The sequence below is a fragment of the Gigantopelta aegis genome, chromosome 9 (genome assembly GCF_016097555.1).
Source record: "Gigantopelta aegis isolate Gae_Host chromosome 9, Gae_host_genome, whole genome shotgun sequence".
In the NCBI taxonomy this organism is placed as follows: domain Eukaryota; kingdom Metazoa; phylum Mollusca; class Gastropoda; order Neomphalida; family Peltospiridae; genus Gigantopelta; species Gigantopelta aegis.
Window position 1 is genome coordinate 51,945,018 of NC_054707.1, and position 72,089 is coordinate 52,017,106.

General features: G+C 37.2%; 3 protein-coding genes across 3 annotated transcripts in view; 1 reads left to right on the forward strand and 2 right to left on the reverse strand.

Moving 5' to 3' along the window:
- Window positions 1–16,006: 16,006 nt before the first annotated feature.
- Window positions 16,007–22,322, reverse strand: LOC121380658 (protein PLANT CADMIUM RESISTANCE 3-like). The gene is made up of 3 exons (XM_041509589.1): window positions 22,017–22,322; window positions 18,999–19,067; window positions 16,007–18,082 (listed from the first exon to the last, which is right to left on the reverse strand). The coding sequence occupies exons 1-3, from the start codon at window positions 22,227–22,229 to the stop codon at window positions 18,041–18,043; spliced, it is 324 nt and encodes a 107-aa protein (XP_041365523.1). The 5' UTR covers window positions 22,230–22,322; the 3' UTR covers window positions 16,007–18,040.
- A 1,776-nt stretch (window positions 22,323–24,098) lies between these two features.
- LOC121381634 (sporozoite surface protein 2-like) lies at window positions 24,099–26,573 on the reverse strand. The gene is made up of 2 exons (XM_041510969.1): window positions 26,561–26,573; window positions 24,099–24,673 (listed from the first exon to the last, which is right to left on the reverse strand). Exons 1-2 carry the CDS (start codon window positions 26,571–26,573, stop codon window positions 24,099–24,101), a joined length of 588 nt encoding a protein of 195 aa, XP_041366903.1.
- Window positions 26,574–45,749: 19,176 nt separating this feature from the next.
- Window positions 45,750–72,089, forward strand: part of LOC121381294 — a 26,608-nt gene continuing 268 nt past the window's right edge. The window contains exons 1-9 of the mRNA XM_041510541.1: window positions 45,750–45,872; window positions 60,055–60,274; window positions 60,748–60,827; window positions 62,055–62,127; window positions 62,522–62,683; window positions 63,960–64,112; window positions 64,633–64,703; window positions 66,604–66,679; window positions 67,239–72,089. The exon at window positions 67,239–72,089 is cut by the window's right edge and continues 268 nt beyond it. Coding sequence (XP_041366475.1) covers window positions 60,088–60,274; window positions 60,748–60,827; window positions 62,055–62,127; window positions 62,522–62,683; window positions 63,960–64,112; window positions 64,633–64,703; window positions 66,604–66,679; window positions 67,239–68,971 — 2,535 coding nt within the window. The 5' untranslated portion in view covers window positions 45,750–45,872; window positions 60,055–60,087 and the 3' untranslated portion in view covers window positions 68,972–72,089. The remainder of the gene's footprint in view (window positions 45,873–60,054; window positions 60,275–60,747; window positions 60,828–62,054; window positions 62,128–62,521; window positions 62,684–63,959; window positions 64,113–64,632; window positions 64,704–66,603; window positions 66,680–67,238) is intronic.

Sequence of the window (72,089 nt, forward strand, 5' to 3'; positions counted from 1 at the left end):
GAAGGAGAAATAGGGTAAAATAAATTTATTTATATGTTTATATACACGAACATGCATTTTTAATCAACCTACAATGTAAGTGGGTAAAACATAAGCATGACAAAAAAAACTATTGCATACTGTACAACTAGACTAAAACGCCAAAAAAAGTGCGTCGAGTTTCGAGTCTTTAAAACTGAGCCGTGAGTCCCATGTTTATAAATATACAAAGTGGTATAAGTACATGGGCTAAAGAAACGAAAGGCAAAACTGATACGTGTGTGTGTGGAAGATTTCGTTTTCAGATGATGAGTGTAATAAAATTATATACAGATACAGATGTTGAACAAGGACTGTGAAGTAACTACATGTTTATTACATTCATATTCATGCTGGTAGGGCTGTACGAAATTCTTTAAAAAAAATAAAATAATAATAATAATAATAATAATAATAATAATAATTTTATATCCTTGAATTTTAGTTTCTGTCTAATGAATATTTGGAGAACATTAGCTCTAATCAAGTGATATCATAACAACTACTCCTGACAATCACTGTCACTGTCCTAGATTGGAGGTACAATATGTTTTGACATGTAATGTATTTTGTCTTTGTCGGCGACTGGGTGATGTTACGCTCGGACTATCGCCTGCGTAGCGGCTCCTTGTACTTCCTGAAATAAAATAAAAAGTCAGTAAATTGTAAATTCAGTTGTAGCCAGTTTAAAAGTTGTATTAACAGGTGAGTGTGCAAGGCGGTGCTTTCGGGTTTCAACCTACCACCCACCCACCCCTACGCCTCCACACTCAAGGTAAATCTTTTTCTAAAACATATTTTCCGGGGGAGCTAGTCGAAACGCCCCTCCCCTCCCCCCTCCTCTATCACCCACTGCTGAATTTTCTGTACGTGCGCCTGATCAACTCGCCATGGATTAAGCTCAAAATGCTGGAAGGCGCTCCTCATGTATTAAAAAACAAAACAAGAAATAAGCAACACGAAACGAAACAAAACATGGCATGACTGTTTTTGTCAACCAAAACAGTTGACAATACACAGGATTTTACTTAATTGTATTAGTATTTTGTATAAGCTGTGAGGCAAGATTGTTGGTTTAATGTATCAAGTATTTACACTTAATGTATTAGTGGTGTGTTTAATACTACTTACAAAAGTCGTAGGATAAAACAAAAATATGTAATAATAAATAAAAATGTCAAAAATAATAATAATAAATTAAACTGCCTTTTGTGTGCACGATCTTAAAATTAACAAATACTGTATCCGTCTTTATTCACGAACACTTGTATAATAAATTATTAATTTGCAAAGTATGTAAATGAAATTTTTTAAAGGTCGCTCATCCTCTAAATACAATATTCTGTATCAGCAGGCTGTTTTAGTAGTAATATTATTAGAGTAGCCACGTGTGAATATCATGTTGTTGTAATGTCTATCGAATCTCAAGACAGTGTGGTGAAGTCACCATTTGGTAAGCGCCAAAATTTAATGATACCTGGTTCTTGTAAGTATCACATTCTACTGAATTGTCTGGATGTGTAACCATTCAAAAGACATCAGCTGATCACAAGCATTAATTCATCTCCTGGTAACATTTTAAACTTTGGAGTTGTGAAGTGCAGGGTAGTTTGTTGGTGATTTTATATTTATAAATAAATTCCACATGACTAGATGTGGAAACAAATACTATTTTCCACAAGAATTAGGTAAATTCTTCCCTCCGTCCCCACCTCATACACAATCGTAGCAGTAACTTTAATCAAGGATAGGTATGCCGTTACTGTCATTTCTTCCAATACGACCACCACCGCCCCTCTCAAAGTCTGAATTTTTAATGCAGTGGCGTAGCAATGGGATGCAGATGATTCGTCCTCTGGACATTTCGTCTACTATTGAACTTGAGACGATTCGTCCACAACCAAAAATTGTTCTTGGACAATTCGTCCACTATAATTTTTAAAGTTAAATTTAGAACTTCCTCCACGGGTGCAGTCTCTGTGTATTTCCCTGCACCCACCTGGCATCCTCGTCCTCTGCCGCTAATAAAGCTGGTCTGACCTACGGCACTAACGACCGCCGGTAACTAGTAGGGGTGCATAGTAGGTGGTTACAATAAAGTGCCTCTTAACAATGCCATAAGTAACTACTGAACACTCCCCGAAGTGAACAGACTAAGCCCACAGCTAAAAGCTGATGGGGAATGGCAGGTGTGTGGCACAGATAGCTACAAGAGACAAGCACCTGTCGCGGTTGGAGAGACAAGGACTGGGATCTGGAGGTGGACAGTGAAAGAAGTTGAAAGAGGACTTGCCAGATTGGGAAGAAATGAGATCGAATTCAAAAAGTAGAAAAAGGAAAGAGGGCAGTGGGATTAAAAAAATAATTAAAACTTGGCTGGAACTTGGTAGCGAAATAGAGCTAATATCGTTGTTTATTGGTTGGTTACTTCGAATAAGGTCACATTATGGCATTTTTGACATAAATGACGAAATTTTGGTTTAGTTACTAGCTTTGTTTTCTAAATAGTATGTCAGAATTATAGGTATAATTGAAGAGCAATTTGAATAACAATATATATATCAATAAAGTACTAGGGCTTAATGGACACAGACAGACAATAACAAGCTGATAGTGCCACTAAAATTTAGTTCGTTTCATATACTATAGTAATTTACTACCACAAAACGAAAATAACTGACCATTTCAACAGCTAAGAAATATCATTTTAGATTTATTGGTCTAAATGTTGTAATCGAGTGGACGAATTGTCCGAGGTGGGTGGACAAATTGTACGTGGAAGAATTGTATGATGGACGGATTACCTAGCCTTAATAATAACATTGTCTTTGCAATGAATTACTATGATTTTGGGTGGGTATGGAAGGGGGTGTAAGCTTACACCCCCTTCCACTTCCACCCAGAATTATAACAATAATATTAAGGCTATGCATGCCATTACTGTCAAATCTTCCAGTATCACCACCTCATAATAATTCACTGCAAAGACAATGTTATTATTAAGGCTAGGTATACCAGTACAGTCACCTGTTCCAACTAACATGACCACCGCCCCTCACAAAGTAATTCGGTGTGGTTACATATTTAAGTTTTCTCACCAAACCGGTACCCTGAACCACCGAGTATAAGCTGTCCTTTCAATAGTTGCATACCTGGATAGCTTATTGATTCGGTTAATCCGAGGTGGTAGCCAAGGCGACAGCTTTAAGTAATTCTGGGTGAAAGGTGATCCGGAATTAGTTGTGGGTGTCGATTATCGCAGTTTATATCATGTCGTTGCCAGGACGACAACACATTCCACTCCGTGTGCTTAGTTTCACAAGAGTCATATAATCAGAAGGGTGACCGGTCGCGGTCGCTCGCTACACTGGTTTTTGCGCCAAATGTTAACTGAATATGATATGACAGAAGACAATGATACCAGTGGGAAGCGTTCGGCGTCCTGAACACGCCAGTATATTTTTAGACACCGGCGTGTCTAGTCGATGATTTTGATACAATTACTACAAGTATAATTTTCTCTTTTAATGCCCGGAATACAAAGTGCAACGTACCTGGCTCGATAGTGTAGTTGTTAAGCTATCGAGCATCATAAGGCTGGTAGGTACTGACACTCACCCACTGATATCGGTAGTGTTGTGGTTAGGTCATCTGATTTAAGGTTGATGGGTACTGGGTTCGCGTCCAGCTTTCATTTAGAGAAAGCTATAATGACTCAGTGAGTAGGTGTAAGGCCACTATCTACTGAACCGTTATATCTCGCTCTGGGTAGGAGCCGTTGTCGAGGTGCGAACCCCGTACATACTAGCCTTACTTCCGATATCTTAGCCACTACATCATCAGTGCAGATAGCTGAGGTGTGTCCCGAGGAGATTGTTTGAACAATAATCCTACGATCCATCGCACCTCAAGCGAGCATTGTACCACTGAGTTACACCTCACCCGCTTTTCATTACATTTTCTTGTCTTACACACGTCAAATTAATGGTTATTTGGTAAACACTAATATAGTTCTTTAAGACTAAAGAAAAATGTAATATTGTAATACAATAATATTTACCTGCGCTTCTTGTATCAGTGTGCATAGGGGACAGAACCAGTGGAGAAGACAGTCCATCAAGAAGGAACCCTGAAACATGGGAGTAGATGGGGATGTCTATTAGGTCCTTCTCTTTTCATTATAAACATAAATAAAATCAAGTGAACACAAATACGTATATTAATATAAATATTTTTAGGGTCATAATTAACGGACGTGCTCCCACCCCAGTTTAGAAGTGAATTACATTTATGTTGTTTTGACTTGTATTATACGTTTGTGATTTAAAATTCCCAAATACCTCTTAATCAAAGTTGCATAATGCATAAACATATTTATACAGCTACTACGCTCTGAGTATGTAAAGGATATAATTATTAATAAATCAAAATGGTACTAGAATATTTTTAGGACCAGTTTTACTACTCAACCGCCACCGTTGGATCCGTCTTTGCTTCACAACAACGCCACTCAAAAAATATCTACTCTTGTAAAGCGGTTAGACTAGATTGTCAAGAGAGATTTTGTACTCACCTCGATGCCTTTCTGTTCTCGAATCTTCCCTCTGATCGTAGCCATTGACCATATTCCAATGGGTCCAAGCATTGCCACGCATCCACGGCAACAGCAGCTTTCGCCGACGGATTCGGCATTTTTGCCTGCCGTGTAGCAAGGGGCTATGTAGGTTATTAAACACAGACCACAGTTTCCGAAACATCCGAACAGACCATTTTGCCAATCTCCCATTTTGAAGATGGTAGTTAAAGAAAGAATCCAAACGAAGTGCACTACAAACCGTGGAGTGTGTAAGGTGTTTGGTGGCGAACCTAATGATGAACTGACCAATTTTCATGGGTCATACATACACTTAGTCTATGCTATCAGTTGTCCTAGGTAACCAAGATCTTGATGTTAATTGGCCTGCATAGTACTTCCACAGTGTCACCAATTTGTGGGTTACTGTAATCATTTAGAATAATCGGATTATATGTTGATAATCCACCACAACCGGTCCAGCGTGTACCAAAACAAGGTGCTAACGGCTTTATGACACTCTGTAATACCTAAAAACACAAGCGCACGCTAATTATGTGGTTGTGCGTAATTAGTGTCAGTTTGCCAATTAATTCTCTTCTTTAGTATTTACCTCCCAAAAACAACATGTCAATTGACTTGTTTCCTCCCTGCAAATTTATGTAATGCACCATTATTGAAAACTTTGGTATATTTATTTTTTAAATTATCTAGTCCTGTGAACTGACGTTATCAACACTTTTTAACTATTTTGATTACGTATCCTGTGTTCTGTGTTAACTGTAGATACAGTAAAACCTTTCTAAACCGGATCATACCGGGGATCTTATATTTATCAACCGGCCTCGGTGGTGTCGTGGTTAAGCCGTCGAACATAAGACTGGTAGGTACTGGGTTCGTAGCCCGGTACCGGCTCCCACCCAGAGAGAGATTTAACGACTCAATGGGTAGGTGTAAGACCACTACACACACTCTTTTTTTCTCATTAACCACTAACAACTAACCCACTGTTCTAGACGGACAGCCTAGATAGCTGAAGTGTATGCCCAGGACATCGTGCTTGAACCTTAATTGGATATAAGCGCGAAAATAAGTTGAAATGAAATGATTTTTTTTATCCGATTTATTCAGGATCCACTGTTTAGAAGGTTGCGTTTTTTTAATTTCGAAAATTCGGGATCATGAAACTTGAACGGTTTTGATAGGATTCTGCTTTGTTCAGAGTCCGGTTTAGACAGGTATTTCTATGTTGTTGCCTGTTTTTGTCACGTATGCTAACTGTGTATTTGGATGAAATCCTCTTGTTACACATTGTAATGTATTTGGAGCCAATCTCACAAATCATCGTAAGTTTACGTCTGTGAATAGCAGTTATACCGGACATATGTTTACACGTGTTTGGCATCTATTTCACATAGAAAATTACATCATTATGGAAGATGGAGCATTTTAAGGACAAAAGAAAATGAAATATGTGTACTTCTAATTGTATTTATCATACTATGCTAGTAATAAGAATTGTGGTTTAGTTGAGTAATTTATTTAATTTATTTATTTATTATTATTATTATTATTATTATTATTATTATTATTATTATTATTATTATTATTATTATTATTATAGAGGATCAACATTATACCACACCAAATAATGATTAGACCCTAAAATTTTAAATTACCGCATTTATTGGACCAATTATAAATAAATAATTGAAATCAAAATTAAATTGTGATATTGGCAAAAACAGTTAAATTTATAGTTTCTTCTGTTTAACGACACCACTAGAGCACCTTGATTAATTAATCATCGTTACTGGATGTCAAACATTTGCGGTCACAACGCAAGGTACTAACCACTATACGATCACGGCCATCAAACAGATAAGTTCAGTTCATCTGTTTCTGGGAAGGTGCCGAAAACAATTAGATAGGATAGTGCTGCTGGCTTTTATTTTATTTACTTGTTTGAATAGTATTACATTTTTAAAATTATTATTATTATTATTTATTTGTTTACTACATTCACCCTTACTGTTCTAGATAAATTAGGTACTCTTTTCGCCTGCGAAGTTTAGTTTTTTCATTTAGCAGATTTAGACAATTTTTAAAGTATCATATTATATTAATACTATAATAGCTGATTTAAAAATGTTTCTGTTTTTTTATGTACTAATATATATTATTAGCTGATTTAAAAATGTTATATGTTTTAATGGCTGTACTTTAAAATGTGCATGCTCTGTTATCATTAAACAAATGTTATATGTTTTAATGGCTGTACTTTAAAATGTGCATGCTCTGTTATCGTTAAACAAATGTTATATGTTTTAATGGCTGTACTTTAAAATGTGCATGTTCTGTTATCGTTAAACAAATGTTATATGTTTTAATGGCTGTACTTTAAAATGTGCATGTTCTGTTATCGTTAAAATTTTTTTCCCTTTCCTTGTTTTTCTTTCTGCTCGTCTGATCAGTATATTGTGGGGGGGGGGGGGGGGGGGTGTAAAAATATTACTTTGCTGTGACCAGGATTCGAACCTGGGTTACTGCGGCCACAACGCAAGTTACTAACCACTATACGATCACGGCCATCAAGTAGATAAGTTCAGTAAGTAAATCAAGTGACTCAGTATGCTAGCTAACTGATAACACAATTTGATCAAATATTATGTATATACTTTAATTTTAACTTTTTTTTTTGCACTGGCAATGATTTTCTACTGCTATTTTATTTTATTTGGTAGTGTGATTTAAAATGTTTTAGAAAAGAAATTTAAACTTTAGCGTATGAAGTCTTATTAGAAGATCAACAAGAGCTGACAGATTATCATACCAACTTGTAAAACAACTTTTATAACACGTTTTGTTTTCATTTTAGTTTGCCATAATAATACCATTTTTTTTACTCTTAAACTCCAGTTGTGGAGGAGACTATATTTCTAGGGTTTATATTTTACAGGAGGGAATAAGAAATAGCCCAGTGGGCCCACCGACGGGGATCGATCCCAGATCATGTGAGCGCGTTACCACTGGGCTACATCCCGCCTCAGAGGTGACATTTAAAATCAGTCTTTCTAGTTTCATTCATTCATTCATTCTAATTTATTTTTATGCTTATATCCAATTAAGCTTCAAGAACTCTGACCTGGGAAAACACCGTAGTTATCCGTGTGGTTTGTCCAGGACGGTGGACTAATTTTAGTAGGTAGTTGTTGGTGAGAGAGAAGTTGGTATAGTGGTCTTACATTTATCCATTGAGTCGTTAAAATTCGCTCTGTTGTTAACAAAGAAACAGAGTATATACAAAATATTCAAAATTTATGGCGCCACAAGGGAGATATGTAGCTCAGTGCTCGCCTTATACGCGGTTGATTCAAGATCGATCCCCGTCGGTGGACCTATTGGTCTATTGCTCGCTCTAGCCACATTTGATATACCAAAGGTCGTGGTATGTGTTATTATGTTCTGGGATGGCGTTTATAAAAGATCCCTTGCTACTAATGGAAACACGTAGCGGGTTTCCTCTCAAAAACTATATGTAGAAATTACCAAATGTTTGACATCCAATAGCCGATGATTGATAAATCAATGTGCTCTAGTGGTGTCGTTAAACAAAACAAATTTAACTGTGTGGCGCCACATTATGTTTTCCATGTAGAGACTACTGACATAAAAAAAAATACACATATCGCTTCTTGAAAGCATAGTGAGTTTTGGAAAGTAATTTATTTGGCTTTATTATTTCAGATTTTTAATACCAAGAATGTAGAATACTATATATATATATATATACTCTTCAAAAAAAGAAACGCAAAAGGGTACAAATGGGTTATAACTCCGATTTTATGTTTCCTACCGGTTCATGCTTTGTGAATATAAGGTCATTGCATGTCCCAAACACATTCCCACGGTTACATTCGATAAAACGCAGCTACTGTACAATAAAGTTCCAAAATGTGAATATTCGCAAAAACGCAGCCACGTGCAAACCATGTCACCACTGCACGTGCGTTGTCTGCACGTGCAACATGAACACCGACAGTATAAAAGTGCAGGGTGTTCGTTTGCCTGGCCTCTGTATCTGGCCGACAGTTGACAATCCAGGACATGCCACGTCTCAGTGAACCGCAGAGAAACAATGCCATCGGCCGACTAGACGCAGGCGAATCCAGAACGGCCGTTGCCAGGGCATTCCATGTGTCCCCAAGCACCATCTCCAGACTGTGGGACCGTTACCAGCAACATGGATCAACACGTGACCTCCCTAGATCCGGTCGACCACGGGTCACTACCCCCGGGCAGGACCGCTACATCCGGGTACGCCACCTTCGGGAACGATTGACTACTGCCACCTCCACAGCCGCAGCAATACCAGGTTTGCGCAGGATATCCGACCAGACCGTACGGAACCGCCTACGTGAGGTAGGAATTCGTGCCAGACGTCCAGTTCGAGGTGTCATCTTAACACCACAACACCGTCGACTCCGACTGCAGTGGTGCCAGATTCATCGACAATGGCCTCAACTGCGACGGAGACAGGTGTGGTTCAGTGACGAGTCCCGATTTCTGCTCCGACGTCATGATGGAAGATGTCGCGTGTATAGGCGTCGTGGTGAACGTTATGCGGCAAACTGCGTGCAGGAAGTGGACAGATTCGGCGGGGGTAGTGTCATGGTGTGGGCAGCCATCTCAAACACTGGCAGAACTAACCTGGTCCACGTGCAGGGCAACCTGAATGCACAGGGCTACATTGACCAGATCCTCCGGCCACACATCGTTCCAGTTATGGCCAACGCCAACGCAGTGTTCCAACATGACAACGCCAGGCCTCACACAGCACGTCTCACAACGGCTTTCCTACAGAACAACAACATTAATGTCTTTCCTTGGCCATCGATATCACCGGATTTGAACCCAATTGAGCATCTATGGGACGAGTTGGACCGACGCCTCCGACAGCGACAACCACAGCCCCAGACCCTGCCCGAGCTGGCAGCAGCCTTGCAGGCCGAGTGGGCCACCATCCCCCGGGACGTCATCCGTACTCTGGTTGCTTCAATGGGCAGGCGGTGCCAGGCAGTTGTCAACACACGCGGAGGCCACACCCGGTATTGACTCCAGATGAACTTGACCTTGGTGGTGTGTCCTATCACTTACTCACAATGGACTAGAGTGAATTGTGAACAATCCTGCAACATTTGGTAATTATCGGACTCACCATTCAATAATTAAATCAATTCTCCAAATGTTACGACAATGTGGTTTTGCGTTTCTTCTTTTGAAGAGTATATATTGTTTTAGTACTTTGCTGTGTAGATACAGCAGATAGGCGTAAAACAGGAGAGAATGATTCGGAAATTCCAGTCGTTTACTTTCGCATTTAAGAACCACTTCGCGTTCGCATTCGCATTTGCTTGGTGTAAAGGGGGCGGGACATAGCTCAGTGGTAAAGCGCTCGCTTGATGCACGGTCGGTTTGGGATCGATTCCCATCGGTGGCCCCATCGAGCTATTTCACGCCCCAGCCAATGCACCACGAATGGTATATCTTATCCTGTCTGTGGGATGGTGCATATAAAAGATCCCTTGCTATTAAAGAAAAATGTAGCGGGTTTCCTTTCTAAGACTATATGTCAAAATTACCAAATGTTTGACATCCAATAGCCGATAATTAATAAATCAATGTGCTCTAGTGGTGTCGTTAAACAAAATAAAACATTTTGCTTAGAGTAAATGGATATAAATGGAACTCATTCGTTTGCCTTTGCGTTCGCGTTCTTGTTCACATTCTTTTTATGATCAGACTTCAATGAGACAAATGAGAGAGGTTTCGCAACGACACTTTTACTGTTACGGATACCGATAGCCAACAATAACGGGCCGAATTTCCAAGCCACACATTTACAATGTTTAGGCACCTGAATTTAAACCCCCCAACAGAAATTTCGGCTCAAATATAATTTGATATTAGCTACAGAATGTATTATGCATAGCAGGCCTTTTAATCTTAAAGAGTGAGAAGCAGATTGCTGTAACTACTCTTAAAAAATGGTGACCTGCCACTATCCGTAACAGTAACGGTGTGATTCATTCATTCATTCATTTTGACTTATTTACGTGCTTATATACAAAACAGGTTCAAGCACCCTGTCCTGGACACATACCTCATCAGCTATGTGGGCTGTCTGTCCAGGACAGTAAGTTAGTGGTTAGTGAGAGAGAAGTCGGTGTAGTGGTCTTGCACGTACCCAAATAAGTCGTTAAAAGTCGCTCTGGGTAGGAGCCAGTACCAGGCTACGAACCCAGTACCTATCAGCTTTCTGTCCCATGGCTTAACCACAACACCACCGAGGCCGGTATATTTGCGAAACAACACTCTTATTATGTCAGTATCAATTCAACCAACGATAGTAACGGTACGGGTTCACCGCCAAGTCAGTTCATAATTATTATGTGTATGCACAGACATTTTTGACACCAGTATTGTGTAGGCCGACCAAATGTCTGGTATTATATTCACGGACACTGATACCAAAGCACATATACAATGAGCCTGGCTACGTTCAAGGACAGCGACCAATGCTTTATTTACGCTTTTCGTACGTTTGACTTGTTCCCAATGTGGTCGTTCTGTTTAACGTGAAACATAGAAATCAGTGTATCTCTCTCTCTCTCTCTCTCTCTCTCTCTCTCTCTCTCTCTCTCTCTCTCTCTCTCTCTCTCTCTCTCTCTCTCTCTCTCTCTCTCTCTCTCTCTCTCTCTCTCATCCTATCTCTAATGTTATATAACTAGTGTTAAACGTCAAACTGCACTGTGTGAATGTGCTATTATACATATATTATGAGTGACAAATGTCCATCTCTCAGCATAAATTTATTATGTTTTTCTGTTTAATCCTTGGTCACTAAACAATGCATAATGGACTGAACATAACTGTAGCCAACCCATAAATATAATATAGGGCGACTAATTTCCATCGCTAAATTGTTACATAAAGGTTTTCACAGTTAACAGTATTAATTAGTGTTTTCCGACATCTAAGCATTATATGTCATGATTTGTAAAATGAGATGTTCTGAATGAATGTACAGTGCTGTTTGCAAATTTTGGTTAGCTATGCTTAAACAAGTTTTTTTTTTTTTTTAAAGCGAGGATCGTCGGAAAGAATTTTGGAGAAGACGATTTAAATAATATTAGTTACGCGGTTTTTTGACAGATATATGGGATTGTACGCCCCTCCAAAATCTGTATTTCCTGAGGCGAGTTATAAGATAAATGGTATCTAATGGACACGGACGTAGTATTTTATTTCTTACATATCCTAAAACAAAGCTTTAAAATAAATTTAAACGTCTTTTCCAATTAAACCATATTTACGTCCATAAGAAAATTTCTTACACACCCGTTCGTGAGACATCATTTGTTAATTTTGATAACACATACTGTTAACACATATACGTGTGATAACAATTTAAAGACATACGACTGGCTGCTCCTAAATGACGATCTGGTCGCTACTGCCATGCCATCCAATGAAAACAAAAAGTACAATCGAAATCGACTACTCTGTGACATATAAGTTAACCTAAAACTGCCCCAAGTCCAGCCAACAAACGTTTCGCTAATGTTCGCGAACTATTTGGTTGGTTCCCAACGTGGCCATTTGGTTTACCGTGAAGCGCATAAACCCGTCTAGCGGAAGTTTTTACTCTCGGTCTGGCTGAACGCAGCCCTGATTTGACTGTGACGCGTAAGTTAATTACAAATGCTAGGTCCGTAAATACGTTGTAGTTGGAAAAGACGTTATTTTTTTTTAAACCTAGATGTTTTAAGGTATGTAAGAAAAAGAATATATAGAGTGTCCGTTAGATACCATTTATCTTACAACTCGTTGTTTAAAAACGTATCCAACTTGTTTTCGCTCGTTAGATATGTTTTATAAAGTAGGTAAGTAGTATCTACCGGCCACTCATATCATGTAATATTGTTTATTTCTTACTCGGGTCTCAATAAGAGGGCGTGGGAGGGTGTGGTTGTGCGATAGTCTGTCAATGTGTGCGTGTGTGTCTGTCTGTCTGTGTGTGTGTGTGTGTCTGTGTGCGTGTGTGTCTGTCTGCGTGCGTGTGTGTGTGTGTGTGTCTGTCTGTGTGTGTGTGTGTGTGTGTGTGTGTGTGTGTGTGTGTGTGTGTGTGTGTGTGTGTGTGTGTGGATAAGATAATCCACACAAATGTAAAACTCTACTCCCCTTATAAAACTACTCAATAAGCTGCTATGGAAATAAAACGCGACTTTGTTGTTCGTGTGAAGAAACCGATCAATCAATAGTGTTTTATTTACCCCGTGCATCGATAGCCCACTGGCTTCACAAAGAACCACCCAGTCCTGGATACGAAGCAATTCATTGTGGACACTTTAGTCCGCCCCATCCTCTTACAAACATGTTTTATGTAAATAATTTCAGTTTCGTTTGACGTGAGAAGAAAAGTAAAAGTGTTTTGGAAATAACAAAAAAGAGCTATTTTTGTGAGCAACCAAGAAAACAATTGCCTCAGAAATAAATAACTTGTAGTAACTTGTATAGTATGAAAAAAGGCGTTACCTGTGGGACGGACTATAGGTTTGAGCGGTTTACAACAGTCAAGTTTTGAACATGGAACACAATACAGAGCAATGGTTGTTAGGCGGCACTAACGGATCTTCTTGGACTATAATACTGATATGTCTTGCAAGCCATTCTTGTCTCTGTTATGTCTGCTGTCACTGGCAGATTGCATATAAAAGAGCTTTTGTCAGTATAAAAGTACATTCTGTGTAACGAGCTCTTGTCAATATAAAAAGGGCATACAAAACAGATCTCGCTGTTAATACAACCGCGCGTAAAACTTGTCCAGCTAGACAAAAGGGGCTATTTAAAACAGCCCACCTCTGGTCTATAATATACGACCCTGTCTTTGTGTCTTTTCAACACGCTCACTCTGACGTCAGAGAGATATTCAGTTTGTTAATATCGATCATTACCGAATCACGCCGGACCGCCTCACCTACTTCAATATTATGTCTGACTACAAGGACAATGTAACTCACTCTGTGCCCATAGTTTACGTATTGACAAGGTTGTAGGTATTTTTACATTACATAACTGTTGACCCACCCAAATGGCTCCGTTATAACCGGCCTCGGTGGTGTAGTGGTTAAGCCACAGGACTTAGGGCTAGTAGGTATTAGGATCATTTCTTGGTACCGATTACCACGACTTTTAACGACTCAATTGGTAGGTTTACGGTCAGTCATCACTAATCACTAACCATTAACAGACAGCTGAGGTGTGTGATTAGAACAGCCTGCTTGAACCTTAGCTGGCAAGAAAATAAGTTGATATGAATCAAATAAAAACCTATATTACAATAGAAATTGAGAATCAAGATTGGTGACCATTCGGAACAACTGCACTGCTTTACGAATCCTATGCATGATGTTTTCAAAATCGGCTTACAAGGCATAAGACGTTTCAAATTGTGAGTTTCCGTAACTAATCTAAAATAACTGGAGGTACAGTGGGGGAAAAGGTATATAGGGTTGGTCGTCTAACATACATTTGACGAGAAATGACACGTTTAATGCAAACGGCGCATCTCTGTTAAATATTTGTTTGAGGGAGCGATTGTCCCTTGTTCTCCTCTTCGCTACAATATTGAGTGTGACAAATAATAGGTCTTGAAGTTGTAGTCGACACAGATTAGTTTAGACCAACACTCAAATTTAATGTTTACCCTTCCCCTGGCTATAACTCACATACATACCTATAACCCTGGCTATAACTCACTAACAATGTCCACATCAATACATCCCCTTCCGCCCTGGACCAAGTAGCTAACAGCCAAGGACCAAGGAAGACATGCCCGAATCTTAGAAGGCTGGTAATTGGTCTCTGAACATTTATAATTTTATCTTGCTTCATGTATATTCTAAATCTAGGTTTTAAATTTTGTATTGCACGCAACTCTGTTTTATTTTATTTTATTTTTGTTTGTTTGTTTATTTATTTGTTTGTTTGCTTGTTTGTTGGTTGGTGACAGCATTTTTGTGTTTATTCTCCAGGTCATACGCTAAGACTGATTTACGTTTGAAGCTCCCTTACTGGTGCTCTGGTTGGAATGGGGGAAATAGCGAAAAATCAATTAGGATAGTTTAATAGCAGTTGGAAACAAAAATCAAATAAAAAAAACAAGCTTTCCCAAGGCCACACACACACACTCACATACACTGGATGTCTGTATTTTAATACCTAAAATTCCAAACTGAGTTGAGCCCCTTTCTAATAGATCAGGCCCCTGTGGGCTTTCAAATTTTCACCTTCAAGGCCATTGCAATAAAAGTATCCCTACACACTTTCAAATATACTCGTTACACTTAATTAGTAAATAATGTATGGTCGCTTTTGTGCATGATAATCACATTGCAATGCCTTGTTTGTGTTTTGATTGTAGCATTTCATTTCATTTCAACTTATTTTCGTGCTTATGTCCAATGTGGGATGTCTGTCCAGGACAATAGGTTAGTTGTTAGTGGTTAATGAGAGAGAAGAGGGTGTAGTGGACTAACGCCTACCCATTTAGTCGTTAAAACTCGCTCTGGGTTGGAGCCGGTACCGTGCTGCGAACCCAGTACCTACCAGCCTTATGTCCGATGGCTTAACCACGACACCACCGAGGTCGACTGATTGTAGCAAACCTTCTGTCGGATTATTGAACAGATTTAGGCTTATAATATATTTCCTTTTTTCCTCTCTTTCAGTAATATTAATTTCTGCCCATATTTAAATTGCATAAATATATCACTACCGTGCTATGTATGTATTATGAAGAAGGCCTAGTAAGTTGGACACATTGTCCCCAGCTAATTCATTTGTTTTTCAAAAGCAATAAAATGTTTCAACTTACTTGGGCCTGGTGTACACTGTATAACATTAATATTACCACTGTGTAATGTTATCATATTTGTTAATATACATTTCAAATGTTTTATTTAACGACGCACTCAACACATTTTATTTACGGTTATATGGCGTTAGACATATGGTTAAGGACCACACAGATATTGAGAGAGGAAACCCGCTGCCGCCACGTCATGGGCTCTTTTCGATTAGCAGCAAGGGATCTTTTATATGCGCCATCCCACTGACAGAATAATACATACCACGGCCTTTGTTACACCAGTTGTGGAGCACTGGTTGGAACGATTAATAGCCCAATGGGTCCACTGACGGGGATCGATCCTAGATCGATCGATCCTAGTCAGTGGGCTCATCCTAGATCGATCGCGCATCAGGCGAGCGCTGTACCACTGAACTCGCCCCTTCTACCTACAAGTAAATTAAAACTGTATTCACATTGTAAAGGAAAACAAAAGGTATCGATGAAGAAAATAAATGTTAATTTATTCGTGTGTGTATAATAAATATAAATCAGACTTATAGTACTGACTGAAATGAGATACACAAATACTGTATGTAAAAGTCGGATTTCTCCAATAATACCATGAACATTTTTAATATATTGTATCTGCCATTCTTAAAAGCATTGACCCTAGTTTTTAGTCAGTGTAAAATGTGTGCAGCCTTTCTTACTGATAAATAACACATTACCGTTATCGTCTCGTCTAAATTATCATTCTGGCTAATTCAACGTGTTTTTGTCATACTTGTTTATGTAAAAACCAAAAACGTTGTCTTCTTTGAAAACTAGGGTCAGTAATTTAATGTTAAGTTATATTTTAAATTCTCAATGTTTAATTATTTACCAGTTAAGAGTTGATGAATTGTATGTAATGTTAAAATGTATTTTAAATTCTTTGGGCCGAATTTACAAAAGCCTATTGTTGTCTTAAACGTGTGTAACCATGTATACTTACAAAGCTTAAACACATAAAATGAATATTTTAAAAATAATAATAATAAATAAAATAAATAAAAACCAGGATTCCTAAATCCGATCCCCATTGTTAAATTATTTACCTGAATTTAATTGTATTTAATGTTAAACTGTATTTTAAATTCTTAATGTTTAATTATTTATCAGCTGCAAAAGTTGTGTTGTATTTAATGTTAAATTATATTTTTAAATCTTAATGTTTATTTATTTACCCATTCTAACAGTTCAGTTGTATTTTCAGATCTGAATTACATTTCCAGTCAAGAATTAATTAATTAATTAATTGAAAAATATCACAACTATGCAGATATATATTATTTTTACTGTTACAAATATATATTATTTTTACTGTTACAATAACATATACATTCTTCAAAATAGCATCAGATACATAAATGGAGGATGAATTGCAAATATTAATGTCATACGTACCAAAACATAGTTCACAACACTGTCTTCACTAAGTTGTGAAAAACTATTACAAATGATATCTAATACGATATTCTTTATTCACTTTTTACTTATCAACTATAACATTGATTTCGACAAAATATGGGCCTAATTCTTATATTTATTTTTCTTCGATGAAAATGCAATGCGTCAGTCGGTGGGAAATGTAATTATTAATCTAGTACATTAATAAATATAATTACTGGGTGAATAAATATCATATTATACTATAGTACACGTAGAAGAAAGGTATTTTTAAGCTTGTGACAAAAACACACACACACACACACACAAAGGAGCTAAAAAAGGTACCGGTATATTTATAAACTATGTAATTTATAAATATATAAACATCTGTAGATGGGAAAGTTTCTATAACCAAACATTAAATATATATATATATCGATGTATGATTTGCTAAAAAGGTAGAAGAAGCATATAGACATCAAAATTCAAATTGGAATTGACAACATATTTATATTCAGGCACGTGTGCAGATGGGAGTTTTGGGAGTCGAACCCTCCCGCCCACTCGTTTTATTGTGTTTTCCAGCAGACCCTCGTAAAGCCTTCGCTCACCCGTCTAAACCCACATCCACCATTCGCTATACATGCGCCTGACATTAGGGGTGTTCCGGTCGTAATTTTAAGGAGTGGCAGTTAAATTATAGAAAATTAATACTTTAGCATTATTTATATTGTAAAAATTACTAGCAGGGGCTCATTCCCCTAAAAGTGTATTAATGATTAGTTTCTTTCTCTAACCTGCAATTATTTTTATGATTTCCCGAACAGCCCTTAATGACTATAGTAATTACGCTAACTGTAATAAATAGCATACGAGATTCTAAAACAAAATTTAGACACTTGAAGTAAAAAAATAGATCCTGATGTTTTAAAAGTAGACTTCACGAACAATTCGTATTAGTTTATAAATAGCACTCTCGAAGTTGTCTCGGGTAAAAAAAACACACTGGTCAATGAAATCACTGTTTTAGTTTGTTTTGGGAGGTTTTCTTGGGGTTTTTTCAGCAGTAACTGAACCAGATGTAGACGTCACAAATTTGCATATTATTCCCGGACCATGGCTTGTTGCTGCACTCCTTGTACCTCCTGTAAAGAGAAATTTCATTGGTTAAATTTTTTTAATTATAAGTGTATTTGGATATGCAATATTAAATATATGCAATGGATGTAACTTTCATTTATTTTCTAGTGTACTTGTAGATGTACGTATTTTATACATTGTATATAATTCCATCTTGAATTTATTTCTGTGCTTATATCCATTTAAGCTTTAAGCACGCTGACCTGGGCGCGCACACACACACACACACACACACACACACACACACACACACACACACACACACACACACAACACAACACAACACAACACAACACGCACATACATACGAAGCAAGGCTGTAGCTATAGAATGAGTCTCATCTTGATACTTACAATTCACTGATGATTAAAACGTTTTATAATAGAGAAATAGCCAATATACCTGAGGGTTAAGGTTCTAGATTGAGTGACATCTTGATACTTATAATTGACTGATGATAGAATAGAGAAATCGCCAATATACCTGAGGGTTAAGGTTCTAGATTGAGTGACATCTTGATACTTATAATTGACTGATGATAGAATAGAGAAATCGCCAATATACCTGAGGGTTAAGGTTCTAGATTGAGTGACATCTTGATACTTATAATTCATTGATGATTAAAACGTTTTAGAATAGAGAAATAGCCAATATATCTGAGGGTTAAGGTTCTAGATTGAGTGACATTTGGATACTTATAATTCATTGATGATTAAAACGTTTTGGAATAGATAAATAGCCAATATACCTGAGGGTTAAGGTTCTAGATTGAGTGACGTCTTGATATTTATAATTCACTGATGATTAAAACATTTTAGAATCGAGAAATAGCCAATATACACGAGCGCTAAGGTTCTACATAATGTGACATCCTGATACTTATAAGTCACTGATGATAGAACAGAGAAATAACCAATTTACCTGAGCTTCTTGTATCAAGGCACAGATGGCACAGAACCAGTGCATGAGGCAGTCATTCATGAAGGAACCCTGAGAAAAATAAATAAATATATCACAACAGAACATAGCATATATATATATATATATATATATATATATATATATATATATATATATATATATGTGTATATATATATATATATATATATATATATATAATATGTATATGTATGTATGTGCGTGTGTGTGTGTGTGTGTGTGTGTGTGTGTGTGTGTGTGTGTATATGTTGTGCGTGCATGTGTGCATGTGTGAGAGTGTTTGTGTGTGTGATATATTTTGATTTAATTTACTAAATTTTCAATACAAATTTGTAGAAAATACATGGTTTGAAACTAGATTTTTAAATATACATGTATATATTTCCTATGTTTTTCAGAGACGGATCCTAGGCGGTGGACTAGGGGACCCATTACCCCCAAACGATATTCAAATGCCCCTTGTTTTCTACACACACACACAAACAAACACACACACACACACACAAACACATTCTCTCTCTCTCTCTCTCTCTCTCTCTCTCCTCTCTCTCTCTCTCTCTCTCTCTCTCTCTCTCTCTCTCTCTCAACAAAGGCCATGGTTTGTGCTATCCTGCCTGTGGGAAGCGCAAATAAAAGATCCCTTGCTGCTAATCAGAAAGAGTAACAGCGGGTTTCCTCTCAAAATCTGTGTGGTCCTTAACCATATGTCTGACGCCATATAACCGTAAATAAAATGTGTTCAGTGCGTCGTTAAATAAAACATTTCTTCTTCTTCTCTCTCTCTCTCTCTCTCTCTCTCTCTCTCTCTCTCTCTCTCTCTCTCTCTCTCTCTCTCTCTCTCTCTTTCATTGGGATGCCCTTTTGACGAGTAGGTTCAGGAGCCCTTTTCCCTCAAAATATTCCCTGGATCCGCCCCTGTTTCCACTAATCAAAACATTTCGCGGTCTGCGGTGGTTAACGCCATGGCATTGTTCCTGATGCTACGTCTTTACCACGTGCGTGTCTGTGCGTGTCTAAACGTCCTGTCGTCCCTGTATTTACTCATGCTTGAAAACACTAGTCAGAGGGGAGAGAAGGGAATATTTTCATCACGCATCTCCCTAAGAAACACCCTGATATTATTCATATTGTTTTCAAAAAAGAAAAGAAGGGGCAAGAAATGGCGTAGAGGTGAGTATGCAGGTGGAGGGTTTTGGGGGTCGAGCAAATTTTCTTCTAGTTTTCAAATATATTTTCCAGAGAAGTATGATTCGACATCCCCTCCCCTATAAACTTTGCCCGTCACAATCTATACCATCCCCTGAATAAATTCCTGCACACACGCCTGACCGACCCCCTGTAAAGCAATGATTCGAGTGTCGGCACCCCCATGACTGACTCATTTTATTGAACATAATATTATTTCGTTTCTTCGCCGGTGCTATTGTAATTCACGGCAGTCTTCAGTTGCACGATACAATCAGCTATCATTGTTTCCGTGACTCGTTGCTAAGGTAAACACCTAACAAACGACAAAGCCACAAAGCCACAAGAGCGCCATATAAGGCATATTGTCACGCAACACGAATGGCGTTAACAGAGCATGGTTTGAAACGATCTAAACCGGTACATGTACTGTTTTATATGCACATTAGATTATACCAGACCGGCCTCGGTGATGTAAGACCACTACACTAACAAATAAACCTCTGTCCTGGACAGACAGCCCAGATAGCTGAGGTGTGTGCCCGGGACAGCGTGCTTGAATTTTCGATTATATAGAAGCACGAAAATAAGTCGAAACCCTTCCTGCTCAAGCACATTTTCTTTTTTAAATATATTTTTCGGGGGAGCATGAATCGACTTCTCCCCCTCCCACCCCCTATAAACTTCGCTCGCCACAGTCTAGATCTCACCCTGATAGAATATAATAGAACAGAACAGAGCAGAGCAGAATAGAGCAGAATAGAATAGAATACAATAGAATAGAATGATTTATTGTAATTTTGCATTATTTACATTAAATGACCTTGAAAATTATGAGGTAGTTATGAAATGCGTTATGTTTACATGCAAACAGACAGACAAACAAACAAACAGACAGACAGACAGACACATTTTAAATTTACATCTCACCTTGTATACAAATTAAGACAAAGTACAATAAAAATAACTATTGGTGACATATTCAAAATACATGTTTTTAGAAAAAAGGTTATAAGTAGAGGAGGTAAAACCGTATGGGGTTTTATTTATCCGATTATTGAACGATTTCTAACGGTTGTTAAGAGGTCTTTATTTACGAATTACTGTAGCTAACATCAGGCAAGGCGGAGCAGGGCGGAAGGGAGTCTAGCTGCCCCCATAATTGTGAATCGAAAATATTATTGATAATAGATTTTAAGACAAAGATGAATTTTACTTGCATTTAAGGACATCTAGTTTTTTTTATTTTACGGGGGAGCATACCCCCCGAATCCCCTAGAAACTGCTTTGCATCCTCGATCTCAGTCGTGTGTTCAAAAGATCTGTAACATCATATTTAGACACACGGTGACCTGGCGATAGTTTGGTTGCCGAAAATGTCACAATCAAGACAGTTATATAGAACACTCGAGTGATAATTTAAAGTAGGGCGTTGCGTAGGAATATATACTAGCGATACATTGAAAACTTTAGAACAATTTCATCCTTGATCAGGGCTAGCCCTGGGTTCCAATTTGGGTTCGCCAAAAAATTCGCCAAACGTTAAATTCTTTCGCCAATTTGAAAATGTTTTTGCCAAATATATTTTGACATTTTGACCAAATAAATTTTTTTTTTATGTCAAGTATTAATGTATAATAATTAAGATATACATATTCTGGTATTGGTAAAATACTGCACTAAACAAAATAAAAACATTTCTCTCTAGCCATTCGCGCATAAAACAAAAACAACCAACGAAAAAAACTAAACAAAAAAGAAAGAAAGAAAGAAAGAAAAACAAACACTTTTAAATTTTTCAAAATAAAACCTTACTTCGATTCCTTTCGACTCCCTGATTTTGCCCCTGATTTTCGATCTTGACCACATTCCCACAGGTCCAAGAATTGACAAGCAGCCGTAGACGCAACAGCTTTCCCCGACGGCTTCGGCATTTTTGCCGGCGGTTAGACAAGGCACGAAGTAGGTGATGATGCAGAGGCTGCAATTGTTGAAGCAACCGAACAAACCGTTGGAAAATTCGCCCATGGTGTACCGACCGGGTGAGAGAATGAAATACTACGGGCAAATCGACCAGGTTCCTAACCGTTGCCTTGCTCTGAGCGGCATGTAATGAAAAAGGAAGCGACAGCCGTGTTGCCACTGGAAACATGAAACAAAGAAATCCATTGGCCATTCTCAAGCGAACACGCTACCACCCAATACACCTGGCGAGAATGGTAAGGTTCAATGAACACACACGATTTGCTATAAAGAAGTGTTTTTATTTTGTTCAGTGCAGTATTTTACCAATACCTAAGACTATTCCATTGTAAAGGAGAATACAATTCGTAATATGAATGCTGTATTATACGCCAAATGGAAGTTTGTTTTGTTTAACACCACCACTAGAGCACATTGATTAATCAATCATCAGCTATTGGATGTCAAACATTTGGTAATTCTGACTCGTCGTCATTAGAGGAAACCCGCTACATCTTTCCTAATGCAGCAAGAGATCTTTTATATGCACTTTCCCGCAGACAGGATAGCACATACCACGGTCTTTGATATACCAGTCGTGGTGCACTGGCTGGAACGAAAAATAGCCCAATGGACCCACCGACTGGGGTCGATACCACACCAACCGCGCACCAAGCGAGCGCTTTACCACTGGGCTACGTCCCGCCCTTATATGCCAAATGTTCAAGTATAAACAAAATATTTACATGTCTAATGACGGCTGACTATCAATGTAATGTTACGATATGTTGCTTTATGTCATTCATCCTAAGCGGTGCCACCCAATAGCAGATCTATTATTTCTGTTGGGGTGTCGTTAAACATTCATTCCTAATGGTGTTTAATAACAGGGGCAGTCAAAAAGTTGGAAGAACCAAATACCAGAATTTGGTATACCGTCACTTTTTTAGTCTTTTTCAAAGGGCTTGTTGTCATATTAAAACTACATTCTCTGGAATATTTTTATTATTTAAGCATATAGAACAGAAAATCCAATTACGTTTGGTGCATATATGATGCCGCACTCCGCATTGGTTTCACTACGCTGGCTTATCCAGGTCAAAAACAAAGCCATGATTTTGAAAGTGGAACACTTTTGATGGGCTCGTAACAATCTCGGTTTTCATTGGCTTATCACAAGTATAGAATTCCCCAACAAGAGATCACGTGAGATTTCGCAATTTTTGAACAAATTTAACTGTCTTGATTGAGGGGTCGTCTCATATCTCCAAAACATATTTATATCCAAAGAGGTATGGTACAACGCCTTTCCAGGGGTCAGTGAGTGGGGGATTTGCTTTTAAATTGTGAGTGGCCAGCTGTTGGCATACGCGTTACATTTAAGGGGGTGTTACTAATTACGTAACGCTCTAAGGGTAGAGGAAGAGGGTACTGTGTTCGATTTACGTAACAGTTTTCAAGACTATATTTTATTTTTATTCATTACTTAGACCTAAAAAGGTGTTTTTTGGAAATGCGCTGTCAGTCTAGGATCGATCCCCATCGGCGGGTATACAAAAAGTAGTATTTTCTTTTTATTTCCAAAAACACTTTTACTTTTTTTCATACGTCAAAGCAAACTGAAATTATTTACACAAAACAGTTTTGTAGGAGGATAATACTGATAAGGAAATATCAGTAAGATGTAGCGGGCGAGTCAGCTGTAAATAGTGCTATGTATTGGTGCTGAGCTTGATGTAGGTCAGTCAGGTATATGTGGCGAATTAGGTGTAGATGGTGAGTCAGGTATAGCTGGTAACTCAGATGTAACTGGTGAGTCCGGTATAGTTGGTGACTCAGATGTAGCTGGTGCCTCAGGTGTAGCTTGTGAGTCAGGTGTAACTGGTAAGTCAGGTGTAGCTGGTGAGTATGGGTTGCTGATAAGTGAGATGTTGATTACTGAGGTGTAGCCCCTGTTGAGTGAGGTGTAGGTGGTGAGTCAGGTGTAGTTGGTGAGTCAGGTGAATCGGGTGTAGTTGGTGAGTCAGGTGTAACTGGCGAATCAGGTGTAGCTGGCGAGTTAGGTGTAGTTGGTGAGTCAGGTGTATTTGGTGAGTCAGGTGTATTTGGTGAGTCAGGTGTAACTGGCGAATCAGGTGTAGCTGGGGAGTTAGGTGTAGTTGGTGAGTCAGGTGTATTTGGTGAGTCAGGTGTAGCTGGTGGGTCAGGTGTTGCTGGTGAGTCTGCTGTAGTTGGTGTGTCAGGTGTAGCTGGTGAGTCAGGTGAATCGGGTGTGGTTGGTGAGTATGGTGTATCTGGTGAGTCTGGTGTAGCTGGTGAATTTAATGTAGCTGGTAAGTCAGGTGCAGCTGGTGAGTCTGGTGTTGTTGGTGTGTCAGGTGTAGCTGGTGAATCGGGTGTAGCTTGTGAGTCTGGTGTAGCTGATGAGTCAGGTATAGCTGCTGAGTAATGTGTAGTTGGTGAGTCAGGTGTAGGTGGTGAGTCAGATGTAGGTGGTGAGTCAACTGTTGCTGTAAGTCAGGTGTTGGTGAGTGAGGTGTAGCTGTTGAGTCCGGTGTAGCTGTTGAGTGAGGTGTAGCTGGTGAGTGAGGTATTACTGGTGAGTCAGTTGTTATGCAATTTAAATAAAGTAATTACTTTTTTTTTCATTTCAGTTATTTCACAATGCCCGTAAAAGTGAGACCTAACAGACTTAAAGATAGTTTGGGTGGCTTCATGCAGTGGCTTCACTATACAATCCTGACTACGCAAGTACTTGAATAAGAGAAAAGAAACGTTCTGGCGACACAAAAACGCGCACGTGTTAGCACTGTCATGCTACACACTTATGGAAAATAAGCAATTTTTTTTATTGTCGGTATACTCTTATCTATGACATAATGTTTGAGAGTCGTAATCTAGGTGGAAATCCCCCAGTAAAATATAAACAAAACATTTCTTTAAGATTAAAAGTCAGGGCCCGCGGAGTGTATTTGAAACTGGGGTGGCCCTGTCAGTGGATATCCTTGGGGGTGGGGATGGGGGTGTAAAAATTGAGGGTCTAAACATATTAAGGGGGGTTCGGATCATGCTTTCACGAAAACCCCCCAATGAATTTCAGGTGTGCATTTCCAGCCTTCTCAGCACAATAACAGGGGGAAGTGGGGGGGGGGGAGGGTCCATGCCCCCTCCCCCGGTCCGCGGCCCCTGAAAGAGTCCTTTTTGTCTAGCTTAAGATGGCCCTATATTATTATGCTTTGATATTTTTTCTTCTATCCCATAACCCCCACTCCCCACCACCACCAATCCCCCCCCCCCCCCACTCCGTTATTTCAGGCCAGGTACAGACCCAGGATACTCAGCAACGCATGGGTCGCTATCGTGTATTCTATTTTAATGTTGTTTTGATGTAACATGACAAAACATTCGATTGTTTTGACGACAGTTTCCACAACAGAGAATGCACCACAGTCTGTTCTTTGTCAGTCTCCATAACACAAGATAAACAAAAACGGTTGTCACACACCCGGACCGTCGATCGTGATTTTAGGTTACCTGGGCACGATGTCATTACTCATAGTTAAAGATGCAATCTCGAGTATAATATACATTCCATGTCTTGGTCAGAACTCTCTGGCCACATGAGGCGTGCTTGAACAGTTCTTTGATGAAAGAATGCCAAAAAGTATCCCAGTATTTTTACAGGTCTCGGTGGTGTAGTGGTGAAGCCACCGAGCGTGAAGTTGATAGTTACTGAGTTCGCACCTCGGTACCAGCTGCCACACACCGACTTCTCTCTCAGTAAAAACTAACCACTAATCCTATGTTCTGAGACAAACAGTCCAGATAGCTTAAAGGGACATTCCTGAGTTTGCTGCATAATTTAAGATGTTAAGACTAACAGAGACTTTTTGACGACTGTAATTACATATCAAATATATTTTTCTGCATAAAATATTAATGGCTGTATATTAAACGTGTTTCTGGTCGTTCTAATATTTGTACTACGTTAAATTTCATTTTATTTCCTAAAAAAAGATTTTTTTTGTACGTACGAAATTATTGGAAGACAAAATCCAGTTTGAGCTTCTTACAAATGTTAAGACGACCAGAAACACATTGAATATACAGACACTGATATTCTCAACAAGAAAATATATTTAATATGTAAGTTTAATCGTAGAAATATTTTATTAGTCGGAAACACCTTAAAATGAAGCAAACTCGGGAATGTCCCTTTAAATGTGTGTGTGTGTGTGTGTGTGTGTGTGTGTGTGTGTGTGTGTGTGTGTGTGTCCTGGACAAGGTGCTTGAACCTTAATTGGATATAAACACGAAAATAAGCGTAAATGAAATGAAAATGAAAGTGTATTTTTGATATTACCATTCAGCCTACTCATTAATATTAATTCTCTTACCGTCACGCGCCATGGTTTCGCCTTTGGCTATACACAGGGCGGGACAGCCAAGTGGTAAAGCGTTCACCTGATGCTCGGTCAGTCTGGGATCTCAGAGGTATGTGGTGTGTAATATCCTGTCTATGGGATGGTCGATATAAAAGATCCCTTGCTACTAATGGAAAGATATAGCGGATTTCCTCTCTAATACCATATGTCAAAATTATCAAATGTTTGACATCCAATAGCCGGGAACGAGACGTAGCCCAGTGGCAAAAAGCGTTCGCTTGATGCACGGTCGGTCTAGGATCGATTCCCGTCGGTGGACCCATTGGGTTATTTTTGGTTTCAGCCAGTGCTCCACAACTGGTGTAACAAAGGTCGTGGTATGTACTATCCTGTCTGTGGGATGATGCATATAAAAGATCCCTTGCTGCTAATCGAAAAGAGTAGCCCATGAAGTGGCAACAGCGGGTTTCCTCTCTCAATATCTGTGTGGTCTTTAACCATATGTCTGACACCATATAACCGTAAATAAAATGTGTTGAATGCGTCGATAAATAAAACATTTCCTTCCTTCCTTCCAATAGCCGATTATTACTAAATCAGAGTTCTTTAGTGGTATCGTTAAACAACACAAATTTTAACCTCTTTTTTTTTTTGCCATACTCACTAAACGCAAAATAATTTGTTATTATTATTTTTAATTTTAACACTGAGAAGTGAAGCGCTCTTCTACTATTGTGTGTTATTTAAAAATTTAACGTGATAATATTGGACGTTCAGCCAGTATGAACCACAGGACATAACAGCTTGACACACTATATGATCGTCTTACCCCGTTAAGCGCGAAGCCGTTCATACACATGTAATAAATTAATGTCAAAAATTATTATGTTCAGTTTTTACAATTCCAAGTGCATAACTATTTCATCAACATGCAGTACTATGAAATAACGATCGAGCTCTTCCTTCCGAAAATCAATACACGGAATAATAAAGGAAATCACCATTTTGCTGTTTGCCTTTTCCCGTCAGTAGCTGAATGAACGAATCCTACTCCTTTCTCTCTCTCTCTCTCTCTCTCTCTCTCTCTCTCTCTCTCTCTCTCTCTCTCTCTCTCTCTCTCTCTCTCTCTCTCTCTCTCTTCATACATTAATACAAACAGTTACCATTTACAACATTTATTGATTCAACAAAAAAGTAATAGTTCGTTTATTTATTTCAAATAAAGTAAACACATGAATCGATCTATTTTGCTTTCTAAGCATTTCAGATTCATATCGGGCGGGAGGTAGCACAGTCGTAAAGCGCTACAGGGAATGTAGTTTTAAATAACAAAGCGTAATTGGCATATCATTGCCAGGTGTGTGGTGTAGGGGTAGGAGATTGGGACGTGCTGTTTTGTAGCTGCAATTTCAAGGCTGTTAGCCGACCTTGGCGGTGTGTGGTCATAAGCGTACGAAACGGGGGAGGTAACCATTAGCGTACGAGACAGGGGCAGGGGGAACAACTGTCCCCCTAGTGCTGGGGCAAAACCTCAAATTCGGGCAAAAATAATACAGATTTTTTGGGGAAATGTGCTAATCTAAGACCTTTTTACCATGTATTTCCACCATTCTATTCTTAAAATTAGTTGGTATCCTTGTAAAAATGCATAGTGATTTGTTTGCAACCCTATATAGGCTTATTCGGACATTTTTCGGGCCTATGGGGTCAACTGTCGCCCCCCCCCATCCCCCACACACACACACACCCCCACCCCCTAGTGCTGGAGCAAAACCTCAAATTCGGACAAAAATGATGCAGATATTCGGGAAAATTGTGCTAACCTGAGACCTTTTTACCACGTATTTCCATCATTCTACCCTCAAAATTCCATCCATGTAAAAATGTGTAGTGATTCGTTTGCAACCCCATATATAGCTGTTTGGTAAGTAATGCTAATATGAATAAATGTAGTTATCCAGATTCGGGCGAAAGCCAGCCTCCCCCTCCCCCATCCTACAATAATGGGAGCACGTACACCTGATATGTGATAGTACGAGCTGAAACTATAACACTATTACTATATGGCTAAATATAGGCAAACATTTCTTAAGATATATAATATCCAATTAAGGGTCGGGCAGCATACACTTCAGCTATTTGGATTGTTTATCCTGAGCAGGGGTCAGTTGCTAGTTGTTAGAGGTTTATGAGAGACAAATCGTGAAGAGCCATTATAACTTCCCACGATCTTTAGAAGGTCTGATGTCATTGTTTTACGAGAGTTAGGCGGTGTGTCTTAGGGTGGATGGTGTTATGGCTATAAATATGGACTCTGAAACAGTTGATAACCCTTTCCTGTCCTGGACGGAGGAACCGGCCGAGGCCGGTACCTTTGCCCAGGACAGGCGTGCGCTACAACATCTTGCTCTGAATGTGCACGTTAAACAATTAGGAATTGGAATTGAATTAGTTGATAACATTGCCGTAAATAACACATCTTTAAAATGGTTGATGCTGTTGTTCATTATAGGGTATACCGTCTTGCAAATGGTTGATGATATTGTTCTAAGTAAGGTATATCTTAAAAATGGTTAATGCTATAGTTCTAAGTATGTAGTGGGATATATCATTAAAATGGTTGTGGATATTTTTTCAAATAGAGTATATCTTTAAGAGGGTTGATGTTATTGTTCTAAGTAGGGTATGTTTTTGAAATGTTTGTTGCTATTTTCTAAGTAGGTATGTCTTTAAAATAGTTGATGCTATTTAAAGGGTATTTCCCCGTTTCGACGTGACAGACTCTATTTAGGCTACTCTGTTGTGACTTTATTCAAACGTGTTACAGGTTTGTAGATTACCAAACTCAGTGTTCATTTTCACGGGTTGAAACAAGGGTCTGCGACTTTAAAAGAGTTAATGTTTTTACGTGGGGCTGGACGTAGCCCAGTGGTAAAGTGTTCGCTTGATGCACTGACGGTCTGGGATCGATCCCCGTCGGTGGCCCATTAGGCTATTTCTCGTTCCAGCCAGTGCACCATGACTGGTATATTAAAGGCCGTGGTATGTGCTATCATATCTGTGTGATGGTGCATATAAAAGATCCCTTGCTACTATTGGGAAAATGTAGCGGGTTTCCTTTCTAAGACTATATGTCGAAATTACCATATTTGTGACTTCCAATAGTCGATGATTAATAAATCAGTGTGCTCTAGTGGTGTCGTTGAACAAAACATGGTAGGTATTTTGTTTAAGTCTAAAATATGCTATATGTATAGCCACGTGTATAGCCTTACTTAGCTGTCACGGTACATGCTCTTAAATTTTGTTTCGCCTGTGGCGATTTTAATTGTGTTAGAGGGCCGTGTGCAGTTTATTGCCCGTAGCCCAGGTGGACAACTTGTTACGTAAGACTTCTGCGCGACCATCCTCGATTCTTGCGTTCAAATATGCACTTAGTCCCGCTGTGGAGGCCATGTGGCGAGTAGTTACGTAATACCTCTGCGAGTGCGGGTTTTACAACTGCGATTTGGCGACGATGGCGTCAGTAGTCTGACGATCAGAGAGAATATACCGAGGTAGAATATGAGATGATACGTGAGGTGCCGCTTTGTTCTCCCCCAGGCCAATTCTGATTTTGGAATAAATAGCTAGAATTTAGAGAGATCTAGGAGAACGAATTAGGACGGCTCCTGGGAACGTTAGTCCGTTTGGACTTTGGTAAATATCATTTCTGCTCTGTGTATAACCTTGATGTGATTGATGTGACTTAAATATTTTAATACTGTATTATACCAATATTCTTTAGACAGTGTCTTCGGTCATCTGACGAAGTAAATCGTAGACTTCTTGTTCTAACATTATATGAGTATTTGGTAATATAAAGCTTAGCCAGTCATCCTAGAAGACCCTAGGTACACTGTAGGTTATTGTCTTTATTGTGATAAGTATTAATTCTGTGTTACAAGGTTACTGAATGAGTAGTTAGGGTTAATTAAAAATTAACCCGTTAGGAATAGAGCTGTAATTCCTTTATTAATTAAGTTCCCCAAGAAGCGTTCTAAATTATCACACATTACTGAACGAGTAGTAAGGGTTAATTATAAATTAACCAGTTAGGAATGGTGTTGTACTTCCTTTATTAATTAACTTCTCCTAGAAGCGTTTCTCAATTATCACACGTGTGGGTGTGGTGTAACGGTGAAGTGATTCGCATATTGTGTAACTAGACACCCAGAGATTAACTAATTAAGTGATCAGTTCTGGGTTGTTATTATTGTTGTTATTAATTGACTACTACGGCTGTACATTTGTCAGCGTAGATGAATACAGATTCCAAAGTGTATTGTGTTTTTGTTGTGTTTTCTAGAGAACTAACGTGCTATATTATATATACTTTATATAAGATCGTATCTCTGATCATACCTAGAGACGAGCCATACTAGGTTTAACAGCCTGTTACAGAGAGATCTAATAGATATATAGTTAGGAGAGATATTTTGATAATCGTGTTTTATTCAGTTACGGGAATTATAGAATCCCCGTGACAGGAGTAGAAAATTGGGGGCTCGTCCGGGATCTGAAACGGGACATGCATATTTAAAAAAGTATTGTTTGTAAATGGGGGCTTTATAAATTAATTTTACAAATTAACCAGAAGTAGCACGTTGTTCACTAGAAAATTAATTAATAATAAGTGCGTCATATCTAAACATGGATAAGAATTTGCTGGATAGGCCTACGCTTAGTGTAGTGGAGATTAAGCGAGCACGTAAGGCCGAGTTAGTTGAAATCGCGGGTGAGCGAGAAATTGATTTAACATCAGCTAAAACTTTAGGTGATATAAAGACAATTATTATCCAGGAAGTTTTTGGTGATAGGCCTGTTATGGAAGACAGTGAGATTGTTCCAGAGATAGAGATAAATGAGTTAAGTGTGGAACAACAATTAGCTTTTAAAAAGCTTGAGTACGAAAGAGAAGAGAAAGAGAGAGAAAGAGAAGAACGTGCATTGGATAGAGAGAGGGATAGAGAAAGAGAAGATAGAGATAGAGAAAAAGAAGATAGGGATAGAGAGAGAGAGAGAAAGAGAAGAGAGAGATAGAGAAGATAGACATAGAGATAGAGAGAAAGAAGGTAGAGATAGAGAGAGATAGAGGGATAGAGAGATAGAGAGAGAGAGAGAGAGAGAGAGAGAGAGAGAGAGAGAGAGAGAGAGAGAGAGAGAGAGAGAGATAGAGGATAGAGAATTCCAGTTAGCAAAATTAAAAGTGGAACATGAGTTAAAGTTGAATACTGAAGAAGTCAGACGAGAAGCCGGAAATGGGTTTAACATGTCGGAGGCTTATAGATCAGTGCCGGTATTTGATGACGAGGAAATAGATATGTTCTTTCAACTTTTTGAACGGGCCGCTAAGCAGCTAAATTGGCCGGAGTCTAAGTGGACATTGTTAGCCGTGTCTAAGTTTAAGGGGAAGGCTAGTATAGCTTATAATTCAATGAGTGATGAGCGAGCAAGTCAGTACGACTTAGTTAAGGCTGCAGTGTTGAGGGCTTATGAATTACGACCTGAGGATTATCGGTTACGGTATAGCGAGTTGAGAAAAAACGCAGGGTCAGTCTTATAGTGAGTTTGTGGCTAAGAAGGCAGGGATGTTTTGATAAATGGGTGGTGTCTCATCAGGTAGAGTCTTATACCGAGTTACGGGAGTTGTTGATCTTACAAGACATTAAAAATGGATTACCAGTTAGCTTACGTATTCATTTAGAGGATCGTGATGTCAAAAAGATAGAGGAGGCAGGCATAGTGGCAGATGATTACGTGTTAATACACAAAGCTCAGGCAGTACCGGGTAGCTCTTTACAACAGGGTGATAAGAAGAAATTTCAGCCAGGTTTTTCCCGGGAAAGTAACTATCGGGGAGAGTCATCTAGTTGGTCAGCTAGTCAGGCAAGGAATGCACCTGGTGGGCAAAGTAAGGATAGACCTGCATTATCAGCCAATGCACGAACTTTTCGTCCACATTGCAGTTACTGTAAAAAGGATAACCATCTTATCGGAGACTGTTTTAAAAGGAAACGCGATAATGCGCAAGTGGTCGGTTTAGTGAGGTCAGCTCCGTTAGCGAGAGAGTTAATGGTTAGTCCCATGGCAGAGAAAGTAAACCCGTATGTGTCCACTGGTATGGTTTGTGATGTGAAACAAGAGTTGTGTCCTAAGCCAATATCAATCTATAGAGATACCGGGTGTAGTCAGAGTCTGATAACGCAAGAGTGTTTAGCTGGTATTGAACATTCAGACATAGGACGTAGTTTGGTTTTAACCTCGGTTACTGGAGAAAATATGGTTGTCAGGTTACATAAGGTTTTCTTGTGTTCGAAGTTTGTGACGGGACCAGTCATTATGGGTGTTGTGAAGGACTTGCCTGTTGAAAACATAGGAGTTTTGTTGGGAAATGATTTGACTAGTCAGTGTTGTCAGCCGAAATGTGACCAACTGTTAATTAAAGACAGCACGTTAGCAATCGAAGAGTGTGAGGTTGATGAGATTAAATATCCTGCGTGTGTAATGACTAGGGATATGCCCAGTAGGTTATCACGGGATCTAGAGGATATTTGTGATTTGTCTGATACGTGTGTGAGCCATGAAAGTGGAGTGGATGAGGTTGTCAGTAAAATGGTAGATAAGTCAACTGACAAATTAAATGTGGTGGAACCTGTTGATCTCCCGCAGAGGGGAATTGAACCAGTTGTGTTTGATAGAGGGGTCTTACCTTGTATTAGACAAGAGTTAGTACTAGAGCAGGGGGCTGATCCAAATTTGTTGGCAGCTCGCACTACCTTGTTAACGGTGGACAAGGGAGTATTACTAAATAAGAGAGTTAGAAATCGGAGGTTGCCGGCGACCGAACTAGCTAGGACGCAACTGAGCCATGCTCAGAACAAAATAAAATCAGAGTTTGATAGGAAAGCTAGGACGCAACTGAGCCATGCTCAGAGCAAAATAAAATCAGTGTTTGATAGGAAGGCTAAGAGTCGGGAATTTAAACCAGGGGATAAGGTGCTGCTGTACCTTCCCATTAAACGGGGTTCTGTGCAGAACAGGTATTTCGGGCCCTATGTTGTGCACAAACGAGTTAATGAGACAGGGTATGTGATAAACACTCCTGATAGGGTTAGGAAAAGTAGGTATTGTCACATCAATTTGCTAAAAGGTTATTTTGACAGACTGCCGATAGTTCCAGAGGGACCGGTCCAAATTGAGAGACACTCAATTTCCGGTGATGACGTCAAGACTGCAGAGGTCAAGTTGGCCAACGGCCAGATTCTAGCAGACTTGAACCCCCAGCGAGCAAAGCTGACTACATTGATACAAGACAATGTTTCCATTTGTCGGGACCTTCCAACGGTTACCAATACCTTAAGCCAAGATGTGCGCTGGGAACCCAACGCTACACAGATTCGACAGCATGCCTATCGGAGAAAACCTGGAAAACGTGCGACGCTGAAAAGGAAGAACACGAAGTTCCATTGGTCAGGTGAATGCGATAAGTCATTCAACCGGCTCAAGCAGAGGCGCTACTCGTCTCCCGTGATGGCAGCACCAGACTACCGAGTGCCTTTCAAGCTAGCTATGGGTGCCAGTGACGTGGGTGCTGGAGCTGTGAAGCTTTGGGCATGGCTTGTACTGTTCCAGGAAGTTCCAGTTTGGAAGACGAAGACGGACTGGACCATCCTAATGAAAGCCTCCAACCAGAGAGTCTTTTTGAGATGGAGTCTTCATTCTGCAGGAATTCCCCAATTACCATTGAACATATCAAGGGCACATCCAATGTAATCGCTGATGCCCTGTCCCGAAGTTGAACGTTATGATAATGTGTTGACATTCTTTATTTCTGTTTTGTTTATATATATTTTTGTATACCAGGGACTCAGAGACTCAGTGTGATTACTGGTAGTCACCTTATTATTACATGTGTTATAAATGCCCGTATGCGTCGGTTAACGCACCCCTTTGTTTTAATGTAGTATATTTCCCTATTCCTAGAGTAGAGGAAATATCCTTTTTGAGGTGGGGGTGTGTCACGGTACATGCTCTTAAATTTTGTTTCGCCTGTGGCGATTTTAATTGTGTTAGAGGGCCGTGTGCAGTTTATTGCCCGTAGCCCAGGTGGACAACTTGTTACGTAAGACTTCTGCGCGACCATCCTCGATTCTTGCGTTCAAATATGCACTTAGTCCCGCTGTGGAGGCCATGTGGCGAGTAGTTACGTAATACCTCTGCGAGTGCGGGTTTTACAACTGCGATTTGGCGACGATGGCGTCAGTAGTCTGACGATCAGAGAGAAATATACCGAGGTAGAATATGAGATGATACGTGAGGTGCCGCTTTGTTCTCCCCCAGGCCAATTCTGATTTTGGAATAAATAGCTAGAATTTAGAGAGATCTAGGAGAACGAATTAGGACGGCTCCTGGGAACGTTAGTCCGTTTGGACTTTGGTAAATATCATTTCTGCTCTGTGTATAACCTTGATGTGATTGATGTGACTTAAATATTTTAATACTGTATTATACCAATATTCTTTAGACAGTGTCTTCGGTCATCTGACGAAGTAAATCGTAGACTTATTGTTCTAACATTATATGAGTATTTGGTAATATAAAGCTTAGCCAGTCATCCTAGAAGACCCTAGGTACACTGTAGGTTATTGTCTTTATTGTGATAAGTATTAATTCTGTGTTACAAGGTTACTGAATGAGTAGTTAGGGTTAATTAAAAATTAACCCGTTAGGAATAGAGCTGTAATTCCTTTATTAATTAAGTTCCCCAAGAAGCGTTCTAAATTATCACACATTACTGAACGAGTAGTAAGGGTTAATTATAAATTAACCAGTTAGGAATGGTGTTGTACTTCCTTTATTAATTAACTTCTCCTAGAAGCGTTTCTCAATTATCACACGTGTGGGTGTGGTGTAACGGTGAAGTGATTCGCATATTGTGTAACTAGACACCCAGAGATTAACTAATTAAGTGATCAGTTCTGGGTTGTTATTATTGTTGTTATTAATTGACTACTACGGCTGTACATTTGTCAGCGTAGATGAATACAGATTCCAAAGTGTATTGTGTTTTTGTTGTGTTTTCTAGAGAACTAACGTGCTATATTATATATACTTTATATAAGATCGTATCTCTGATCATACCTAGAGACGAGCCATACTAGGTTTAACAGCCTGTTACAGAGAGATCTAATAGATATATAGTTAGGAGAGATATTTTGATAATCGTGTTTTATTCAGTTACGGGAATTATAGAATCCCCGTGACATTAGCCTAAAATAACTGGGCTGGGGACATTATTATTATTATTATTATTATTATTATTATTGTTATTATTTTAATTCAAACATCAGATGAAAGTAGGCCTAATAGAATTTAATGGCCCTGACATGTATTAACGAAATGAACTGCATACCCCAAGCTCCCGTCCCCACTATCTATGTCCATGACTGTATTAATAAAAATAATTACATGGACATATATTCATTATTAAATCAAAGCCATACTTTTGCGTTTATATATTTTGCTTCATTTTCCTCATCGTGTAAAATATCTGTACGTTTATAAAAGTTATATCTTGGATATTAATACTTTTAAAGTTCTTTTGATATTGTGTGTCTGGTATTATATCACTGAATATTAATTTGGTATTATCTGGCAGGGTCAACTCTCTTGAGTAGCCTATTTTTCCTTTAATGACAACTCGGGAGTGGATGGGAAAGAGTGCGATCGTTTATTTTACTTTATCTGCCGTACTAGAATGTTACGAAATGTTTTTACACAGACAAACAGAACTTTCCAGATCCTCTACCTCAGTATAAGCAGTATAGTTTTATTAATTATTATTAAACCAGCTAAATTATACACACCATTTTGTGCCATTATTAATTTAAAATCCTTTTTTTTTTTTTTTTTTTTTTTTTTTTTTTATTATTTATTGTCCTCAGATCACTGGCAATGTCAAGGTTGGGGTGCCTTGAATCATTGTCTTACATTTCATAATATTTACATATAGTTATACATACGTAGTGCATACATACATACATAAATAAAAAGCAATAAGCAAAGAAACCAAAGGAAAGGGTCCTAACCTATAGTTAAAGAAGATGATGTTTTTGATGTTATTCGTCAATACTGAAAAGGTTAAACCACTTTCCCCAGCATTCATTAAATTTGTCATGTTCGCAGTTTTTAAAATAAATGTATCTTTCTATTTGAAATTTATTTTGCAATATGTTTTTCATAACATTAATATGAAGACTCTTGTTAAGTATTTTCATACTATAAATATAATATTTTATATTGATTAAAATCCAGTTAACTACATTGCTAAACTCACCATTTATCATACCAAACATAACTATATGTTTATTAAGTGGAAGTCTGACTTCAGTTTTGTTAAATATCCACTTCTCCAACTCTTTCCACATATGTTTTACTTTATTACAATCATAAAACAAATGTTGTAAGGTTTCAGGAACATTTGTACAAAAACTACATTTATTTGAATTTACATAATGAATCATATGCAGAAAGGTATTAGTAGCTAGGATTCTATGGAGCAATCGGTATTGAAACCATTGCAAGGTAGTATCTTTTGTACATCTAAAGGGTATAACATAGAATTGTTTCCACATATAACAATCAAATGCTAAATCCTTAGATGCATTTTTTTTTTTGTGCCTTTGGTATTACATGATTATTATTCAAAATATTGTATATATCTTTACTTCTAATATTCTCATTTAGCATTACTTTCATTTTAAATGGCAGTATAGGTATTTTACTAAGAATAAATGTTGTACTGTTAATATTGTTTAATGAGGATAAGAATGATTTTACCGCATAAACTAGTGATGTGTAATTTTAAAAGTCTGTCTTTAGATCATATGTGTTTTTAAAAGTTGCAAAATCTAGAATATTTCCTTCATTATCAAGTAAATCATTTATGAAAACAATACCTTTCTTTATGTAGTTGTTATACAGGAATGGTTTATTATGTTTCAATATTTTAGTATTGTACCAAATATTCAATCCTTGAATATCTTCAGTATTTTCAAGGTTTTGGTTTTGCTGTATTAACACCCAACTAGATAGTACGTCTTTCCAAAAGCGATTTTGTATATTTTTGTTTTTTAATGTAATAAAATAGTCTCCATGAATTATAATATCTCTAGTAGTAAGATTTGTGGTAGATTTAAATAAATTTACCCATTTTTGATTGTTTAGAAAAAGTCTTTTTATCCACGATGATTTTAAAGAGGTCATAACATGCTGTATATTTGGCATTTTTATACCACTATGTTTGTAGTCTTGTATTAATACAGCTCGCTTAATTTTGTCTGGTTTATTTTGCCAAATAAATTTGAAAAATATTTTATTTATTTGTTCTATAATACGTTTCGGTGGGTTTGGTAATGATATTAGTAAATAAATAATTTTGGGCTTTATTAAAGTTTTGAGAATGGTAACTCTTCCTAAGGTAGTAAGTTTTCTAAAGGACCAAATCTTTATCAGAGTCTGCATTTGTTTAATTTTAGAGTCAAAATTTGATTCTATAATTTTATTTAAATTTGTTGTAAAGTTAATGCCAAGCAGATTAAATTCGTTCACACCCCATTCTAACTTCCAACGCGCATGGCGATAGACATCTTTTAAATGCTTCTTGCTTCCTATCCAAATGGCTTTAGACTTAGTGTAGTTTATTTTCAGGCCAGAAATTTCAGTATAATAATCAAGTACTGTCATTGTACTGTTCAGGGACTCAGAAGATCCATCAAGAATAAAAGTAGTATCGTCGGCATATTGTGATATTAAATATTCTGTACCATCAATGTTAATACCTTTAATATCTTTGTTATTTCTTACCAAAATACTTAAAATTTCGGCACATATTATAAAAATGTAGGGTGAGAGAGGGTCTCCTTGTCTGCATCCCCTTTGCAGCTCAAAAGTATCTGATAGATAGCCGTTTTGCAATACTCTAGATATTGAATTTTTTTTTAATGTTTCAATCCAACTTTTTATCGATGTTTTAAAATTAAATATATCTAAAGCTTTATTAATAAAAGACCAAGATACAGAATCAAATGCTTTTTCGAAACCAACAAGTACAAATAAACCAGGTATGTTATTGAATTCGGTATATTGCATTATATCGTATATCATACGGATATTTTCTCCAATGTATCTGCCTTTAATAAAACCCGTTTGGTCTTTATCTATTATTTTATCTAGCACTGTTTTTATTCTATTACCAATACAACCGGCAGCCATTTTGTATGTACAGTTTAACAGCGATATGGGTCTCCAATTTTTAAGAAATTGTTTTGGTTTGTTTGTTTTAGGAATACAAGTAATTATGCCAAGTTTTTGCACAGTGGACATTTCTTTAACAGTATAACTGTAATTTATTGATCGGACTATGTAATGTCCTGAATCCACCCAAAAGAACTTAAAGAATTCTACAGTGAATCCATCCGAGCCAGGACTCGTATCATTTTTCATACTTTTTAAAAAGTTTAAAACTTCTGAATGAGTTATTTTGCCTTCTAGAGATTGTGCTTCTTTGTTTGTAAGTTTTCTGCAATATTATTATCATTTTGTTTGGCTAGCGCAGAGTACAGATTTTGATAAAAAAAATGTTTAGTCTCTGTTAAAATCTGTTTTTGGTCTGTAATTATTGTTCCAGTACTTAATTCTATTCTTGTTATTAATTTATTATAGTAGTTTCTAGATTCCATATTACAAAAGTATTTTGTTGGCTTTTCGTCTTCTTCTACCCATTTTGCTCTCGCACGAATGAAATGACCTTTGAGTTTTTGTCTTCTAGTTCTTGCATTTTGTCCTCTAATATGTTATGGTTAGTGTTATCATTTTCTTCTAATTCTTTTATATCCCGACACAGTTTATTTTCTATTTCATTAGCTTTATGTTTCTTATATGTTGAGTATGAAATAGTTTTCCCTCTTATTTCCATTAACAATGTTTCAAGCAAAAGTTGATCATTTATTACAAACTGTATTTCATATTTAGGAAGGGTCATAACATTATCTGGATTGTATATTGGAACAGCATATTGAGATGTTACATTACTTATAATTTCTATTGTGATTTTTACATATTCTTTATCAGTTAAAAGTGAATTGTTGAATTTCCATAATCCTTTACCTTTTTGGATTGTATTTAATTTGAGGCAGAGAACCACTCCGGAATGATCAGACCTATAGCTATTCTCTATTATAACATTTTGAATGTATGGCATTAAATTATTAGAAAGCAGGAAGAAATCTAATCGAGCTAGTTTTAATGGATTCGATTTCCTCCACGTATATCTCCTTAATGTAGGATACAGTTCTCTGAAAGGGTCTTTCATATCAAAAGTTTCAATATTTTCCAAAATTGTTTTTTGAGCTTTAGGATGGTTGATATGTAAATAGTTTTTTGTGTCAAGATCTTGATCTAATACCAAATTAAAATCGCCACATACTAAGTACTGGTCGTTTTCGAACTCTTCAATACAATTTAAAATATGTAAGAAAAACTGTGGATTGTCGTTATTTGGTTCATATATATTTATAAATGTTATTCGCGCTTCCTCTATGGTAATGTCTAATGTAATAAAGTTACCTGAGTTATCGACTTTGCTTTTGTGTAATTTGTATTCAAAAGTATTGTTTAGCATAACGGCAACCCCTCTAGAATTACTTAAAAGAGAGTTAAATATGCATTTATACCCCCATTGGGACTGGACATATGGTTCTAATCCACGGTTAAAATGCGTGTCTTGGAGGCAGTAGATATCAAAATGTTTGCATTTTAGATAGTGCAGTACATCTTTTCTTTTGTTACAATCTCCAAGTCCCTGACAGTTTAGAGTCATTATTCGTAGGCAAGCCATGCTAAGTTAATAATTCATTAAAAAGTAGTTTCTTATTTCTTAATTTAACTTGTTTGGAAATGACATTTTCTAACTTTAATAAATTCATTGGTAGATAGCAATGTAATAAATAGTGTTCACAAATTATAACCTGACAAAAAAGAAAGAAATACTCAGTGTTTCTGATTGTAAAGAGAAAGAAGTGAAAAAATCTGAAGCAAGGAAAATATATAAACAAATAACTAAAAAGAGACTGGAAAGACAGCGAGGTCGAGGATCACGTGATTCCCGTCCCCAGATCTCTAGGAGGTGTTAATACCGAAGGAGTTTCTTATATAGAGTAAATGTTACACCCATACAGCATATAAAGTGTTATTCATTGTAATTATTATACTTGGTGTTACACAGTCAGGCCGACGCTCGCACACATGCACCCACGCGATCACGTATTAATATGTACTCAACCGAGTATAAACACACACACACACACACACACACAGAGTTATGGTTACATGTATCCGAATGGATTACGTAATAAAAATGTTTTATAAATATATTAACATGATTCAGGACACACGATAGGTGTATCTGCGCTATAATCGGTTACTCAATAGGCCTACTCACACACACACTCGCATGCGTACATGTCGTTCTGATACATTATGCCGAAGTTGTAAAGATACTAGCAAAAACACGTCAAACAACCTACTGTGTAAAACTACAATTCTGCACCTATCCTATCAAACATATAAGATTATACCTATAAACACTGAAGTTTCTTTGGTAATTATTAATGATATAATCTGTCACAGGCTTAATTTGTATTGTTATATAAGCTTACCTTTTTGTGTGTACAGGAAGGCTGGTAAACGTATACATACTGTACATTTTCCTTTTTTCTCAGCTCAAAAAAACAATAGTACCATTAACAGTACTTTGATTTCAATAATCTTTGAATATTGAATGAATTGAAAATATCAAAATATATGTGTCTATTCCATAAGTTAAAAACATTTAATACTATATAACACATGCAAACGCAGCCCCGCCCTCCCCCTCCCCCTCCACAAACACACACCTGTACACACAGTGTGGTAGATGTTTACAGCATAATCAGTTCACGCATCTACCTATAAAATATACTTAGCAAATTATTTAAATTACACAGTAGGTGTAAACCTGAAACAAAGAGTATTTAGTTGTCGTCGTCCTCCGTGTCCGAGTCGTATGCTTCTTTGTGGAGATATTTTACTGGATCGACTTTTATTACGCGTCCGTCACTTTTCAGTTTCACGAAGAAATTGGTGTCACGTGTCCAAGCTGCGTCCACACTTTGGTCTTCTTTTAACTGTTTTAAGTAGGCGACTGTATAGCCCTATGTGTTCTTATTTAAATATTCTTACTTATGTTTTAAAATGTGCCATGTTCTTTGTATTATTCATATATAAAGAAATGAAATTCAAATTACTATGTGATGTATAATGTTTATGTATGTTTGATTTGATATAGGCCTACTATTTTTACTATCTAGTAGGGATACCGTTTTGTTTAAAACATATATTAATTCAATGGTGGTTTTGGAGTGGATATTTTGCTAATTATTTAGTTGTTTTTTTTTTGTTTTATTATTTATTGTTGTTTTATGTGGCGCTTTTTGTTATTGTTTAGTCTGTTTATTTATTTTTGGGGGTTGTTGGGTGTTTGTTATTTGTCGTTGTTTTGGGTTGTTTTTTTGTGGGTGTTTTTTTTTGTGGGGGGAAGAGTCGGTTAGTCTGTATAGTACACTGCAGGCGCGTATGCAGGGTTTTTATCGCGTGTGTGTGTGTGTGTGTCTAGAGTGTAATGATCGAGACATGTTTCGTAGGGAAATGTATTTTTTTAAATTGCTTGAGCAGAAGTTGTTTTTTTTCGACCCCCCCCCCCCCCCCCCCCCCCGCAATGATTACAATATTTTATTTTTCTTTCTACCTCACCGAAATGACGCTCCAACCAGTGCACCACGACTGGTATATCAAAGGCCGTGGTATGTGTTATCCTGTCTGTGGGATGGTGCATATAAAAGATCCATTTCTGCTTATCGAAAAGAGTAGGCCCTAACCCATAAAGTGGCGACAGCGGGTTTCCTCCCTCAATATCTGTATGGTCCTCAACTATATGTCCAACGCCATATAACTGTAAATATAATTCCAATCTCTAAAAATCCCTTTATTATAAACCCTTGGATTGGTTAAATTCGTATCACGTGATGATAAAAACTGGCATTCATAGCACCATGAATCTCAGTTTAGCACTATTTTTGGCTATATAGCCGGAACTACTTTATGAATTATGTCAACAAAGGAATCCCCGAGGAATTTCCTTGAAATTCTATTTTTAGACATCAAACAGTAATCGTCTGCCGTCAAACTTTGCGATGAAGCTAGACGTGTGTGCCTGCACTCTTGAGTTACCCCCCCCCCCCCCCCCCACCTGGGGGGACTCATTGCTAGTTATGGGAAGATCATTGAATACCGCGTCACGCACACCGGGTCACGGGCAACCGCGACCTTGGTGTACGGTGACCCGGTTACTAAGCCAACCAGGAAGAGAAGGAGGAGGAAAACGGACGCGCCAGGGGAGGACCGGGGGAGGACAAAACCTGCAGCTCAACTGCCGGCGGCGACCTTTCCTGTAGCTCACCCCCAGCACCGGTCTACACCAGCGAGACCAGACGATCCAGCCCAGTCGGATCTACCTGACGACTCGCCAGAGGCGGACCCCGACCTGAACCAGGCCGTGATGGAATCGCCCCCCACAACTCCTCAGACTTCAGCTCCCGGGACTCCAGCGTTGCCACCTACACCTAGGAAGAAAGCCGCCGTAGAGTCCCAGGCCCGTCTTATGGTCGTTGGGAAACGGAAGGCGATGGTGTCTCCAGGCGACCAACCAGCCAAGCCAAGTCCGCCGACACAACCGCCCCCACCTACTCCATCTCCAGCAGAAGACCAGCCCTCTGGACAACCTTGGTCACTGCAGGCCGGCAAGTTACCAACACGCTACGCGAGGCTGGTGAAGACCAACATTGGGGATGTCCGCCGGCTCCTATGTGAACCGAGCCCGGAGTCATACGAACCTCTGCCACGAACCGAAGGAGAGTTCTCGGTGCGCAGGATCACGATGAACGGTGGGCGAGGGATCTGCCTCACCGTCCGCCGGAAGGGACTCTTTCACCAAGGGATGCTTCTCGATGAAATGGACAACCCGACCATCCACCGCGTCATTAAGACCGTTGCCGGGGAAGACTACCGTCCAATCACCGAGAACATCGCCAAGTCCACAAACCGGCACGCCCTCCACCATCTGGATTCGTCCCTGTTCATCGCCTCTTCCGTGACGACATCCCCGCTAACAACCTTTCCTAGGACAGGTATCAACCTCTTTTTTGGGGGCTAGTTAGACTTTAAACGTTTTGGAAGCAGTTCAAAATTCTTATGTTTATTTTTTTATAAGTAGTCTAACGCATTTTACTTTGGCGCCCGTTCAATTGCTCAAAATCACCTTAAAAACTTTTTGGCCGAGCAGTCCTTACTATTTTGGGTTAAATTTTAGAGTCCGGACATGTATTTGGATGCAGTTACTCTTTGTAGACTTAGGTAAAATACAGGCTTCACCGAGGAATCGAAATTCAGCCAATCAGAGCACGGCTCCCACTCGGTGTACTTCAAGTTTACGAAGTGTCTGCTATTTGGTCCGCGCTCGCGTTGACCTTACTAAATGGCTTTCTTCCAAATTCCGCCCACCTCAAACTTACCCCCCCCCCCCCCCCCCCTCCTGCTCCGGAGTTAGTCACTGGCGAAGTCAGAGGCTAAATCCGTGGTGGGCGTGCCTGAACCTTCGTGGATAGGGGCACGTAAATAGAGTTTCCCAGTCCCCCCAGTCAAACTTGTAAACATCTAAAAATCTTCACATATAAATTATACCATACAAAATAGGTCGCTTCAGACATTTTTTATTAAAGGTTAAAAGTTATTGAAATTAGTTACGTTACATGTTTATAGTGAATTCAAAATCCCACAGCTAAAAATCTATTTTGTCGATCCAAAAAAAGTGTATAATTCCAATGGAATTTGGTCTTTTACAAAAGCGATTTCAAAAACAAAATTCAGTCAGTTCATGCCAACCATTAGGCTTAGCAGTAACGCGCATTCAACGGCATTGTAGTATGACTTACACGGTACACAACACATAGCCACTGCGATCCAATCTTTAAACGACTCGGGTTTTGAAACTAGGCATATCATGTACATGTCGGGACACAGGAACGAAGCTTCAATTCGAAGCTACAACAGAGAATGTTCCACTTTCCAAAAACGAAACATCAGCATGGCACTGTCAAATGTCACGAATACTTGTGTCGCACCACTTGAAGTCACACATGCCAAAACCATCCTGTGTTGCCACTTCCACAATTACAAGGCCAGTAAACACAGAAACTCGCGACACACCTGTTTCATCCATTTCCGGAAACATTGAAACCACTTTCTCCATGTCAAATCTATCAACACATGGAATTTTCACGCACTCAAATATTTTATAACTGTAATTTCAACGTCGTAATTGGTAAATCTGGACAGTAATCAAAAAATGGCGCCCATCCACAGTTCGTAGTTAAATATTCATACACCAACCGCTTCACATATAAATTATACCATACAAAATAGATCGCTTCAGACATTTTTATTACAGGTTAAAAGTTATTAAAATTACTTACGTTATATGTTTCTAGTGAATTCAAAATGTTTCTACTTGGTATTGATATTTAATGCAAAAAATTAATATGAATTGTATTAATGATTGTAACATTGTCATTCTCTCATTCGGCTATTGACGGAAAAAGCCGAAACTACCATAGGCATTCCGCTAATGTTGAGTATGAATTTCGTGTTAATAAAATAGTAAATAGTTGGAAAATAGAGTTCACTTTTTATTTTAAAGAGGTTTACATTAATGACATGGTTATGTGTTTGGAATTATAAGAATTGAACGTGAATATTTTTGAGTTTCATGCTAGTATGAAACTCAAAAAATATTCACGTTCAATTCTTAAGTAAATACAATGTGTAGAGTGCGTCATTAAATAAAACATTTCCTTCCTTCACTGAAATGAAATCGAGGCAACAAATATATGGATACTCAGTCATTATAGGTCTTTGTATAGGTCTTTTTTTGTTTCTTTTTTTTTTTGTAACTCTTTATTTGTGAGATAGAAAAATGTCAATCACGTGATACTTGCTTGTTGACTAACACAAATGATGACCTGCAGCAGGTACCGATAACATTTTTGGTGTAGTTGTGTTTTCCTGTTAGTGTCAGACTTTATTTCTAAACCAAAAGTCGATCATAGTTCTACATTGCCTGTCTTAAAAGGTAAGTATTTTCTGTCGGACTGATTAACATGATTAATTAGCCAAATCGTTTGACAGTCTTTGCGTTGCCACTGTCGCTGTGGCTAAGTCAAGTGTTGGTATGTCGCAATTTCACTTTCAATGAATTGATTGTGCAGAATACACATATGTGTATATTTTTAACTTCTTTTGGAAGGACTTTCCTTTGGCACTGTCACTAATGCTAACCCTCAGAGGCTAACTCTTATTTATGATAAGTATTTATAATATTCTTTATACGTGACAGTGCTAAAGGAAGGTCCTACCCAGCATGTAAGCCTACATTGGCTACTACGTCCCTCCGGACTATTACAATGTAAACAACCAGTTACCAGGTGCTTAATGTTCCAAATTTATACTCTCACCCTGTTGAGTCATGGTCACTATTAAGTCGTGCCATTTGGGATTTTCCCCCACCCCCTTTTAAAGTAATATGCCATCTACGATTTGTTTACGTTCCAAGTCTACAGTAAGACGTGTAGACAGTCAAGTACTGGTAGCTAAGACTTCTTTAAGTATATCCAATTCTTTATTATATTTGATGTTTAAAACAATAATTTCTACACAGGAACCAAAATAGGTCAAAAACATGACCCGTATGTCAGTTAAAACATTTGTAGTTTTCTTAATTTATGGCAATCATGCCCAAATATATATCAAAGTGTCGTCTGCATGTGCATGTTTATTTTGACATACTAGTGAGTGATGTCAGTAAAAATATGAGGTTGCACATCATTCGATTTTCTATGGAAGTAAATAAGGGTGCTAAAATTTGAAAACATAAACTAAGGATGTAGATCAATAGAGTTTTACTTTATAAAATATTACTATTACTACAATATATATATATAGTCAGTATTATATTTGAATAAATACGTGTATTAAAAGAATAATTAGATAACAAATAAAAATAGAAATAACCAAAACTATTTAAAAAAAACAAAAAATGAAATTTGTCCCACCTTATGTTGGAAGCAATATTTTAAACACCATGCAGCAATCTGCTGACTGCTAATTCAATAAAATGAATTGTAAAAACAGTTCCTTTTTTATTGATTGCTTCAGGACATAAATTCAACCATGCAAATTACAGTTATATACTTTGTTTTCATGACATTTTGTGCTTATATATACTTGAAAATAGCAAATAACACAACTCAATAGAGTTACGGGTTTTTTTGTTGTTCAATAAGTGGGGGTAGGCCAATTGTAAGCACATGTGTACTTTTGATTGCATCAAATATGTAGATTTTTCTGCATTGTTAATAATTATAATAAAATTACAAAGCAGTTTTAAAATATACTAATACAATTATTAAGTACCTCAAATCACCAGGGACTCATGCTAATGTGTGACCATGAAGATTTTTTTTGCAGGTCTGTTGGTTAAATAAAGGATAATAAATTAATTACTAATGCTTGTTACAAATAAAAATTATTTCATGAACGTAAAATTTATGATAAATTTGATAATAACCACCAAGTTTGTTATATTTATTACCTCAGCTATTTTTGTAGCCTGTGTGTGTGTGTGTGTGTGTGTGTGCGCGTGCATGTTTGTGTGTCCACTCATGTAACAACAGTAAATGTATATTAAAATCATGTAAACCACTATACACTCCAGTATTAGTATTGCTATAGTTTTGTATGTGGGCATTCAACAATTACATAATGCTTGGGGTAGGGGTATCATAGTATGTATTACGAAACTTTAAGGGACAGGTGTTTGTTAAGAGGTAAGTTATTGTTTTGAAAAAAAAATTCATTTTTATTGATAAAGTAAAATACAATCACTCATTGCATATTTTGTTCTTTAACAGATAATTATTAATATGTATTTTATCAAGTATATATATTACAAAACAAAATAAAAATACAGAACCCCAGTAATACAGGTACTTGTCAAATTACCTTTTAGTTACAGGGAAAGGGGGATGTTGAGGAGTGTTAATATCGTTTTTAGATGGCAGAGTGGGCTTAACATTAAAAACATATTACATGTATGAGGAGGGATGCATACAAATTTTCTATTTAATTCTGTTCAGAAATAGTCTATATTAAAATAACATTTTAATACAAACTTTCATAATCAAAACAGGGAGGTGTAAATGTAAACTCTTTAACCCACATGATGACATCATTTATATGTTTGCCAAATCATGATGTCAGATTTAGGCCCGACAAAGTCACTGATTTGTAAACGTCAGATCGTCCAATAATTTTGTACTGTATGCTTCTTTTATCCTCAATTAGAAATTCCCACTGGGGTAATAATGGGTCCAAATATATATATTAATATAAATATTTCATACTTGCACTTTTGGTTAAAATGTACTGACGTGTTAAAGGGATAGTCCTGAGTTTGCTGCAATTTTTAAGATGATATCGACTGATACTTGTAGGTTGTGGAATCAGTACTTCCCTCAATTAGATCCAGGGTGTTAAAGGGACATTCCTGAGTTTGCTGCAATTTTTAAGATGTTATCGACTAACAGATACTTTTTAACAATTGTAATTGCATATCAAATATATTTTTCTGCAAAAAATATTTGTGGCTGTATATTAAACGTGTTTCCGATCATTCTAATATTTGTACTAGGTTAAATTTCATTTCCTAAATGTAGTTTTTTTCGTACATACAAAATTATTTGAAGACAAAATCCAGTTTGAGCTTCATACAAATATTAAGACAACCAGAAAAACATTGAATATACAGACACTGATATTCTGAACAAGAAAATATTCTTAATATGTAAGTTTAATCGTAGAAATACTGTATTATTCGGAAACACCTTATAAACTGAAGAATGTCCCTTTAAATGACCATAAGCCTACACAGTACAAGATACATAAACAAAATCACAGTTTTGCTGATTTCAATGTCTTATACTTAATATACTATAACTAATGCTCACAAGATACACATGGTGCCTAGTAGGTGTGTGTGTGTTGGAGGAGGGGAGGGGTTAAAACAAAGCAACGATACGATACGATAAAGCTTTTACATGTTCATGTACCATGAAGGTTTCGAGCATGTCCGCTCCAGGGTTAGGCCTCTGGAGGCCAGGGGCCCAATCCGGGGCAGATCCACAAAGCAACCACAATGAAACTGAACCAAGCCTAATCATTCCAGAATCTGCTTGCAGACCACATTCAGGTTTTTAAGCTGTTGTTGACTGCTGGTTTCTCATTGTTGTAAAAGGACCCACAGAGCTGAATTAGCTCTTGCCCTCTTAATAACTTGTTTAAGTAGTTAAATTACATAATGCATTTAGTATTTATTGTGGTAATGACGTTGATTTTACTTGGGGCTGACGCTGATTTCTCACTGACATTTTAATCATGATTCATAGGCTTAGGAACATCTTGAGGTGGGGGGTACAACCTCTAGTGGAGGGGCACAAGCCAGATTTTTTTCTTTTATTAAGAGTAGGAAAAAAAAAGAAGATATTTTTCATCCTCAAATGTGTGTGTGTGTGTAGTGGAGGCACAGCTAACAATTAAGTTTGGATCTCTGCTGGAAATCTGTTTGAACACATAGAATACTACACTTGGTTTCGCTAGATATAATTTTTATGAAACAGGTGAATGAGTTAGTATCTGACTGAAAGAAAATGAGATCATATATGGGAAGTTTATGAGTTTCATAAAAAATGAAATCTAGCAAAAACAAGATTCAATATTAATGTAATGTACTCTGTCCACCTTGACATATATGTATCTACTGTACACATGTATGTAATCCAGTAATCTGCCTAAATCAGTTTTGATTTTATAATCCAAGATTGGCTTACAGCTCTAGAAATTATTGCCTAATCTTGATAACACAATGTAAGACTGCCTGAAGCACATAACAGTCTTCTCCAGGAAAGGTGAGTGTTCACTCACGCTCCCCTCCACACTCGCCTGGGAAGTTTCAGCTGATTGATCGCATTGCAATCAAAAAGTGTAAACTTCATGATTAGTCACCTAGCATCATTTCAGAAGAGCGATCTTTAGCTCGCCTTGATTTTTCTCAGTGCTTTAAAAATGACATATTCAGACTTTGAATTATGCTCAAATAAACTCAGTTTTACTTGCAATGAATTGGTCATTCATGAAACAGATTTTGAGCAGAGATAAAAACTTAAACACTGATGTAAATTGCAATGTTCAGTTAATCCTCTCAGGATTTGCATCATGGATTGTAGTTGAACCAACAAGAAGAAATTGTTGATAGTATATAGCTGGTATATAGACGTACGTTTTTGGGGAAATCTTTGAAAGCTTACCATACTTGATATAAATTGTGTAACTTGACCAACAGTTATTTTTAATATTATAATAACACCAGAGCACATTTTAACCTACAGCTATTTGGTGTCTAACATATGGTTATTTCAACACTGGGGGAAACCCTCTTCTAGCACATAATAAACTTCAGGACAAAGTAGCTAAGGATTTTTATATGCAATTTCTAGGAGGCAGGGCAGTACATACCACAGCAGCAGTACCCGAGTCCATTAATGGTGATTGATCCTGGGACCCATCGCATCTGAAATGAGGACTATACCAACTGAGCTACATTGTGCCCCCAGAACACCATAAACACATGTACAGTGTTCTAGCTAGGATTTTGATGGGGCAGGACGCTAATTTAATTGTAGGGCATTTTTAATGCAAAAATCTTATTTTTGAGACAAGTGCTGGATATGATCGAATTTTTTACATTCATAAATATCATATATGTAGAAATATCTATGCTGGTTTTAATTTACAAACGTTTTTTGGAGGGAGGGGGACAATCAGTTTCTAAAACCAAATTTATTATTCTTAAATTTGGATGTTTGATGAAACCGTACATTCATCGCCATATGCAATATTATTGTACTAATGTACTAAATATAGACACTATTAAAAAATCTCATTCCAGCCAGTGCAACACAACTGGTATGTGCCGTGGTATGTGCTATCCTGTCTGTGGGATGGTGTATATAAACGATCCCTTGCTAATCAAACTAAAACTATTAAATTTTTAAAAAAGGTTGGAACACCTAAAAAAATCCTATTCTTTCTCTATTATATATAGTATTTATACCATTTAATATCATGCCCAAATGTGATTTAAAATAAATAAATGAAATAATTAAAAGAAATCAAGAAATGAAAAAAAAGAGAGAATGATTAGAAATAAAGAAAAAAAATGAAAAAAAAAAATGACATAAAGATATATTTGTAACAAGTTGCTCACTGCATTTAAAAACGACTATTATTGCATGTCAAGGTCTAGATAGATTTCATTAAATAGCTTTTGCAGACATGCTTTTAACAAAACACAGTTATGCCTACATAGACCAAATAACCAGTGTTGCTAGTTTATAAAGGTGCAATCATTGTATCATTGATGAGGACTACTGACATCAGTTAAAAGTATATGTAGTCTGGGTATTCGCAAAGGCAAAAATTACTTTCAAAAATTTACTTTCAAAAGTATATCATGATGGTCTACTTTCAACTAGGTGTTTGCTAGGTGGTGTGTGGTTATGTGCATGGCAGTGTGAGGATTACTTCGCATTCAAGCTTTGTAAGACTGCCTGTCCACTCGTCTGCAGTCATATTGACTAACAATAGAAAAGAAAAAAAAACATACCACGTTACTGCTGTTGGCTTTCACAACTATGGCCAAACAATGTATTGTCAAACGTTTTTTAGTTGGGAATTCAGACCCGTAACAACACTGTACACACTTTGAGACGAAAGCAAGATTTTGTATTTTTATTTGACAAAAAATTAGGGCAGGGCAGCGATAATCAGGGGCGGTGCGGAAAAAAACACAGCAGGGCGGCACAAAACAGGGGCAGGGCATAACTCCCCTCTATTTATTGCTAGCTAGAACACTGATGTACTTGATGATTACCGTAAACAGTATGAAGGGCTGCCAACCATTATGATTTATGCAGAATCATTACGATTTTCCATCTCTCATTATGCAAATCCGCGTTTTCCTGGGTGTTTTTTTGTAATAACCTACCACCTCTACGAATCACGCACTCGCCCAACTAGCCACACATGTGCACAGAAGTTTTTTTGCAAGCGCAGCGCACTTCGGGATAGACATACAGTGTTCGAGATTAACGGTATCCTGATATCCCGAGGATACCATAATTTAATTTTGGATACCAGACTTCAAGAACCCAGGATTTTGGAATGTTAGTATCCAATTGGGATACTGGTCAAGAAATTTAATCTCGAACACTGACGTAGCTTGTGAAACGACGCCATTTTGTAAAGATGTCAGAAAAACGTGAACAATCAGAGCCATATGAACTGTGCAAAGCTCAGAAAAAGCCAAAAGTAGTACAGAAGTATAAACAGGACTACAACAATGAGTGGCCTGTTTTGAAGGCCAGTTCTGTTAGTAATACTAATGCATTTTGCACTTTATGTCGTGTCGATTTTTCTGTTGCCCATGGCGGGAAAAATTATTGCCAAAGGCACATCAAAATTTAGAAACACCAGGACATCGTTGAGGCCAGCGATAAAACAATTCATAAACAAATATCTGGATATTTTACACAGCAAAAGGACACTACAACAATACAAGCTGAAGTCTTGTTCACTGAGTTTTTGATTGAGCACAATCTACCAATCGCTGTTGCCGATCATGCTGGCCCACTCTTCTCTGCCAAAAAGTATGGAAGTGGTCGCACAAAGACAGGTGTGCTGATAGAAACGCTAGCCGCTGACGATTCAAATGACATTGCCAACCAGATGCGAAATACGCCTTTCAGTGTAGCAACGGATGGATCCAATGACATGGACAACACGAAGCTGTATCCCGTGACTGTTCGGTAGGTAATAAAAATGAATTGTACAACAAAAAATGGCGGCAACCAATCATGTATTTCATTTTATATATATTTTTTAATGCATATAACTTGCTACACCCAATCTCCAGGGTTATTGAAACAAATAAAAAGTAAACATTATTCAAAGTAACTATTGGTGCAGTAGTTTTTACTTTTAATATAAACTTAAGTTTAACAGATGGCGCGATCAGTCTGGAAATCAGTCATAAATGTTAATCTTGTTGTTTATGTAAGGCAACTTGGTTGATATTGGCATTAGCAAAATAAAGAATTAGCTGTCCAAGTTGCATGTCAGTTATATCAAGTAATTAACACTATGCGTGCGCATTTGCTACTTGACCTACGAATTTATGGAGGGTGCTAAAACAATGTGAATTTGCCCGTGTTATATTTTATTAGAAAAATGTCATTTATTTCGGTGGTATTTTGTTTAAAGGCTTTATTTATTTATTGTTTAATATATGTTGCAGATACTTCGATCGCAACTTGGGGCGTGTTGTTTGTGTACTGCTCAAATGCTCACAGGATTCGACTGGCCGTAACATCTTTGAGCTAATGGACAAAGAGCTACAGCATTGCAAGCTATCGTGGCAGAACTGCCTGAGTTTCGGTGCAGACAACGCTTCTGTCATGCAGGGGAAACATCAGGGTGTTGCGCACTATCTGCATAAAGAGCATAGTGATATGTATATCCTCGGTTGTCCCTGCCATCTGATGCACTTGGCAGCACAGAAAGCCTGCAGCAAGCCAGCATCACTGGATGAGCTGCTAGTTGATATCTTTTATTACCTTGATAAAAGCAGCAAACGTAAACAGTCTCTCCAGTGTTTCCAGCTGTTGAATGGAAAGGAAACGAGAAAGATCTTAAAGCATGTCAGCACGCACTGGCTATCACTAGGCCAAGTAATAACAAGACTGCTCGATCAATGGGAGCCAGTCACAAACTTTTTCGAGTCCGAGCTCGACAAATCAAGGCCGAAAAAGAACAGAACTGCTCTGCATCCAACCAGTGCTGCAGCAAAGGCTACATCAACATCAAAGATTCGATCACACACTCACAGCTCTGCATCCAAGGCTTCTTCATTCACTTCACCCACAAAACAAAAGAAAGACTGATTTGACCTCGTTTCTGTTTCGACAAAATGAAGTAGCAAAAACCGCGAAAGACGCAAGTGATGAAAAAAGAGAAAAAACAAAGGCTAAAGAGTTGCACACACAACTCTCCCCGTCGGTAGGGCTGATCAAGCCAGTCATCAAAGTGGAGAAGGTGCAGCAGCTGATGTCAAATTCATGCGTAAAGCTGTATGCACTATTTTTGAAAGCTGTACTGCCCATATTTGACATGGCCAATTAGGCATTACAGAAGGATGAGCCAGTGATACACCTACTGCACAACACTCTCACTGATCAATTAAAGGATGTTTTGACGAGTTTTGTTGTACCAAATGTGATCTGTCAGAATCAAAATGCCCTACACAAGGTGCCATTTGCAGACGGTAGCTCCCAAGTGCATGATGCCGATCTGTTCATTGGTACAGATACTATGTCATTCATCAATCAGCATAAATTGCAGTTAAACACAAAATCATTCTATGCATCCGTGAGAACATTCTATGTGACAGCAGCAAACATAGTAGAGAGGCAGAATTTCAGTTGGGAATCTCTCCGGTACTTCGTGAATCGGTGGAAGTGCTTGTTGCCAGCAGACCAGTCAGTGGATCAGCTGCAGACGGAATTCATCAGGTGGCGAGTAAGCACTTTCTCTGACAGCATTCTGACAGCCCGGAATGATGATGGCCTGGGGGCTGATTCAGCAGTTGAAAGTTGTCAATGGACAGCCAAAGTTCGCTATGCTTTGCTCTGTGATGCTGGGCATTTTGGTGCTGTTCCACAGCAACATTGACTGTGAAAGGATTTTTTCATTTGTCACCAAAACGAAGACCATCTTCTGACCAAGCATGTCCACCAAAACGCTAAGCAGCTTGTTGGTACACAAAGTGTCCCTCAATGCCAGAGGAACAACATGTTTTCAACAGAAGCATTCTGGAGCTTTTCTGGCTATGGCCAAAAGTGCCATGTACAAAAAACTCCATGAAAAATAAACGTTTTGCTGTTAAACAGTAATATAATACAATGCGTATTAAGGATTGTGGTGTTAATCTGGTGAAGTTGATGATGTACATAGTATACTTGTAATAACAAATAAAATGTATTAGTTTAAGCGTTGTTTTACAGTTTATTTGAAAATGCATCCCATGGTTAATAAATAATTATAGTCAGGTTTATACGACGGGTCACAATTCACGCGAAAATTATTACTCTTTCCCGTTTTTAAATGTTGGCAGCTATGAGTATGTTATACATTGTTAACTGGGATGGTGTCGGATGTTCAGGGGACAATATTTCACACCAATTTTTATATACTGGGAGGTAACTGTTTCATTTTTGTAATTTACTTATCTTCCAATTAAGGTTCAAGCATGTTGTCCTGGGTAAATATGTCTGTTATTTGGGCTGTCCACCCAGGACTGAGTTTGCGTGGTTATAATGAGAGAGAAGTCAGTGTAGTGGCAGCCGTAGACCTATCCATTGAGTCATTAACCTCACTCTGAGTGGGAGCCGGTACTGGGGTATGAACCCAGGAGCTTCCAGCCTTAAGTCTGATGAGGCCTTTTACTGATTGTTGAGTTAGGTGAATTATATTTGAATAAATGGAGAGTTACCTTTACTGCACATCATGTTTCGAAATATCAATTTAGAAATTCTTGGAATACACCCTATTGGGTTTTTGTAATTTATCATGTGAACGATCATCCTTAACATCCTCAACAATTTTTTTGTTTAAATATAATTGTTTACCACATAACCGATTGGCAGTTTGTGTGAATTTAATGTTATAGGCCTGTAGTCTGTCGACCAATCCCACCAGAAAATGGAATAAAATATTGTTTAAACTAAACTAATTTAATGTTGTGTAAGTGACATGCGAACAGAATGATGGTTCAAGTGAAATTTTGTGCCCTGAACATTCCTCACCCACCTGTATATATACATAAAAGATCGCCAGTAAAAATACAGATATTTTGAAATCCTGCCTAGCAGACAGCTACATGTAAGTGTATGGATATTGTGAAATCCTGCCTAGCAGACACTAAGTGTAGGGATATTGTGAAATCCTACCTAGTAGACAGCTAAGTGTAGGGATATTGTGAAATCCTGCCTAGCAGACAGCTAAGTGTACAGATATTGTGAAATCCTATCTAGCAGTGTATGGATATTGTGAAGTGCTATGCAGTAGACAGCTATGTGTACAGATATTGTGAAATCCTATGCAGCAGACAGCTAAGTGTACAGATATTGTGAATCCTTTCCAGCAGACAGTTAAGTGTACAGATATTGTGAAATCCTACGCAGCAGATAGCTAAGTGTACAGATATTGTGAAATTCTACGCAGCAGACAGCTAAGTGTACAGATATTGTGAAATCCTATGCAGTAGACAGCTAAGTGTACAGATATTGTGAAATCCTATCTAGCAGACAGTTAAGTGTACAGATATTGTGAAATCCTATGCAGCAGACAGCTGTGTTTACCGATATTGTGAAATCCTACGCAGTAGACAGCTAAGTGTATAGATATCGTGAAATCCTACCTAGCAGACAGCTAAGTGTACGGATATTGTGAAATCCTGCCTAGCAGACAGCTTAGTGTACAGATATTGTGAAATCCTGCCCAGCAGACAGCTAAGTGTACAGATATAGTAAAATCCTGCCTAGCAGACAGCTTAGTGTACAGATATTGTGAAATCCTGCCTAGCAGACAGCTAAGTGTACAGATATTGTGAAATCCTGCCTAGCAGACAGCTAAGTGCACAGATATAGTAAAATCCTGCCTTGCAGACAGTAAGCATATGGCTGTTGTAAACTCCACAGGGATGTCAATGTTCTGTAAATTTGTGGATTTTTTACTTTTTGACTATTTTTTAGATCATTGTAACTTGGATAAAATAGATTTTTGCTTCTTTTTTTCACTGTTCTGTCTGTTGACATCCCTGAATCAGTGGCTGTTATTAATGTTAAAGTGCCTGTAATTTGTAACGGAAATGAATTAACACGTGACATTGTTTATCTCCTTCATTGTGTTTTAACTACAGCTCTCATGTGCAATAATGAAATCTGTTTGTAATGGATAGTTTTGTTGTTTCCATGGTGATGGCAGCTAGGTATTGTTGATTTTCTGCCATATTTGCCAAAGGTTATCGGTAGTAATGGCTTGATGTGTTTATTGGATCTGTGGGTATGTACCATGGTTATCAACATGTAATTCTTTACCAGCGCATCATAATTATTGATTATGCCAGTGTTTGAATGGTTTGTGCTCGATTAATTTGTGAAAAGATACAGACAGGTTATTTTAGGTTTGTTCACCTTGTAGTGGATTTTAAAATTCAAGGTGGGTGCATGAGGTATTTTTCATGATTCAGTATATTGTATTTGTTTTTGCATGGATTGTGTGTGTGTGTCTGTTTGTGTGTGTATGTCTGTGTGTGTCTCTGTGTGTGTGTGTGTGTGTGTGTGTGTGCATGTGTTTGTGAGTGTGTGTGGGTGGGTGAGTGGGTGTGGGGTGTCTGTGTGTAGGTATATGTGTGTGTGTGTGTGTGTATGTATGTGTCTTAAAGAGAGGCCACACCAGGCAAATTATATCAGTGAGTGGTCTCTTAAAGTGACAGACTCTAATTTTCAAACACTACAACATATTTGTCACTATTAGAGCTGTTTGTGATGATTGAAATTAGGCATTACCTGTAATTTATTGTTTATATAAGTGTCTCTGGTTATCCCGATATTTGTAATACCATGAAATCCATTTGTTTTTGTATAACTTTAAAACGACACTTACCTCTGAGAAGTAATGGTTATGGAGATGGACTCCAGTATATTTTAGAGGCTATTCCTCCATTTTAACATCATAAACTCATTTCACTCTATTGTACCTTTATCCAGATGTCTTACTTGTGTGTAGATAAACCAAACTTAGAGTTAATTTTCAGTTTGAAACTAGGATCTGTGACTTTAAGACAGATATGGCTGCTTAATACAAGTGTTCTTTAGTATTATAACTGGTCAGTTTATACTGTGTTCTTTTAAATTATTTGGGAGAAATATAAAGTGGCCTGTATAGACAGGTGGCAGCTTAACAGAAGTTGCCATTTGGACAGATTTGTCTACATTATGAATATCCATATATGATAAGCTACATTTGTATATTTTATATGTAATAAGTAGCAATTCTGGTTTATGGTTGGCCTGATGTATACACATGTACATTGTACCTATTTGTTGTTAAGTCTCTTGTAGTTCTGTATAAACCGGCCCTCAGGCTTGATCCATACACTGTATTGGTTGCTACATGTATTTATGTTGAGTATTACTTGTGCACAGTCCATTATGACCCAAAGACTCAATCGTTAGCTTAAAGAAACTTATTTAATTATTGTTTTACACCATTAACAACTTATATTTGTTTTTCTCAGTATGACTATATTATTTATACTGTGTGTTATATTTTCTGTGGATGGATCGACAGCGATATTGTGGCAGTCAGTTTATGATGGCTGTAAAGGATGTTACATTTGTATTGCTCTTTGTATTTTGTTTTCATTACATGAACTCAAACGGAATGTAGTCCAGTGTTGGTATTGATTGATACTTGTAGGTTGTGGAATCAGTACTTCCCTCAATTAGATCCAGGGTTTTAAAGGGACATTCCTGAGTTTGCTGTAATTTTAAAGATGTTATCGACTAACAGAGACTTTTTAACGATTCTAATTGCATATTAAATATATTTTTCTGCATAAAATATTAGTAGCTGCATATTAAAGGCATACTGTCACGGATTTAAGGACCTTATTTCTCTAAAAATTGATAATAAATAAAAATTACATTAATTGTTGGAAACCAGATCTAGCTATCGCATCACCTTAACTAAACCATGATGGAGTGAAATCCATGTCATCCCTCTTGGCAATTTTAGTTTTTGAATTATTGACCATTGCCATAATTCAATTATTTTTACAAAATGTTATTAATAAATGGAATATGGTGGTTATGAAGATGGTTGAATAAAGTACATTTAGGGACAAATCAAATTATTTTTCTTCAGGTAATACTCTGTTAGATAATTAAATAGGTCAGTGGTCTGTGACAGTATGCCTTTAAATGTGTTTCTGATCATTCTAATATTTGTTCTAGATTAAATGTCATTTTATTTCTTAAAATATTATTTTTTTGTACGTACAAAATTATTTGAAGGCAATACCAGTTTGGGATTCTTACAAATATTAAGACGACCAGAAACACATTGAATATAAAGACAGTGATATTCTAAACAAGAAAATATATTTAATATGTAAGTTTAATCATAGAAATATTTTATTAGTCGGAAACATCTTACAATGCAGCAAACTCAGGAATGTCCCTTTAAGTACATGTGTTGCAGTCAGTATCTTTTATCATTGGATCCTCTACATTGGTTTCCTGTATTGCCGTGTATGGGTCCAAGTACATAATAATTATAATCAGAATGTTTCTTCATTGAATTCACTGGATTATTTCCCAGGGTTGTAGTGTCTGGGACCAAGCTAGTATATGCATGTATTACAATCAAAGTAGCCCAGTGGTAAAGTGCTCACTTGATGTGTGGTCAGTTTAGGATCGATTCCCATTCTAACCAGTCCACCACGATTGGCTGTGGTATGTGCTATCCTGTCTGGGATGGCGCATATAAAAGCTCCCTTGCTACTAATGAAAAAACGTAGCGGGTTTCCTTTCTAAGACTATGTCAAAATTACCAAATGTTTGACATCCAATAGCCAATGATTAATAAATCAATGTGCTCTAGTGGTGTCATTGAACAAAACAAACTTTTAAATATTACAATCGGTATATCCCCTTTCATTGGATCCACAGGAATATTTCCCAGTACTGTGGTATTTGGGGCCAAGTACATAGTAAATAGTACATAGTGAAGATTCCTTGCTACTGTCTTTGCTTGTCCAATAGGAGTAGCCTGTGTGGCAGCAGAGTGTTTCCTCTCTATATCTCTTGAACCATGTGCAAGACCTGGTTGGCTGATTGCTTATGGTCGCGGGCTGTCAAATACCATGCATTAGGTTCAAATCCTGCCAATTGACACTTTGGGTTTTTTAAAATTCAAATAACCATATATTAGACATCAACTAACCATTTATAATGGGTTGATAGAAAATGTACATAAAATATGTATGTATGTAGTATGATTGTGTGTTTTATTTTCTTCAGATGGACAGTTAGCAGTCACTATGTGCTTGGAGAATGAAAACTGACCTATCCCAAGATGCTAATCACTCAACCTGGGCATGGCAGGAAGTTGGTACATTGGCCAATCCGTGTCCACGATCTCGATTCAAACATGCAGCTTGTCTCAGTGGCAGTTATGTGTACTTGTATGGAGGGAAAGATGGACGAACACCACTGAAAGATTTTTGGCGGTTTAATTTAGGTAATTAATTATGCATACCCCAGAAAGCAAATATGTGACTGCAGAAGTAACATAATGCATATATATGATTATAAAACATTTTTACATCTTATTAGTAATTAAATAGAGGCTAAATATTTTGTGATTACACAAATATTGTTGATTTCCATAACAATCATATAAAAATGGTGTTTTTAAATTTTTCTATACAAAAATTTTAACTGCATGAAACATATTTCTGTTAATAGATATGAATAAGTAAGCTTGCCATTTCCTCATAATAAAATACATTAAAGGATGAAATATGGTCATGCAATGACAGTTAATCTTAGTTTCTTGAGTTCTGCAATTAAAACAGTGTTTTGTGTTGCCTTGATGAAGTCAAGAGGCCAGATACACCCTGTAGGTATTGTTTTTCCCTTGGTGGCTGTGGTGATATCACCATTTGTGCTAGGTAGATCAAACAATGTTTATGACGGTGTTGTTTGTTTTAGGTACTCTGACGTGGGAGAATCTCAACATTCGAGGTGAACAGCTGCCACATCTAGAAGGACACACTCTTGTTGCCTGTCAGGTACGATATAGACAGCTGGGCAGTCGGGAGTGGACACAGGATATATTTGTGGGTGGGGGACTGAAGGATAAAGGATGCATGGACCAACTCATAAAAAGGGCACCTAATAAAAACATAGGGCGGGCGGGACGTAGTCCAGTGTTAAAGTGCTCGGTTGATGCGCGGTGTGTTTTGGGTCGATCCCCATCATGGACCCATTGGGTTATTTCTCATTCCAACCAGTGCACCACGACTTGTATATCAAAGGCTGTGGTATGTGCTATCCTGTCTGTGGGATGGTGCATATAAAAGATTCCTTGCTACTAATGGAAAAATGTAGCAGGTTTCTTCTCTAAGACTATGTTAAAATTACCAAATGTTTGACATCCAATAGCTGATGATTAATAAATCAATGTGCTCCAGTGGTGTCATTAAACAAATTTTTTTTAAACTTTATCTAATGAAAAAAGGAAAAAAGAGACACTTATTAACTATATTAAGAAGGGATGGGTCCCCTGGTCCCTCCCCTTGGAACTGCCTCTGGGAGTCACAGACTGACTGCTAATTATCAATTAATTATCGTAATAGATAGAGTTGGAGATTAGTGCCTTTAGTAGATGATAATTTTTCCCTTTCCACGAATAATAGAAGGTATCCTTTTATTTTTCAAATGCACCAAGTGTTCAGTATGCGTTAAAGGAGGATGCAGCCTGTCCAAAATGGGCAGCTATTTTTAATTATTGATTTAAATTATCAATTTGTCGCGTAAACATTTTATTGATTATGAATTTACTAGCATTAGATTTGTGGACATATTTCGTAGAATTGGGACAAATTTTGAGATCTTTGATTTAAATAATGTTTTCTGCAGTTTAAATATTATTTATTTTTAACATTTATACATATATATTATATTGTTAAATATATGGTAAACTAACAGTTTCTGGAAGCCCTATTTGAGAGTGATTAATTGCTCCCCATACTTAGATAATGTGGATTCATTTAAAATATTACCATATTGTGCATTTAATATTTAATCCTTTTGTGGTAATCTTTTTAAAAATTATTTACATGCTAAAGTGAACTACAAATCACTCTCCTTGGACTAGCCTCAGGGGAGTGATGGGGAGTGAGAGTGATAGCGTTGAATGACAAAATATTATTAATATTGCCGTATTTATTTAATTATTTATTTATTACCTGGCTGTGAAGGTGTGTTATCTGATAATAATGTGTTCACGATTCCAGAGACTGATTCTGATATTTGGGGGACAGCTGAGTGATGGACTTCATGGACCTCCTCTGTGGATTCTCAACACAGGTGACATATTTAATTACTTCTTCACAGTACATAATACTTTTTTTTAATGTATAAATCCTTAGTCATACATTTTTAAATGTTTACGTATACTGCTTACATTTGTACCATGCTTAGGTTGTTTTCTCATTGACAAAAGTGTGCTGTAAATCTGTAACCACACATTTTTTAAACCTCCACCTTTCACTGAGCCAAATATATGGAATGTCTTTCATTTTATTTTATAACTGAGTAGCCACTTTTGCTTTAGTTTGAAAAGTGGAAGAAATTGACTACAAATTAATAGTACAAACTAAATACATTGTATTATAAGCTAAAAACTGTTCAGAAAATTTGTCACTAACTTAGTACAAATATGTCTTTTTAAAAGTTTGTTTATATTAAACCTTCTTTCCAGATTTGTTACTTGTGAGGAAGATTAGCAGTGATGAAGAAATTGGCGGAGGGCCGACGGGAAGGAGGGATCACACGGCTGTTCTGTACAACAGCGCCATGTTTGTGTACGGCGGCTTTGTCGACATCAAGGGATCCAGCACAGAGTTCTGGATGTATTCCATCAGTAAGAAGCAGCTACAGATGTTTATAATTCGGGAATAACTCTGTTGTATTTGGCCATCTACAGATGTTTATAATTCGGGAATAACTCTGTTGTATTTGCCAATCTACAGATGTTTATAATTCGGGAATAACTCTGTTGTATTTGCCAATCTACAGATGTTTATAATTCGGGAATAACTCTGTTGTATTTGGCCATCTACAGATGTTTATAATTCGGGAATATCTCTGTTGTATTTGGCCATCTACAGATGTTTATAATTCGGGAGTAACTCTGTTGTATTTGGCCATCTACAGATGTTTATAATTCGGGAATAACTCTGTTGTATTTGGCCGTCTGCTGATGTTAATGCTGATTTTACTGTCGCAAATTGAGTCTTACTGCAGATATTTGTGGCAGTAAACCTACATTAACATCCACAAATAGTCAAATACAACATAATCCCTAGTCTATTTCTATTAATTCATTCTAAAAAGGTTGTTTGTGTAAATAACCTATTTTCGAAATGAACACAACATTAATAAAAGCCTTGTCACTACCAGGTGATCTGCCTTATAAAAAAAAAACAGCTCCAGTAAATTTTAAAACATGTTTTTATGTTTAATACAACTTTTGGTTGTAATTTTATTTTTGTAATTTATTTTAAAAACAAAATTAACATTTATTATCAATTTTATTTGTTCTGAATATTTATTGTGACAATTGGTGCTCAGTAATGTTCACATGATGATGATTCATCATTTGGCAAATGGCCATAGTTTAAAATGTGCTGAGATGTTATTAATCAGATATTTCTGTCATTTCATTGTAATAGCATCTAGTGTGGTTCCGATGATCAATTATAATCAGAAATTGATAAGTTTGGCTCTACTGATGTGATGATTAAAAAATCTATATTCAATTGTGTGGGAAAATGCTAACTGATATAGTTCCTCTAGATGATAGAATTGATGTAAATATGCTAGGATTTGATAATTTGGGTTTGTTTTTATGTGTACCTAAAGAAAAACAAATTTAATCGTTATTAAAGGTAAAATTAGCCATTTGTATGGTGAACATGACAAGAGGTGCATGGTCCTTATAATTCAAATCCTTCTAAAGTTCATATAATTTTAACCAATTGTGTAATCAAAAGTTGATTAATTGGTGCAAACCAATTATAAGCGATTTTCGATGATGAAATTGCACCCAATTCCCAATACTAATACCATCTTCACAGACGTGTTTATTTGAAACCATGAGGACAATAAAGTATTGAGTATGTGTGTTGTGTCTTCAGATGAGGAGCAGTGGTCCGAGGTAAAGGTCCGGTCCGGGGAGACCCCTGGTGGCAGACACGGGCATAGTGCTGTCGTGGAGAAGAATTCCATGTGGTTGTTTGGAGGAATGAGCGGGTTGACCATCAAGTCTGAAGTCTGGAGGTTCACATTCAGTAAGAACTGAGGAAAACACTAAACTCATTTTATTCAGAAAATTAACGATTTCAGTTGAATATGTGAATAGGTCAGGGATTGAAAAATATTCTGGTATTTTCATAATTCCAGATTTTAATCCTACTTGAAAACTCTTCCAGTCCTTGTTTGGTAAATAAATTCACATTAGCACCTTACATTTCACAACACTTAAAGTTTTATTACTTTTGTTTTGTCCTAGGTTCTTTATATCTGTAATACATTATGATACACATTCTTTAGTCAGAAATATATATTCTATACAGTCAGCCTTTGAATGGGTGATTTTTTTATATATAAATTAAATCAATTCCTATTTTATAAGTAATTTTAAGTTTGAAGTGAAGTTTTTTTTAAATAATTATTCTGGAAATACTTACATGTACATATTATGTTGTCTTTCACTTTGTTAAATGATTAACCTTTTTTCTTTCTTTTTTAAATTATGTTGAATATGCTTTTAAAAAACAAATTAAATCATGTTTACGTGTTTGTTTTCAGCAATGAGGACCTGGCAGAGAGTAAAGTGTTTGGGCAGTCCCCCACTTGTCACAGGTCATTCTGCACATGTGGTAGGTTTACACAGGGTGCACTGTTGCTGTTTTTATTAAGTTTAGTTTCTAAATAATTTGTATCACAGTGTGTGTGCATTTGGGGGGGGGGGGGGGGGGGACGGACGAGAGGTGGTGTGGGCATGTGCGACAGTGTGAGGAGGGTGTGTTTTTGTCAGTGTGTGTGTGGGTGGGTGGGTGTTTTATCTCTAAACCATTTTTCTCAGTTTGCCATGGACATTGTTTTTTAATGCATATTTCTACTTTCTATAAGTGAACTTCATCTATTATGAACCACCGTAGTTCATAGGTTGTTAAAATTCTGATTTGCAAGTCAGATTCATGAATTACCATGTGCCTGTCATTTTGAATTGTTATCAGATCAGTAAGTTTGAATTGTTACCGGATAAGTTAGTTTGAACTGTTATCGGATCAGTTAGTTTGAATTGTTATCGGATCAATTAGTTTGAATTGTTATCAGATCAGTTAGGACCAGATCTGTCAACCTTTAGTCAAGAGAAAGCAGGAGGTGTGTGTTGAAAAAGCAGGAGATTTTTTAAATTCACACAATTTAACCCAAAATCGCAAGATTTAAAAAAAACATTATTACAATAAGTTATATGAATACTATATAATGTCATATATACTTCTTAACCTTAGATCTTGGCATTAAAAAAAAAAATATTTAAAAAGTTTAAATATTATTATGATTTAATACATATTTAAAATAATAATAATATTTTATCCAAAAATGTTAAGAACATGAACAAGAAATAAAAAATTTAATTAGTACATTTACGGTATTACACTTACAGCCTTACAGGTTGCGTTACATTATCATTTGTGGTTAGTGTAAGTACCAAAGACAAATTTATATAAATCTTATAAATTAATATTCAGTTTTTACTATAATGAGGAATGGTGGCGTGGTACTTATTTAAAATCATTATAATGATGCAATAAATATTGTATTTTCATTAATCATAAGTAAAACCTCATTACGGACATCGTGTGAAATATACCGGAATTATACCCATTTCCGTGAGTAACTTTATGTCAATGTCAAACACAACATTTTTTAATTGTACAAAAATAATTTCTTGAAGAGTACCCTTATAACCAACATTTTACTGCACAAACATACAAAATTAACTGACACAAGTATGTTTATACAGCTAATTGGTCTTTTCGTTGTCTTGCTGTGACATGTGATTTTAACATGCATCGTGTGTATCGCTGTCAACTCGGAGTCTGGCAGTTTAGATTCATCATAGTTGCATTATGTAATCCAGTGGGAAGACATTTTACAATTCAGAGGTGTCATTAGAACTAAATTGGATAGTTTTTTTGTTTGTTTTTATGTAACACTGAATGTCAATACACAGCCTGTTGAATTAGCGGCAACACGCTTCGTAGCCATTACGATGACAACAAACATTATAATAACACGTCATTTTATAAACTCCATGTGCTTTTTTAACAATATAAATAGGCTATCCCACAATTCTCACTTCGGCAAAGGTTAAACAGTCGGGACATTTCGGCCTGTTACATTCTCAGAAAACGAAAGTAGTCGACATTTTCCGAATGAGAAAAAAAGGTAGAGTTACTTCCCTTATGTTATTTTGACAAAAGAGGATTGATTTTTTTTTAATGCTTACAAAAATGTTATTTAACAGGAGAAACTGTCTCCCGCACAGGTCAAAGGAGACTTGATCAAATACCGGGAGACTCCCGCGGAATCCGGGAGGGTTGACAGGTCTGGTTAGGACTTGTCCAGATTTGATCCCATGTTGAGATGTTCAGCCATTTTATAGCTGAAGGCCCGTAATTATTTTAGTCGTGGCGAGTCTGCTCCAATGTAAACTGGTTGGTGGATACATACATCACAAGGTGTACAGAGATTCTGTTTTCATTTCAGATAGACAATGTGATGTATGTCATTGGTGGAGAGATTCAAGGCGACCTCAAAAATGATGTCTGGTGTCTACCTCTTGGTGAGTGTAAACATTTCTGTTTTCTACTGGATGTAAACTGAGCTGATATATTTTTTACTTTCTCATATACCACAAAGGTTTCAAGCATGTCTGTTCTGGGTCCTGCTGCTGGATAGCCAGAGGCATGATCCGGGACAGATGGATGTACAGCAATGTATTAGTTTGTGTGTGTGTGTGTGTGTGTGTGTGTGTGTGTGTGTGTGTGTGTGTGTGTGTGTATTAATCATTAACATTAATTTGATGGTAGAAAGTATTAGTGAAAATATATATATATATTAGAAAGTGAAATAAAGATTGAGCAACTTCAGAAATTAGAATGACCAAAAACGCATTGGATTTACAGACTGGTATTTTCAGTAAGAAAATGTATTTATTGTATAATTTTAGTAATTGAAATGGTAGAATCTTGGTATAGCCTCTTTAATACAAATGGGTGTTGTCACCAAGTTCTATTAGAAATATCTTATAATGGCAGCAAACTCGGGCAGTCCTTTTTAAGATGGTCTAAGTTCTTCATACAATGTTAACATAATTTTTGTAATTTGTTTTTCTTTTCTAGATTCTTTCATTTGGAGAAAAATATCCACCGTTCAGTCTGTTGCTGTGATGCCCCCATGTACACAGCATGCCTCCGTGTGGATAGACACTAGAGCTGTTAAACATGATTCTGGAAACTCACGGTGTGTGTCCGAGCCTTACCTCCAGCCTCCTCATAACACCGACAGTCTAGAGATGAGACCCATGTCCAGTCCTCCGGTCACATCCATCTCAAACAGTCGATCTGCTCAGTTTAACCAACTAGCACCTGCTACCTTCAGAACAGAAGTCTTACCCCATGATCATGTAACCACCATGCGAAGACTGTATTCCAGAAACTGTGGTTATCAGACATTTTACAGTCGGAGTGAAGACAACCAGGCCCTGGTGAGACCTGCGTCACTGGATTCAGAGAGAGGTTTGGACAACATCGTCATGTGCCTTCAAGATGAAGAACTGTTGGAGGGTAAGGATTGTGAAGCTATTAAATACTGGAACGAAAACTCCTTGGTTCAGATTCAGGCAAACGACAGACATTTGTCTGTGGATGCAAGTCTAAAATTGAGTGAAGTAGCTTCTAGGTCATGCTCTAATGGTGATCCGACTACTACAGATCAGATGAACTCACACATCTATGACAAGAATAACCATGGCAGGAAGCAGTACGTGCATAATTCAGTTATCACGAAGCAGCGAAGAAGCAGCAAATCGCATCCTAGAGAAACATCTGAAAATTGTCCAAATCCCAGTAAAGCTATTCGGTCTTACCTCTGCAATGATCTGTATGTTGAGGACCTGGAAATGGTCGGTGTAGGAGATTTTATTGGATGTGTAAAATTTATAGATGAATTTAACAAGAAAGAGCATTGCTGTTCAGAATCTATAGAGCTTTGTGACATGTCCTCAAATCATATTGTAGATAGCTCAGTTGACTTGAATGAGGTTTTTAGCTGTGATACCGACATATGTCATGAGATGAGTGATGTCTGTGACAGCAATTCAGGTTCCGGAAACACTTGGGTTGTGCCAGGTGATGAAGGATGTATTGTGTTCTGTGATGATGACCGCCAGCCAACACACACTGATACACACAGCGTACAAGACAAAAGATGTCTACCAGTGTCACATAATACCAGCTGTGTACCCAACCAAAGTAATACAAACTGTATAACGGTACAAATTGACACAAACGGTCAGTCGGTACAAGGTGACACCAACTGTCATCCAATACAAATTGACACAAACCATCAGCTAATACAAAATAACACAAACGGTCAACCAACGCAAAGTGATATAAACTTTCAGTTAGTAACAAGGAATACAAGCAGTCAAGCCATAAAGAGTGACACAAACCACCAGCCAATACAAAGTGACACAAACGATCGGCTAATACAAAGTGACACAAACGATCGGCTAATACAAAGTGACACAAACCATCAGCTAATACAAAGTAACACAAACCATCAGCCAATACAAAATAATGCAGAATATAACACAAACAGTCGGCCACCACACAGTGGTAAACTGGTGTCTACGGGAACACAGACAGACATGTCTGAACAATGTTTAAGAGATTATTGCAGTAATCAAAATGTACAGCAGTTTTATGCCAAACCACATGCCAATGAACCAATGTTACCCTCATTTACGGATACTGACGTCTGCAGTGGACGACTGCTAGTAATCGGTGGCAAAGTTATACAAGGGCATTTTTTATCAAAACCTATTAGCTTGTGGGCAGCTGAAATTGTTTAATACCTTATCTTTTTTAAAAACTTATTTGATCATAAAGTGTTTTAACCACCTTGTTCTCATGGAATTTGATGACCTGTGTTATGCAGGTAACTGTTTTAAGAGACCAGGTTTTCATACTCCTTAACAGATGGTTGCTTAACTCAGGTTTCACTGTTGCTACTTAGTCTGTGATATTTCTCGTACAATTTTTGGGGCTGTTCAACAATTAATTGTGCCAAAATCGGTTATATTATATACTCCCCTCCCATTCCATAAAACATTTTGCAATGCTAAGATCACTCCCTCCTTTAAAACATTTAGTGTATCACTCCTCAACCCCCATCTCCATTTTCTTGACACTGTTAATGTGATGTAATTTTACCAGTATTTTTGGATGTTTTGTTCATACTTTGTTTTTCTTTCAACTGCTAATACATTCAAGTGTATTAGACTCAAAACAAATTGTCTGTAATTGTTCATGACTGCCTGCATTTACTTTCTAAATAAAAATGAAATGTTTTGAAAATATTACATAGGATAACTCTGAACAAACACCTTCTACCCACCTCCATAACATTTATAACATCATATTAAACCCCTCTCTCCCACTCATTACTTAAATGTTGAGTGGCACCATTATTGTATGGATTATTTATTTTTCATTGTTGATGTTTTAATGTTCCTAATACTGCATAGTAACTAGTTGATTGGGCCTATCTACAGTCTATGGACAGTGTATTGAACACAATTAAGTTTTATTTTTAACCTTTTCCAGGGCTCACCCTGTTCATTGCCATATTAGCCAATTGCTAATTTTTATACAAAATGGTTACATTTAGTTTTTGGCTAATGACAGTGTTTCTCCCAGGATTTCATTATAAAATTTTCCTTAAATTAACCACATTTAATAAATTTATCTAAAAATTGGCTAAACTAAAATTTGTTCCAGTGTGAGCCCTGCTTTTCTATTATAAGAGGAATTGACATGCAGAATAATATGTGACATGTTGAAAATGGCCGAGATGATTGAAAGATTTAACTAAAGCCAAAAACAACATGCAGAATCAGTTTAATTTGAAATGAATGGAAGCTTCCAGTTTCTTCATTAGAGTATTCATTTTTGTACATCTGATTAGATTGTCCTAATGTTTATAGAAACTCGAGACTGTACCTTGATGTGACCGTGAGTTCTGAACATAATGGGGTTTTGTCAGGAGTTCTGAACATAATGGGGTTTTAAAGTAACTTTTAGAAGTATACTGAATACCAAATGAAATTGTAAGTTTGCCATTAGAATACATCCTGTAGGTTTACTTGATTATAAACGCTTAATTCTTTAAAATGATAAATGGTGTATCAACCTGTAATTCTACAAAATATCAGTGTTTTTTAATTTCTTCTTCGAAACCACAAATTAATGTTACGGCTAAAAATTATATTAGCATTTCTTTTTATGTTCAGTATACATGCTTGTAAATCATCAGGATGTTTGACAACTCAGAACAAGATTATACTTATACCAGATGTGAAAAAATTACTAATTTTATGGGGGGGAGGGGGGTTTAATATAATGTTTTAGACAGAAATACCATACAATATGGAAAGAAGTTCATGTATCTTTAATATTGATATTATGACTTAGGCTATTGTGATATTAATCTCATGGTAACATACGGGTAATGTTTTCTAAAGTTATATCTTGGAGTTAAATCATGCTGACTAATTTTTGCATCTGCGGTCAGGGCTGATGGATATTATTGGGTGGCAGGCATTGAGATAGACATAGTACATGTATCTGGTAAACCATGTGAGAACGATGCCACAACATAAGGACATGTTCATGTATATGTTACAACAAACTTATAAAGTGTCATCATTAATACTCTTAAAGCCCTTCACAGACACACTAATGCTTTGTTATTGCCCTCACTGGTTTTTATTTGCATTCAAATATAATTACAAACATTTTGCTGTTATACAATTTACTTTGATCAAATTATGTTATTATGTAAAGTGGAACATCATTAGGTAAAACAGGTCATGAAAAATATGTCAATTTTTCTATGTATAACGGTTAAAAATTGTATATTATTGTATACACCCTGCCCAAGTAGATTTCTGCTTTTTAATACATTCTCTAGGGAAGCATGTCCCAACCCCCTGTAAACTTTGCTTGCCACAGTCTAGACTCGACCCTGCAAACATTACTACACACGCCTGCTTCATTGACAGTGATAACCACTTGGTAGCCTGAACAACCATTGTCAACTTGTTTTAATACCTGGGGTGGCCAGGCAAGACATTTTGAAGTTAACGAATTACCTCTCACTCTTTTGTTTCAGACCAAAATTAACCATTTCCATTGGACTATGTGCCAGTGGAAACCATGTACTTATAACCTTGTATTGTTTACATTTTTTATTGATATATCGTTCTGGACTTTGTAATCAGTTCAGTGCTGAACAGGTTGAATTCTTAATATTTTGTAAAATGAAAATGGCAACACTGGATGCATCATTCACCATTAACAATAATTTTTAAAACTATATATTTTTGTTACTCAGTACTCAATTTGTTATTTCTTACACATGTATATGATAGTTTCAGACCAAAGACAAGTGATGCATTGCACACACACACACACACACACACACACACACACACACACACACACACACACACACACACACACTGACACACACACACTCGCACTCCCCACACACGCACAAATGTAGATTTTGCACAATAATTCAGTCATTTGTGCTAGTTATGAGTTACGTTCTAGTGTAATTATTGTTCTTATTCTTAAATTTTAATATGTTTTCTGTTATTACATATATACTGTTGGAATCTCAGTGAGTTATTTGGTTTAGATATTTGTGTTGTTATTTTAATAGAAAAATGGAATTACAATGTAAGCTACCTAAGTTTTGTTGCATAAATTTTGCATACAAAATTCAATATAAATTTTGTAAATGTTTTGTTGCATGGAAGAATGAATAAATTAATGAATGTTTAACGACACCCTAGCACAAAAATACATATCGGCTATTGGGTTATAGATTTAAATTCCAATTTCATGTAATTTTTATTTTTGTTTAAATGTTTGCCATCTTTTCATAAACATATAAAGGGGACA

Coding starts and splice junctions, on each gene's coding strand:
- LOC121380658 (XM_041509589.1), bottom strand. CDS start 22,229: ATGGGCGAATTTTCCAACGGTTTGTTCGGTTGCTTCAACAATTGCAGC. Junction 19,068..22,016: donor GGGAGTCGAAAGGAATCGAA/GTAAGGTTTTAT, acceptor TATTTTTCTCAG/GGTTCCTTCATGAATGACTG. Junction 18,083..18,998: donor CCTTGATACAAGAAGCTCAG/GTAAATTGGTTA, acceptor TTCTCTTTACAG/GAGGTACAAGGAGTGCAGCA.